Source organism: Macaca mulatta, chromosome 4 (genome assembly GCF_049350105.2).
Source record: "Macaca mulatta isolate MMU2019108-1 chromosome 4, T2T-MMU8v2.0, whole genome shotgun sequence".
In the NCBI taxonomy this organism is placed as follows: Eukaryota; Metazoa; Chordata; class Mammalia; order Primates; family Cercopithecidae; genus Macaca; species Macaca mulatta.
The window spans coordinates 154794412-154866500 of NC_133409.1; the positions used below are offsets into that span (position 1 = coordinate 154794412).

At 40.5% G+C, this 72089-nt stretch overlaps 2 protein-coding genes and 4 non-coding genes across 7 annotated transcripts; 4 read left to right on the forward strand and 2 right to left on the reverse strand.

Moving 5' to 3' along the window:
* Positions 1-4095: 4095 nt before the first annotated feature.
* Positions 4096-4189, reverse strand: TRNAI-UAU (transfer RNA isoleucine (anticodon UAU)). Its single transcript has 2 exons — positions 4152-4189; positions 4096-4131 (listed from the first exon to the last, which is right to left on the reverse strand). It is a non-coding gene; the product is annotated as a tRNA-Ile (tRNA).
* A 2635-nt stretch (positions 4190-6824) lies between these two features.
* On the reverse strand, positions 6825-16294 carry GPX5 (glutathione peroxidase 5). Of its 2 annotated transcripts, NM_001159302.1 has the most exon segments (5): positions 6825-7825; positions 9813-9912; positions 10334-10451; positions 12715-12868; positions 16119-16294. In NM_001159302.1, coding segments are annotated over 5 exon segments (666 nt in total). In that variant the 5' UTR covers positions 16206-16294; the 3' UTR covers positions 6825-7618.
* Positions 16295-26759: 10465 nt separating this feature from the next.
* On the forward strand, positions 26760-37867 carry GPX6 (glutathione peroxidase 6). The gene is given in 5 exon segments (NM_001159358.3): positions 26760-26896; positions 30325-30478; positions 34754-34871; positions 35367-35466; positions 36674-37867. Coding segments are annotated over 5 exon segments (666 nt in total). The 5' UTR covers positions 26760-26809; the 3' UTR covers positions 36881-37867.
* Positions 37868-49495: 11628 nt separating this feature from the next.
* TRNAT-CGU (transfer RNA threonine (anticodon CGU)) lies at positions 49496-49569 on the forward strand. The gene has a single exon. It is a non-coding gene; the product is annotated as a tRNA-Thr (tRNA).
* A 14790-nt stretch (positions 49570-64359) lies between these two features.
* On the forward strand, positions 64360-64441 carry TRNAL-AAG (transfer RNA leucine (anticodon AAG)). The gene has a single exon. It is a non-coding gene; the product is annotated as a tRNA-Leu (tRNA).
* A 4057-nt stretch (positions 64442-68498) lies between these two features.
* TRNAT-UGU (transfer RNA threonine (anticodon UGU)) lies at positions 68499-68572 on the forward strand. Its single transcript has one exon. It is a non-coding gene; the product is annotated as a tRNA-Thr (tRNA).
* Positions 68573-72089: the final 3517 nt, after the last annotated feature.

Here is a 72089-nt window from a genome sequence, read left to right on the forward strand (position 1 = left end):
ATCTCTTCCACAGTATAGAAAAAAGAGAGGGAAAAGACCCACAACTATACTCGCAAAATGGCATAGACATATTTTTCCAGACAATGTACTCTAAACAGTTTTATTGTGGCATAATTCCCATGCAATAAACTACACAAGTTTAAACTATGTGTAAGTTTTACACATATATATAATCATATATGTGTAATATGTGTAATCATGAAATGACCAGTACAATAAAGATAATGAACATAGACATCACCCCGAAAAGCTTCCTCCTGCACTCTTGTAAGCCCTGTTCCCCTCTTACAACCAGGTATGCTTTCCGTTGTTATCCGTTCATAGCTTTCAGAATTTCATGGAGTGGGATCATACCGTATGTACTCTTAGAACAATTCTTTCATTCGTTATCATTATTTTGAGGTTCAAGCAATTCTCCTGCCTCAGCTCCTGAGTAGCTGGGACTACAGTCGCCCGCCACCATGCCCAGGTAATTTTTGTATTTTTAGTAGAGACAGGGTTTCACCATGCTGGCCAGGCTGGCCTCGAACTCCTAACCTTGTGATCCACCCACCTCGGCCTCCCAAAGTGCTGGGATTACAGGCATGAGCCACTATGCCTGGCACTTTGCCAGAGACTTTTAAATGGTTGATTTGAAAAAAATAATTTTTACCAGTTTCACTTGGGAGCAGGTCTGCAGGGCTCTTTTCACTTCATGTTGAAAGTCAATCTCCGGAGGCATCTCTCATACATTACTCATCCCTCCATATATATTTCTCCTCCCTCATCCTTCCTACTTAATTTCATCATAATTCTAAATTCAGAGTTTATTGGTTATAAAAAATTATTCACAGCTGTGCCATGTAGTACTATGATTATATTTTGTATCTTATGTGCCTTTTAGTTTTCTGCCAAGTTATTAACTGCCTTTTACTTTTTCTTTTATGATCATGTAACCAATTCATTCTCAATTGATTTTCCTTGAATTTAAGCAACTCTCAATATGGTGAAATACCTCAAGGAACCTATGAATTTTAATATTTTTATTAGTGGTCTCCTCTCTGGAGCCTTCATCCCCCTGCTTCAATCTAGACTGGTTGTTCTCTAGGCATGTTACACAGGTGTCTTCCTGGGGTTTTTCTTTCAACGACCTGGGATATACTTTGCCTTCTTCCTGTTTTTGACCCCTATGTTTTCCTTTTTTTTAGTGTTGTATCATTTTGATGGAGAGTAACCCCTAGGAATTTTCTGAGAGGGTGACTCCGTCTGTAAATGGCTTTATAACATACTCGGTTTGTTTGATTGATAGTTTTACTAATAAATTAGGAAATTCTGTCATAATTTATGACATTGTTCAATTGTCATTTTCAACTCTTCTATCAAATGCAACATTTCTAAATAAAACACACAGATGCTGCTTTCTGTTCAGATTTAGTTTAAAATCTAAAGCAAAAAAAAAAAAAAAAAGTTTTGCCTAATTCTGGTATCTTGCCTGGTGGGAAGGTACTCAGGAGTATCTGGAAAAAAGAACTGTACACCCTGCTTCTAGCCACCATGATGACAAGTATGTGACACATAAGAATTGTGTATTATGAAATTTTCTTGAAAGGATATTAGGCAAACTGGAAACAAGCTACCAAGTATGACTATCTGGCATCTCTAAACTACTACAATTATTTAAAATTAAATATTCAAATATTTCTCAATATGGATATCAAACCCTTTTCTCCTTGTCATGGGTGACAAGGCAAATCAGCACACCTACCAAAAGAACAGCCAGCACTAGGAAAATGCAGCTAGAAATAACTGTGGACTATGCAGGTTAGTTTACAAAATCAGGCAAGGACTGTGGGACACCACTATCCAGTCATACCTCAACTCACTCTAGAGATATGGAAGCTCTGGGTCTTTCAGAGCAGGAACCCTGAGCTTGGTGCAAGAATCAGAAGCTTACTCCAAGGATCAATTTGAACAGCCCAGGATTCCAAATGATTCTGGAGTTTCCGTGTTGTGGCAAGAGGAGAGAAGACCAACTTCTTGGGGCAATGAGAAGATCCCCCAAAATCATAACTCCTAACTTACCCTAGGCGCTTACTTTGTGCTCAGAAATATGCTTACTGCTTATATCCATCATTTATATCTATGTAACAAATCTTACTCAAATTTAGTGGCTTAAAACAACAATTGTTTCTTCTGTTTACAATTCTTCAGGTCAATGATTTGAGCTATCTTTAGCTGGGCAATTCTTTTGTTGGTTTTGTCTTGTATCGCTCGTTTGATTGTGGTCACCTGGCAGCTTGACTGAGAATGGATGGTCCGTGATGGTCCCACTAACATGTGTGGGGTGTCAGCTGGACTGCCTGGGATGGCTGAGATGGCTGAGATGGCTGAGACTGTCTCTCCACGTGGTCTTCCACCTCAGATGTTCGATGAGGTTTCCATACACAGTGGTATCAAGGTTCTAAGAGGTAAGTGACAAGGTTTCTTGAGGCCTAATCTTAGAACTCCTACACCACCATTTCTACACCATTTCACAGAATTCTATTAGTCAAAGCAAATCACAAAGTCAACTCACATACAACAGGGAAGGAAACAGACTTGGCCTCTTAATGAAAGCTGCTGCAAAATCGCATTACAGACCTGGTGTGGTGGCTCATGTCTGTAACCACAGCACTTTGGGAGGCAGAGGCAGGCGGACCACTTGAGCTCAGGGGTTTGAGAACAGCCTGGGCAATATAGCGAAACCCTGACTCTACTACTATAAAAATACAAATATTAGCCAGGCATGGTGGCGCATGCTTGTAATCCCAGCTACTTGAGCAGCTGAGGCATGAGAATCACTTGAACCCAGGAGGTGGCATTGCAATGAGCCAAGATCGCACCACTGCACTCCAGCCTGGGGGACAGAGCCAAACCCTGTCTCAAAAAAACAAAACAAACCAAACACACATGCACACACACATTACAGAGGGATATGCCTACAGAGATGGGAGGAACTTGTGGCCATTAATCGTTAATTTATTATCAAACAACACGGTGAATAGCCCTCCTATTGATATGTTCATTGAACATCTTAGTTAAGTAAATTATCCACTATCACTTTTTTTTTTTTTAAACCAAGTGTTAATTCAAGTTGGTCTGTAGGTGTTGTTTTGAACCCACTTTTACCTTGTGGGCAGCTCAGGATGGGACTAGGGCAAATGTAAACACTTCAAAATGCAGCAGCAGCTAGAAAAGAACGGGTAGTGCTGAGCATTTGCAAATGGGCAGTCATAAATCTGTGAAGAGGGAGAGCTGTATTGTGTCTCCAGGATGTCTCAGATGTTTAAGATCCAGAAGGTGAGATTGGTGGCCCACATGTAGGCTTCCTGCTCAGCTCCGAGGCTGTACTGGGTCGGTTTATTTTTTGAGACTCAATACCCGTGTCTCTGTCATAACTACAGACATCATAGACTCATTAAGAATCCCAGAGGAATGAAGAAACTGAGGTAGGGAAAGCAGATTCAGAGACAAGAAAAGTCCCACTTATACAATGATTTTAAAACCTAAGATCGTCCTTGTTTCACAGAGTTGAAAAGTCACACAGAAATACTTGTCATGAAATTTTATATATGCCTAATCTATCTGGGCCTGAGACTGTGAAGGTCCGGTTTCTTTGAGACAGGGTCTCACTCTGTCACCCAGGAACCACAGGCGCGCGCCACCACGCCTGGCTAAATTGTATTTTTTGTAGAGACGGGGTTTCATCACGTTGCCCATGCCTGGTCTTGACCTCCTGGGCTCAAGAGACCAGCTCTCCTCTGCCTCTCAAAGTGCTGTGATTACAGGCGTAAGCCACCATGCCCAGTCAGTTTCTTATTGAAATGAATACTGTGAAGACCTGTTTTAGCGACTGTCATATACTTGTTCCCGAAGTATTGGACAAAGGCAAGCATCAAAAAGGACCGTGTGACGACATTTATCACGCATGACCTTAAGCAGGGAATTTTAAATCAAATCACACGAGGGTTCTGAGTACAGTCTAAATCACAACGGTACATACATCGCTGAAAGGAATCGCAGATGCAATAAGCGATCCCCATTTTCGGATTTCTACAGGTCAGAGAATAGTAAAACTGCTCCAGGTGAGGCTTGAACTCACAACCTCGGCATAGCTCACAGGTGCACTGTCTTATAAGTACCGCGCGCTAACCGATTGCGCCACTGGAGCCACGGAGATAATATGGATTTGGAAAGGTATAAGAGAAGACGCTGTTACAGATTGAAGATGAACTCTTTAAATATTGTTTTTTAAGGTATTAAATAATATGAGTTTTAGGCACCTTCTAATACGGGACTTCCACGAATGGGATTAAAAGCAACAATCAAGGGAACCCCGGAATTAGCTGATCCGGAGCCCTTTTCCTCCCAACTCAGAGATGCCCTGGGGACTCAGGGTTGCCTTCACCGGTACCTTGAATTTCTGCTCAGATTTTCCCACAGCTTCTCTAAAGTCAGACAATAATTTAAAAACATTTGAATGAAAGTCACATCGGTTCACCAAAAGCAGCAGGAAGCTAAGATGGCTGCATGTAAAATAGACGTGTCAATCACTACCTTCCGAGCGAAGTTTCCACCAAAAAGTACGTATTCCGCCTGCACAAAACCAGCGAGCGCATTTTCCATTGTTTCGGAATCCCGCGGGCTATCCATCTTCCACATTCTAGTTCCTGTCTCTAGTTCCTGTCTCTGCGTTCGGCTACACTATTTGCTACTTGAAATGAAATGCCAGCCTCCCACTCCCATCCAGACACTCGCTGATTTTAAATCTAATGTTAAAATGCTTTGCTACTGGGAAACACTCAGAGAGCGAGTATTTCCTTTACAAAATCACTGTTTTCGACGTATAGATGCAACGCAGGCTAAGTAAATACAGAAAAACAGTAATATAATTATTTAAAAATTTGCCAAAGTCTCATATCTTGAGAAATCCATTGTTTACATTTGTTATATTTCATGTCAGGCTTTTTCTATGAAGGTTCAACAGAGAAAGATTAAATATTTTTAAAATTTTTGTTAAAGTAATTGAACAACATAACAAAATGGCCCCTCTCACCAGCACATTCCTTTTCTGTTTTTTCAAACTGAATGTCCTTTGGCCTTCCGGTGATGTACATTTATCTAGTGGGGTTCCCAGCACTGCATGGTAAATCACTTGAACCCACCCACTTTTCTGAACTTTTGATCCCCTGTTTCTACCACCTGCTGAAACAGTTCTGGTGTTTCCACCACATTGAGAGAGAGACATTTTTCCTTTTTTCCGAGTAGGAGCCATCCGAACAGTGTGTTGGGTTCTTGACAGAGGGTAAAAATTCTGTATTCAGGGAGAGTGCTCCCATATCAGTGAAGTCTCCTTATCTAACTTGATGTTGCACTCCCCTTCTTCAGGTACTCTGAGAACCTAGTTCGATATAAGGCAGATTCTGAGTGGGAGCAGAGGCACATAATATTTGGCCAGAGTCATCTGCATTGTTTTCAAGCAAGAAGGATATGCTAACCCTCAATAAGAAGGGGTGGGCCACTTCTAAAAGTTTTGAGGGTCCTGGAAATTTTGGGGATTTGGATATTCTAATACCTCAAACCAGAGGTCTCCATGTTGAGCCTCAGCTCACTGCAGCAGCCTTGACTTCTAGGCCCAAGTGGTCTTCCTACCTCAGCCTCCCTAGCAGCTGGGATCATGGATGTGTGCCGCTATGCCTGGCTATGTTTTTCATTTTGCAGAGATGGGCTTTCCCTATGTTACCCAGGCTGATTTTGAACTCCTGGACCCAAGAGATCCTCCTGCCTCTGCCTCCGAAAGTGCTGGGATTACAGACATGAACCACCACGCCTAGCTGGAAGCTAACTTCTTTTAGAGTTTTACATACTATTCCTATGATTAAGTCTTGAGCCTGAACTTTAGATTTTGGTGCTCTTGTTGCAGATAGGAGAGGTCCTTTATACATCCCATGGAGACACACTTTCACAATTAGCCTTAATTTAATAATATATCATCCTCAGTCTTTAATTATCGCTCTCCAAAACATCTATTTCCTCTGGCAACGACCATCCAATTCTATTATGTTATAATTACCATTCCCCTCATGTTTCTCAAGCACCTGAAACTTCATGTCTGCTAGTGCGTATTCTTCCACCAGTTTACCATACCAGTTCAGGTTTGGCAAAAGTTTTGACAACCGCACTGCTACTTGTGCCAGTGGTTGTCTGTGCTCCACCCATCTCCTCATCGTCAACCAGACGGTGAATAATTCAACTTCAAAAACCTCCTCTCAGCATCTTCTTTCTCCGATCATATTTGGTACCAACAATTACTGGTTGGATTCCCTAGAAAGTAGACTCTGAGATGGATATTTGCATTCAGAAAGTTTACTAAGGCATTAACTGAGAATCAGCATGGAGGGTTGGGAGGGTGGCAAAGAAGAGAAGCAGAATTTGTCAGAGGGAAAAATCAGGGTGCAGTGCAAGCACAAAATGCCACCGGCCTACCCCTTGTGCATGTCTAGAGCTAGTACGGCCCTTCAAAGTTGTGCTAAGTTGAGCAGTCAGGGTTTGGCCTCTATGCCTCTCGGGGACCAGTAACTGGATACAGGCTGCCCTGGGAAGGGGACAGACTTAGGTTGAGGCAATTTCTGAAGAGGAATGACAACTGAGAGGTATCGGGTGACAACCTTCCAAATGTAAATCTTTCTGTCTGGGGGGGCTCAGGTCATGTGGGCAATACATCATTTGTGACAGAGTAAGAAGGAGGAGGGAGATAAAATGAGTTCAAGGACCAGACGGGATTTTAAAACCACCATAAAGATCGTCGATGCTGCAGAAAACATTTTATTGGAGACAGTGGCAGGGCTCATTCTGAAGCTGAGGAATCCAGGGTTGAGATGGGAAATCCCATCCTTCAAAAGATAAAGGGCATTCCTGTCCAGGTGCCGTAACCTGAATGCATTAAAGATCAGACAATAAGGAAAATTTTTTAGGGCCAAACAGAGACAGGTTCTGGGTCCCACCAGCATGGAGATGCCCTCTCTTCTTGTGAAGCAATGTTCTTGCTCCCACAGGAGAATGGCTGGTGGGGGGAGGTGTCATGGATGAAAACTGAGCCCAAACAGTTGGAAACTGATGATACATGTTTGTCCTAGGAGACAAAAAATGTTATGAAGTGGAACCTAAACTGTGTGACTATGACCCCGTTGCTATTTCTACACCTCTAGGGTGGAGAGAGATGGAAGCGTCAGAACGTCTAGGAATGTTCTTCTTCAGGATGTGATGGCCGACTGAACCATTGTCGTGGAAGGATGATTTCCCTCTGGTGGATACGAATGATTCAACCTGTAACAGAGGTCTAGGGATTTTAGGTTTCCATTTTTTTCAGTCTTCACCCACATACTCTTGAGAGGCAAAAGAGCAGTATCCTTCCAAATATAAATCTAGTTTGTGGAGAGTGGGAATTCTGGCAGTATGTGCAGGTGATTTGCTCAGGTGGAGCCCATGCAGGAAGAGAGTGTGGTGAGAAGATGGATATTCCTTTTTTGCGGGGAGAGGGGGAGCAAGTCATTAGGTGAGAAGTAGAAGTAGGATTGCTCCTGCCCTTAACTCCACCTTCCTATTTGGTTTTGAATTGCTTCAAGTACGCCAGGATGTCTGTCTTGACTGAGCTGACGGTAGCCCGGTGGGACCAGCGCATGACAGGGATTCCATCAGGCCCCACCAGGAACTTTTCAAAGTTCCAGCGGATGTCATGGACCTTTACAGGGTCCCAGGATATAGATTTGAATGTGCCCAAAATCTCAGAGGGATGAGGACAGGAGTGCTAAAGCAGAGAGATGGAAAAGAGAAACAATGTTATTTCTGCTCCTGGATGATCCAGTCTATTTTTACCCACGGGTAATCCACCCCCTCCTATACCTAGATATTTTAACTTCCTGTTATTCCTAAAAATCTCCATAGATTCTTGAATCACCACTATGCCAACTACCAAGAATATTATAGATATTATAGCAAAATCTGCTCTCTTTCAGTTTCTCCCCATAACCCTATCACAAAATTTTGCTGCCACGGATAAGACATGTTACCTTTTATGCTTTTGGTTTCCTTTTCTTCAAAGTAAATAGCTTGGATTGGAATGTGGTTTTCCAGGTCTTAGGGTTCCATGGGCCACTAATATTTCAATAATTATCTTTTGGGACCAACACTGAATTACTAATATTTTGTCAAAAAACAAAAATTTTTAAAACACCATCATTTATCACTTAATTTAAAAAGACCATTGGAAAAATAAACTGCATGTGGGTCATAATTTGTGAATAAAGGGAAGCCCTATAAGTTAGACGAGATGAGTTCATAAAAAAGCTTCTTACACTGTTCCTTTTTTTCCTTTTCTTTTTTTTTTTTTTGAGACAAAGTCTTGCTGTGTCCCCCAGGCTGGGGTGCAGAGGCATGATACACTGTTCTATTGTCTTCAACTTATTGAGGATATATAAAGTCTTAACATGGACTAGTCTTGGTTCACAGTCCAGCATTTAGGAACAATTCACTTTGGTAATCTTTAGGGTTCTTTCAGCTCTGGCATTCTCTATGTCTAAAAATCAGTGTTTCATAAAAGGTACCTACTACCCTGTATCATACCTGTTGGTTTGTTATTGTTTTTGTTTTTGTTTTTTTGAGACAGTGTCTTGCTTGGTTGCCTAGTGTGGAATGCAGTGGCACAATCATAGCTCACTTCTGCCTCCAGCTCCTGAGCTCAAGCAATCCTCTGACTTCAGCCTCCCGAGTAGCTGAGACTACAGGTACATGCCACCACACCCAGGAATTTTTGTATTTGTTTTGTAGAGACAGAGTCTCACTATGTTGCCCAGGCTGGTCTTGAACTTCTGGACTCAAGCAATTCTCCTGTCCTGCCTTAGTCTTCCAAAGTGCTGGGATTACAAACATGAACCACCACAACCAGCTAGATAGCTAATTGTTTCTAACTCTCTCTCCACTATAAACTCATCAAAGGTAGAGACTGTGCCTTATTCATCTTTATATCCTTATTATTTAGATTGCTTTATAAATAGCAGGCATTCATCAAGTGTACCTGGAATGAATGAATGAATGTCAACGAGCAAAAGAGGGTGGTCCTAGTAAAAGTTGCCATTCCACACAACTCTCTTCACCACACAAGTTAGAGCCCCACAGATACTCACAGATTAATCTCCAGATCAGCATGTGGAATGTGGAATGCTGATCTAGAGATTTTCTCCAAAAAGACCAATCCCACCTCCAGGCCAGAGCCTGTCCGAGCTGCACGCCCCGGCCATAGCGAATAATAATTGAGGATTAAACGCCTGAGCTATATTCATTTCCACCCCACACCTTCTCCCTATCTTTGCCTTTTTTCCCCTGTACTAATACCTCATTAAAGATGGCGCTCTTCCTGCTTCTTCTTCACTCACTTTTCCCGCGCCCGGGAAAATTGTTACTTAATAGCGCAAGCGCAACATGACGTCCGACCGGAGAAACCGAAACTAACCTGGCCACACCCTCGGCAATGAGATTATTTCCGCCTTAGCCCAACCCCTTCCCTTCCAAGTGTATATAAGGCAGTGCATTACCGCCATTAAACGAGACTTGATCAGAGCACTGTCTTGTCTCCATTTCTCGTGTCTCTTGTTCCCCAAATTCCCACCCCCTCCTCCAGGGCCTGCTCTGACTATCCCGCGGGCTGGGATAAGAGCCCTGGATCCATTTCTGCCACACCAACTCTATGCTAGGAATATTAGAAAAGAGGAGGCGGCTTATGCCAGGAATTTACTCACCTTCAAGAAGCTGAAGACTTTCTGTTCTTTTTCACCATTCACATCCCCTTTCTCAAAAAGCTGGAAATTAGGTACAAATCCTCCCCCTGGACGGACATACCTGCAACAAGTCATAATGTTCCCAGGAAGCTCCAGGATATGCAAGTAAAGGTTATAATGGGATACTAGGATTCGAAATCATGACAAAGGGGAGAAAGAGGAAAGTATCATTGTGCATAGGGAGGAATACGGCCATGTTTTGGCTTTGGGCTCTCTGACTCACTATTCTCTCTCTATCCCATGACCCGTCTCTTTTCCTCCATCCCTTCTGTCTTCCATAGTCCAAGTCTCAGCCAGGGATGGAGAAAGAGTCTCTGGAAACTGCCAGACGCTTATCAGGGTAGGCCGAAGTTAAATGCTGCTTGCAATGCCCCTGAGCCTATTCATCCAAACCTCCCCAGAAGTTCCTGAGCTGGAAGGGCCTCTGGAGACTGAGGAAAGGTACACAGGCACCTCCTATTGGATTTAAAGAAGACACTTACTTGAGCCCAGAAAGAATCTCTTTGTTATCTCCTGGTTCTTGCTTTCCAAATTGGTTGCAGGGAAAGCCCAGCACAACTAGACCATAGGGCTTCAGCTCCTCCTGGAGTGCATTTAGTTCTGTGGTTAGAGGAGGGACAACATATTGGTCTGGGTGGAGATTCTGCCTTGTGCAGGGATCTTTCCCTGGGGTTACCCATTTTACAGAGAAGGAAACAGAGGCCCAGGGAGGGAAACAGCTGTACATCAGAAGGGTTGTTAGTGGCATAGCTGAAGTTAGAGGCCGGATCTTCAGACGTGCACTCAAAAGCCTTCTGTTATGGTGCAGTGTTTCCCATACCTGCAGCGCATCAGAATCAGCTGAACGCCCTTCCCTAAAAATGGGGATGCCCAGGTCCCATTTCAGAGAGTTTTCTGTTCCTCTGAAATGGGGCTTAGTCATTTTTATTACTCAAAAGCTCAACAGGTGATTTTTGTTTGTTTGTTTGTTTTGAGACGGAGTCTCATTCTGTCGCCGGGGCTGGAGTGCAGTGGCGCGATCTCGGCTCACTGCAACCTCCGTCTCCTGGGTTCAAGCAATTCTCCTGCCTTAGACTCCCGAGTAGCTGGGACTACAGGTGCGTGCCACCATGACCAGCTAATTTTTTTTTGTATTTTTAGTAGAGACGGGGTTTCATCATGTTAGCCAGGATGGTCTTGATCTCCTGACCTCGTGATCTGCCCGCCTCGACTTCCCAAAATGCTGGGATTACAGGCGTGAGCCACAGCGCCTGACCTGAATCTTTCTTTTTTAAAGGAAAAGACACAGATAATGAGGACTGAGCTCCTCTCCTCTGTGCAGCCTGGCTCACCCTGAGTGGAGTGGAAGTAAAATTGACAAAGGCAAAGAGAACCAGAGAAATTTGAAGTCAACTATCCTAACATTTTTCAACAATCCTCACGATGCTGAAGATGCATTCTTCCTAAAAATCCTCAGTGATATGCTGAAACACAAGCTTCAGCTGCCTTCGTCCACTACCAAGAAATTTTCCAACTTGTCTGCTCAGACTTTTATAATCAGCTTCTTTGTTAACTCTTTCTGAGCCAGATGCCTTTAGTCCCTTGACAAACACTAACCAGTCCCACTCAGATTCAGTTCAGCCAACTGGCACCTCCTCTAGTCCTTTAAAAAAAAAAAACAGAGATTGCCTTCCTGTTTTCATAGGGTTTCTCAGTACCCCTCCCTATATCCTTCCATTGTCTGTTATTTGCAGGGTGGAAACTGAATAAATCGATTCTTAAAGTCCCTATAAACTGGGAAAATAAATTATGTTCCAATAAATATTATTCAGTCTTAAGAAAGAATGAGGAAATGATCTGAACTCAAATGTATTTTATTAATTAAAAAATCAAGGCAGCAAATAGTATTTATAGTGTGTTATCAGCTTGGGAGGGAGAAGCAGAAAAAAGAATATCTATGTATTCTGTAAACATGATAATATTGGTCTACTGAAGGGAGGGGAAGAAGGTGGAAACCTTTGGTTCAAATTTTTTTTCCTTTTGAACTTTGAGACTTGTGAATATAATACTTATTCAAAACATAATTAAAAACAAAAAATGAAGGTCTTATTACTTCAAATATAAGAAGTACATTTGTCTCTGGTATAATCCATCCTGTTTGTTTTCACTGATTTTTAAACAGCGTGCCCTAAAATATGAGAAAATTCTTCCCTGAATAATGTACAAAAAGGGAGGAAAAACTACATCCTAAAAAGGGGTTGAGGTTGGAGAGGGAGTATTTGCTTCTATTACAGCCTCATCTGCCAGCCCTCACTCTAATCAAATGCAGTTCCAGGTATAAAACTCCTTTTTCTTGTCGTTGTAAGTTACCTGTAAAACCTTGCAAAAGTCTCAAAAACATGGGTCTTCTGTCCTGTATTTATCAAGAAGACTTCTGGAATCTTCTGAGAGGCTCCTAGTTCTCAAGTACATATTGATTCCCCTGGAAATCTCAGGGAAAAGCAGAGGCAGGGCATGGGGAAGGGGTTAGCACATTTTTTCTGTAAAGGGCCAGATAGGAAATACTTCAGACTTTGTGGGCCATATGGTTTCCGTCACCGCTACTCCTACAACTACTGACCTCTATTTTACAGCATGAAAGCAGCCATAGGTGATGTATAAATGAACGGGGATGGCTGCATTCCAATAAAACTTTGTTAACAAAGCCAGGCTGACCAAATTTGGCCTGTATGCCAGAACTTGCTGACTTCTGATATGGGGGATGAAGTCACTTGATTTATGAGTATTTATTTTGGTATATAATTAGAATTAAACTATAATTCCAAGTATAATTTAGAATATAATCAGCTGGAAAATTTAGTCCCAAAGAGGTATGAATTCTTACCAGGATATTGCGCTGTCAGACCACAGTAGGTGGCCACGTTGACAAAGAGGATGTGCTTGCCCACATACTGCTTGAAGGGAACATATTCGTTCTTATTAAGTGCGATGGCCTCATAGTCATAGATGGTGCCTTTCTCATCTTTGTGACAATCCATCTGGAAGATTTTTTTTTAAAGTGATAATATTGGTAACAACAATTCCTAGCATCTGTGTAATCTTTCAAAGAAGTCAAAGAATAGGTACATTCTGACCAAGACCTAGAAAACAAATAAGAGTTGTCTAAAGTATCAATGACAAGACTGAAACTTGGTTCTTGTAACTTGGAAATAAAAAACCAAGTCTCATAAGCCAGGCAGAGAAAGACAAGCATTGCATTTTCTCACTTATTTGTGGGATCTAAAAATGAAAACAATTGAGCTCATGGAGATAGAGAGTAAAAGGGTGGTTCCCAGAGGCTGGGAAAGATACTAGGAGGGTGGGAGGGAGGTTGGGATGATTAATGGATACAAAATAAGATAGTTAGAAAGAATGAATAAGACCCAGTATTTGATAGCACAACAGGGTGACTATAGTCAATAATAACTTAATTGTGCATTTTTAAATAACTGAAAGCATATAATTGGATTGTTTATAGCACAAAGGATAAACGCTTGAGGGGATGGATACCCTGTTTTCCATAATGTGATTATAACATATTGCATGTCCGTATCAAAACATCTCCTGTACCCTATACATATACACACTTATTATGTACCCTCTCCGCACCACACACACATAAGAATCAAGTTTCCTATTATTTTGAAAGATGTGAGATACCAGGAAATGCATGGATAATGGAAAAGGGTGTTGATTCATAAGCTGGGATGGTAGGAGCTGGAAGTAAGTGGGGCTGAAGAGAAAAGCACGCTTGCCTTACATTCTTCTGTAAAAGAGGCTACTCCTTGGCTCTGGATTGAAGGCCTCCTGCCTGGACTCTCTGAGAAGGGCGTGTTTTAAATTGCTGAACTATTTTTAGGATAACTTAGTTACTTCTCTTTCCCCAGGTCTTCTGACCTCTTACTCCACTCATCAGCACATAGAGTAGAAAGAACACTGTCCTGGGAATCAGAAGCCAGTTCCATTGTTAAATTCCTCTGTGAATCTGGGCAATTCCCATCCCAGGCCTTCAGTTTCCCCATGAGTAAAATGAAGATATTTACCTAGATTCTTACTAGAACTCCAAGTGAGCTTCGATGTTTAACATTCTAGATTCTAATATTATCTTCACCTCGAATAACTTTCTTGTCACTCTCCTACTAATATGGTGGTCGTGTAAGCCAATACTGTGAAATCCCAGGTTTTGGTAGCTCTCAAGAAAAGAGATGGAGAACCCTAAAGTCCATCTGCAGGTAAGTCCCTGAAATCTGTCCGGCAGCATCCAACCCACGACTCACCCAGCTCTTCAGCCCATTGTGCTCCAGGTGTCTAATATCCACCTTCATCCTCCGTTCCGCCTATCCCCTTCCTTCTCAAATCTCATGAACATATTAATATTTGAGCAGACTTCCACGCAACATTTGTTAAGTTCCACATAACATAAATTAGTCCTGCCTGAAATTCTCATCACATGTTCTTTTATTAAATTCCTCTACAAGGCAGGTCTCATCTTATTCCTCCTTTGTCTCTACCCTTACAGGGTTCATGCAGTACCCAAAGTGTACTGATGCCACAGTACTCACCAGCACATGCTGATCCCTTTTCTTATACTGGGGAAGCTGCCACAAACTGCTCATGGAATACAAAACATATATGATAGGAATATGAAAAGGAAGCTATATGTCCAAACCATCCAGTGAGAAGAAGGTGGAAAGGAACTGGCTGAAGAAAAGAAAGAAGGGCATTATCTGATAAGGAATGTCCAGACTTAAACTACGATTAAACTAGACTTCCTGGAAATGCAATAGTCTAGTAAGGATTTTGGTTGAACACCATCTGCCCCCATTCAGAGAAGGAGTAATGCAAAACAAAACACAACTTTTCGAATCCTGTAATCCCACTGATTTTATCACTAGCATACTAGGTTGTAGCTATTCACTTCTTACTCTTGAGGAAAAAGATATTTTTCAATGCAGGTTTTTACGCCTTTCCCTAAATTTATACACATATATGTGCACTAGCAAAATTGAGGGATCTATAAAGAGAATATTGTGTGAAAGTATCCATTCTTATCTTCATGTTGCCTAGTATCAAGTTAAACATTTGCAAGAATTTGCCTTTTTGTTTCTTTTGCTACTGCAATGACAATTACTCACAGTCGTGTTGGGTACCAGGATGCAAGAGCTTAGAGAGACTCCCAGTTCGAAGACTCCTTTTAGTCCAGTTTACTTCTGATATTGACTGCTGTTTCAAATTTATTGAAGTCTATATGCCATGTCTCAATTATCTCTAAATGCAGCTTTTATTAAGCAAATTCTGTAGCCCAGAGTCTCCATACTCAATTAAGCACCACAGGTAACATAAAAACCACATCAATTCTCAAAACAGAAGTTCACCCAGGAAATTATCTAGTTAATTTTAGAGGCGAGGGATGGGGAGATCTTATTAGAACTGCATTTTGTAGAATGTATTATACACATAAAATTGTTGTTCACCTGCCCAAAAGGTAGTTATTGTTACCCATAAATTTACAATGAGAAAACAGAGGTTAATTTGTCCAAAGCCAAAAGTGGTAACCCATTATGTAAATGAAAGTTTGCCTTTACCTAACTTCATGATTATTTTTTGCCTCCAAGTTAATCGCATTCATTATTATCCTTTCCTGAACTGCCCCTTCTGCTGCCAGACACATGTGTCTTATCAAGAAGGTAACGAGCCATTAATTGCGCATAGAACAGAGGCCAGAATCCAAGATGCCTGACCCCAAATCCAGTTGTTTTAGGGCTCTGATTCTTTTTTTTTCATGTTTTATGCTTCTGTGATAACTCTGACTTTATCCATCCTTAAAACTTCCACATTTGTTTTTTCCTCCTCTTCAAGGGGTTCTTGCTGAGTTGTGTCTGAGACGAGTCCACTCAGCTTCTCCTTCAAACCCCAGTCCCCACCTACTGTAAGGCCCATCGCTGTCCCAGCCGCAGACCCAGCTCTGAAGCAGAGACTGATGTGGCCGGAGAGGTCTCCAGGGGGCCTCCACCTGAAGAAAGGGAGAAAGGACTACAGTATAGAGACCCTTTCTTCCCTAGTCATATTCAACGCAAGGAACACCCATCCATAGGAGTGAAGAAGATTCAAGGAGAAAAAAAGCGAGATTTAGGGGAACAGGCAAAGAAGAAGAAAGCAGGAGTTGGAGTCTTACAAGAAGGACTGGAGGGCAGGGTCTAGAAGTAGGACAGAAGAGTAACTACCATGCCCTCTCTGGAGCTCACTCACCTTCATCGTCTCCTGCTTGGGACTTGTTTGCACAAAGCAGGCTAGGAGAAGGGGAAGCAGATGGATGACCCTTAACTGTGTAGTCATGACTAGTGTTTGTAGATTGCTAGTCTGGGGGCCTGAGGTCCTTGCCCACCTCCGCAGTCTTTTGGTATCTTGGCAGGGACTTAGCCCAAGCCCCCACAGGCCAATCACAGGGCTGCAAGGATTCTGGGTGCATGAGGTCGGGTTGAGGATCACAGAACTCAAACCACATCCTGTCCCACACACACCCCCATGAGCACTCAGCGCTCACCAGTGCAATGAGGACCTGGGACTCACAAGTTCTGGGAAAATTATAAATGGGTGATGGCAAGCCCTCTGAGGTCCTTAAACACTGCAGTCTGTTTTTCCTCAATGTATGGAAGTGTCTAGATGCTGATGCAACCTCCCAGTAAAGTCACTGCAAAAGGGTTGGTCTAGACATTTCAAATGTTATTTCTTATATTATTTGAGCTTGAAAAAAATCAAAGGATGGGCCGGCCATCTAGTATCTCTCAAAAAGAGTTAGGAGGAAACTGGCCCGAGGAGGGGAAATAGTCACAATGTATGTGAAGGACAGCAAATTAATACAAATTCTTGGAAATGATTTCAAGTGCTTATATAGCAGTAAGAAAAAACTACTAGACCAACAGAAAAAAATGGGCATGAGACAGAAAATCAAATGGCATCTATGTTAGGATACAATGTTCTCTCTCACCAATAATCAAAGAAGTATAAATATGAAAAGACACATTCCACACTTATCAGATTGGCAAAAGTTAAAAGGAATAGTGGTTCCCAGCCTGGGCTCAGTCTGGTATAGGAGGCTCTTACACAATGGGTAGGGGAATGGGGAATACTAATGTTGCCAACTTTCTGGACAATAATCTGACATTCTGAATGCAGTGCTTTAAAAAAGTAAATAACTTTAAAAAATAATTATATAATTACAAAAAATTGCAAGCATTCCTCTTTTTTTCTATTTTTTTAAAACTTATTTTAAGTTCAGAGGTACATGTGCAGGTTTGCTATATAGGCAAACTTGTGTCATGGGGGTTTGTTATACAAATTATTTCATCGCCCAGGTATTAAGCCTAGTACCCACTAGTTATTTTTCCTGATCCTCTCCCTCCTCCCACCCTCCACCCTCTAATAAGCCCCAGTGTGTGTTGTTTCCCTCTATGTGTCCATGTGTTCTCATCATTTATCTCCCACTTATAAGTGAGAACATGTGATATTTGGTTTTCTGTTCATTAGTTTGCTAAGGATAATGCTCTCTAGCTCCATCTACGTCCCTGCAAAGGACATGATCTTGTTTTTTTTTATGGCTGCATAGTAGTCCATGGTGCATATGTACCACGTTTTCTTTTCTTTTTTTTTTTTTGAGATGGAGTCTCGCTCTGTTGCCCAGGCTGGAGTGCAGTGGCGTGATCTCGGCTCACTGCAACCTCCGCCTCACAGGTTCACGCCATTCTGCCTCAGTCTCCCTGGTAGCTGGGAATACAGGCACCCACTACCACGCCCAGCTAATTTTTGTATTTTTAGCAGAGATGGGGTTTTACCGCATTAGCCGGGATGGTCTTGATCTCCTGACCTCATGATTGGCCCGCCTCAGCCTCCCAAAGTGCTAGGACTACAGGCATGAGCCACTGTGCCTGGCCACCACATTTTCTTTATCTAGTCTATTATTGATGGGCATTTAAGTTGATTCCATGTCTTTACTATTGTGAATAGTGGCAAACACTCCTTTTAATAGCCTGGAAGCCCAGAGCCCAAGAAGAATCATGGAAATGAGACAGAAGTCCCTTCAAGAATAAAGTTGCTTTGCCTTTCAACTGGCATACAAGCCCCATTCATTCAGCAACAGTTCCCAATGACCTCTCAGTAGTCTTGGCTAAAATTTTAGAATGTGTGAATTAAGGAATGCAGGCCTGGAGCCCCTGGAATTGCTGGGTTTCTCACATAAATGACATAGTTAATCCCTGCTGACTTCACAGGAGATGGACCAAGACATTCTTCCCTTTTGGCTACCATACAGTTTTGATGTTTGGACCCCTGGCAAACATTAATTAATGTTTAATTAATCATGCTTCTAAGTTCATAATCATTTGTCCTTGCAAGGCCTCTGTCTTGTTTTATTTATTATTTATATCCTTTGATTCCCAAACTCCACTCTCCTTCCCCTCACTATCATAAGTATATTTAATATGTTTAATATGCATATTATTTGTATTCTTGAACAATTTGTATATTCCTTATTAGATTATTAGCTCTTTAAAGTTTAAAAAATTAGTTACTCATTTTTTTCCCCCCATTTGGACCTCAGTTTCAAAGGGTTGAGTTAAACTCTTAAATTTATGGCATTTCTCATCATTAGGCTATGCAGGGATTCTCTCATATTAATTTAAATTTTTTTTTTTGTCCCCAGTCCACTGCCATTTTCCTACCTTTTGGAGAGAAGGAGTGGCTAAGGAACAGATATTACAGACTGGAAAGTGTTGGTGCGTTGGCTGTTTCTAATGCTTTGAAACTACAAGAAAGGAGTGAATTCAGGAACAAATGGGCTCTAATGAGATAAAGAGATGCTGAAAAATCTGTGGATTAGTGAAGAGGCTCAGTGTTGTTTCCCTTACCGCTCTTCCCACACATCTCCCATCCTCCCATAGGATTGGCACTGCCAGCCCAGCTTTGCTGAACTTTCATGTTTAGGAAATGATAAGTTCTTCCTCTCCAGTTCTAAGTTTGTCTCCAACCAGCCCCCTCCACCAGCCCTGCCTCTTCCAGGTTCACACAAAATCCTGCCTCTGCCTCCTTATAACTGAAGTCTGAGTGAGGTTTAATTCTTGAAGTCTTACTGGGTTTAATTTTCCACCAGTCTGGGGGAGTCTGGGCATTTAAGAGCTCTCTTGGAAAACAGAAATTTTTTGTTATCTCAGATTTCTCATCTCTTCCTAGAGCCCTCTAATCTAAGGGAAGGAGCCCATGCAATGCCTGACCTAGCCACAAAACACCCAAAGCCCTTCAGGTTTCCTGCTTTGTGGCACCTCCTGACCCCAGATGCTGACTTGCCTGCCCTCCTCCCCTCTATCACAGTTCAAAGAACTGTGGAGATTAAAATATCAAACCTCATTCCTTCCCAAGTTATGTGACTTAATCTGCTCTCTGTGCCTCTGGCCCTCATCTGTAAAACTGGTAGAACAATATGAACTTCATAGGGCTAATTTTAGGGGGAAAAAAAGAGATTAGTTTAAACTTAGCACTGGACCCAGCCCAAGAAAAACACCCAGTGTTAATTCAACAGGTGAACAAACTGGTGCTCGAATAGAAAATCCGACTTACCCAAAGCCTGAGTTTAGTGATGGCTGCTCCCCCCTTGCTGTTATAAATGCCTTACCTTCCTCACCACTTTATCTTTGCTTGTCACATGATACCTTACTTCTAGAGCAGAAGAGAAACTTTCATCATAAACTATGCCTCAATGGTCAGATCGAATGGCCTTCTCAAGCCCCTTGTTCCATTGTTTCAATTTCCCTGGAGGCAAGAACTCTGTTCAGGGAGCTCATGCTCAGCAGGAGGCCACATGGAGGGACTTGTCATCTTCCCCTGACTGTCTCACATAGCAGCTGCCTCCCAGCCAGAGCCCATATCATATCCCTGTTGCCTCTTTTCTGGAATGCTGAAATCATCTCCTCCTTGTCTTCTGTCTTCCAGACTCTTCCTTTCTATACTTTTTCCTTTACCCTATTGCCACTGGAAACTCTAAACACCTATCTGATGACATCTCTCCGCTTAAAAAGAGCCAGCGTTGCTAACCAGTTTATTACAGCATCAAATCCAGAATCTCCAGCAAGGTATTCGAAGCTCTCCTGATGTGCTCTTAACCTCCTTCTAGTCTTCACTCCTACTAGCTCCCTATGTGAATCTCTCAGACAGCTATATTCTTTCCATTCTTCAAAACACACCTCTTTGGATTTAAATTTTTAACCTTGGGGGTCAATTGTGCTGAGAACATTGAGATCCCACCTCCCCTGGCCCAAATTATATACATTATGCAAATTATACATACATATATGTAATCTGACAGGAGAAGGAATTCCCAATGAAAGACAGGAAATACAATTTTATCAAATTTTACCTATCTTTTTTTTTTGAGACACAATTTCACTCTTCTTACCCAGGCTGAAGTGCAATGGTACGATCTCGGCTCACTGCAACCTCTGCCTCCCAGGTTCAAGAGATTCTCCTGCCTCAGCCTCCTGGTTAGCTGGAATTACAGGTGTCCACCACCATACCTGGCTAATTTTTTGTATTTTTAGTAGAGACGGGGTTTCACCATGTTGGCCAGGCTGGTCTCGAACTCCTGACCTCAGGTGATCCACTCGCCTCGGCCTCCCAGAGTGCTGGGGATTACAGGCATGAGCCACTGCACCTGGCCTACCTATCAAGATTTTAGGTGGAAATGTTTATAGCCTGAGCCATAGATTAAAGCTAAAAAGCCAATCCAGGCCTAAATTAAGCTATAAGATCTGTCACTTCCTGACTTTAACAATCCTGTAATTACAAGCAGTTCATGATCTTAAACGTGGTGGGACACCTGGGTGGGAAAAACCAGTGTCTCAATCGCTGCCTAATTTTCCCAACCGGACTCTAATTTTTCCTTGAGAATTTTTCCTTATTCTTATGAGAATAAGTTTCTTGCCCAAGGTCACGTAGTTAGTGAGTGGCAGTTTACAAATTGAAATGAGGCCTTTCAGACTCCCTGTCCTAGTTTCTGGTAATGACTTAATCCTACCTGAAAGTCAACATCAGATTTTTTGTTTTTAGTTCCTTTGATTATAAAGGAAATAGGTTTGATTCCTTCTCAGGGACAGTACACCTCTTTATTCAGATTCAAACCACAACCTCTGAAACCACCCAAATCTGACTTAGAGATCTCTGTCCACCCTTTGGTTTTACTTGACTATTTTCCGTGAATTAGAAAATCTCCTTTGGCATCTGGCATCTCCATTCAGGCCTCCAGGATTTTCCTTACTCTAGTTTTGTAAGCATGAAGCATAGGATCTACTCCAAGTCTGCCATTTTAAGTTACTCTCACTTATGTTTATACAGAATTTATAGTTTACGAGCCTCTTTCACATCAATAATTTCATTTAGCCCTTACAATCAGCCAGTTACAGAGGTAGGATGGGCATCTTCAGCTCGAATTTGCAATGGAAAAATAAGTTCAGAAAGAAAAGGCGACTTGGCCAAAGATTCACAATAGTGTAAATGTAGACCATAAACTTGAGTTTCAATTTCAAATCCACTTGCAGCTTCACCCTCAAGGCTCAATTACTCATAATGTATGTGTTTGGAAATGGAAGCAAATTCTAGAGAGATCACTGAATGTCCTTTGGAATTTAATCTTCATTCTCACGTGTTCTTAACTTTCTGATCTTCTTCCCCAAACATGATGAAGTTTGGGACTCATCTATGGTTGAAGCTGGCTGTGGCCCTAAACCTCATCTTTCACTGAGGCAGCTGGCCCTGACACGCAGACTTCCTGAAGGGTCTGTTACTAATGCCAAGCTTTCCTCCTCCAACCTGCTCCAGGAAGAACTCTGCTTCTTGGAGGTTGGGGTGGGGAGGTGGTGAGAGAAATAATGTGCACTCCCCTAGACAGTGTTCCTATTACTCCTGCTTTAACGGATTGGGAAGGACGTGGGGGAGAGAGCACTGTGTCCTTGCCCACACACAGGAACTTGAGTGACCCACACCATTCAAAACCAGATGCCCTCCCACCTGGAAATTCTGCAATCTATGACTCAGATCCTTACTGCTCCCCAGGAAAGAATAAATATGCCTTACATCACCAGCATACACTGCAGACCATCACAGTTCTCAGTAGAACTGTGGAACATGGAGAACGCCGCTCCTCTACAGGCCTGAATTTACCTATTTGCACAAAGCGGGAGTTGGATCAGAAAAACCACCAAAGTCCCTTTTAAGGCAGACAGTTTAGTTTCTCGGCTTTTCAGAGATTCTCATCGTTGGCACTTATCTGACCAATTCTTACTCCTAGAAGACTGGGAAACACGAGTAACAATCAATACATTTTGAGTTCAAACATATGTCTTATAGGTCATGTTTTTCAGGCCACAACAATATTCATAAGAAGCAGATGCTCAGTAAAGTTTAGAGATTGTCTCATCCAAGTCACAAGGCCTAGGTTAGATAAATCTACAACTGTACCCCCACAACAGTTGCAATCAGAATCTGATTTAGAACAAATTAAAGGCTGAGACAGTCTGGCTTCTCCTTTCCCACTCTGCAATCCCTCAGCCTGTGGCAACTTGTGAAAGGCATCAAAGCCAGTCAGAAAACACCAGGTTTTGATATAGAAACACCCTGTAGACATCCCAGAGATATCCCAGGGACAAATATTGGCTGTTTTCCTGGCTATGATCAGAAAGGGCAGACAATATTTGCAGGTGAAGTGATATGTCATTTGGAATTTACTTCCAAATAATTCAGTGAGGATGGGTATGTGTGCAAGGGTGGGGGCTGTGGTAACAAGCTTTTTCAGATGTAAGTAAAATGAAATTGGTGGTGAGTTGTGTTGATCATAGATCATAGATGCAGTGGGCAACAGGTATGTGAGCCTAATTATACTCCTTTCTACTTTTTATATATGTTTGAAATTTTCCTTAATAAAAAAGTTGAATTAAAATGTAACAAGCTGGAGATACTCAAGGTTGGGAGCTTCTTTAACTGATGAATAGAAAAGGAATAGAGCAGATAAGAAGATAAATAAGAGATAAATGGAGCAGGAAGGAAAATGAAAAAAGAAAGAAGAAAAAGAAATAATGGGAACTTATATCAGCATTTATTGAGTTGTTACTGTATGTGCCAGGCATTTCCAGATATAAATTCTTACTTAATCTTTATTTTAGAAGTCATTACTGTTATGTTCTTTTACAAAAGAAAAAGAACTTGATACACTGAAAAATTAAATAACTTGCCCAAAATTGTGTAGTGAGAAACAACTTAAAGCCAGGATTGTTTAAATCCTGAATCCAAACTCTTTTTCTTGTACACAATGAGGAGAGAGAAAAGGATAAAGTAATGAGAGATGGCAATGGGTAAAAAGTGTAGAAATGAAAAAAAAAAAAAGAAAAAGAAAAAAGTGAGATTCAGTGAATTCAGAATCAGGGAAGCAGTTAAGAAGCCTTCCAAAGCTATCACTGGAATAGGAGGTAACTAGGGCTGGCATTGCTCAAACCTTGACCCTTCTGAGGAATGATTAATCTTTCACTGAAGGCAAGTTAATAGAAAATTCATTACATGCCTTCTGCCGCGCTTGCTGCTGGGAAAGAAGAAATTTTATAGTGCCTATCTTCAAACAGAGGCAACAACCAGGAGGATCCATGATCTCCCAAACATTTGTGCCTCCCCTCTGATGGCTCTGCACTGGCTTCTTGTGTGTGTCTCTCTCTGTGTGTGTGTGTGTGTGTGTGTGTGTGTATGTGTGTGTGCTCAAGCTAAATTATAACAGAACAGGAATAAGGAAGAGGTAATACATAATTTGAGTAAAATGGTAGAGTGTTACACCTTGACAGTGATAAAAAGCTATGTTTTTAACACATCCTTTGCTTCTTTCTTCTCCAGTAAGAAAAATACATTTTTTAAATTTAAAAGAAGAAAAAAATGTAGAACAAAAAGGAAATTTAAAGTTAAACCTGAGATATTAATAAAAGTCATCTACTTGTTCTATGTGAATTTGTTGACACAGCACAGCACAGACAAGCAGATCTCAAGATAAAAAATTAAAACCTTATGTTGCCTGTATTGGTTCTGCAATCAAAGCTGACATTAAAATATTTAGCAGGGCTGGGTGGGATGGCTTACGCCTGTAATCCCAGCACTTTGGGATACCTAGGTGGGTGGATCATTTGAGATCACCACTTCAAGACCATCCTGGGAAACATGGCAAAATCCTATCTCTACTAAAAATACAAAAATTAGCTGGGTTTGGTGGCATGCGACTGTAGTCCCAGCTACTCAGGGGGCTGAGGTGGGAGGATGGCCTGAGCCTTGGAGTCAAAGGTTACAAGTGAGCCGAGATGATACCACTGCACTCCAGCCTGGCTGATAGAGCCAGACCTTGTCCCAAAATGTATGTGTGTGTGTATATATATATTTAGAAGTATGCCATGGGCACAACCAATCAGAACAAATCCTGGGCTCCAACAACTGCCGTGCATATTCCTGTGTATACACACTGAGGACCATCCCTGCCTGCAAGCACGAATGCTACGTCTTGGTAGACGTGCAAATGTTTTGACTGTCCAAAGTAAGGGAAATAAACTTCAGAACCTAAGAAAAAGCTCCACTTGGGGCTTCTACTACCTTTTAAGACATATTTTAAACAAGTGACTTATGAACATATGTGAGTACTGATCACTGAATGGGAACATAGCTTAACCAAAAATCAACCACAAGCATCTTGAATAAGAAGGAGTAAGTTAAACTCTAGTCCTGGGCGGAAACTTCTGCGTTTGGCTTCTTTCTATCCTATAAACTTTAATGTATTTGGTGGAAGATGCAAAACGTATGCTAATCAAATGTGTAGATCATTAATAGATGATAAATACAGCTAGTCTGATAGATGACAGAATTCAGATTTAAAAGATCAATTGCTTGGGTGGATAGACAATAATAGGCACCAACATTGCAGTGGCAATTCATATAAACTTGGATGTTTATTTGACCTTAAGTTAAAAGTGAACCAATAAAAATTAAAAACTAAAATAAGTGAACCAATAATGTTTCAAAGATACTAGAGAAAATAATGCCATTGTGGACTCTACTGATTAGTATCCAAAGAGTATGCTCTTGATTGATGAAATCAGACCTGAAATAATGTTTCTATCTGTGGACAGAATAGGTTTTAAAATGTAAATTAATAAATTAAGTCAAATTCTAAGGAGGAGGGTGAGGATGTGAACTGGCTCCTAATATATATTAAGGCCTGGTCAAGCTCACCAGAACCCTGATTTGTGACTCAAGTCTCAGAAAGTTACCTCGGAAGTCTTCTTCAATAAAGCCGTATCCATCATTTTGAATAAAAATATGTAATTTGTATATCATAAAATCTCTCAGGAATGATCCCCAAAGTAATAGCCAAGATTTGATCTAGAGTCAACCCCAGATAGGTGGACTCTGATGATGAAGACAGTTCTATCTGCCACAATCAGAACATTTCTGGAGGGAAGGTTACATCAGGGAAATCTGGCTGATGTCAAATCAGAAAGGACCTTGAGTGCTTCATGGGATAATTTCAAACTAAAAGTGTAAGAATTCAGGAGGAATTGGGGCACTTTAACATGAGCGAGATCAACAAACCTGACCTTTAGAAAAGTCATAGAGGCAGAGTGTGAAGGAAATAGGGACTGGAGAAGATCCTGGAAGTGAGGAGACAGCTAAGGGATGAAAGCAAAATTCCTGGAAGGAGATAACATGGAACCAAGGCTCTGAAGGAGGATGGGTGAAGGGCAATTGCAGCCCCATGATACCTTTGGGTGGACCAGGGATATGAAATGTTCTTTGTTTCCTCCTGTTCAGTGTGTGCTCCTGTACCTTCACTTCTCATTGCTGGAGGCAAGTACCCAAGGTACTCAAAAGTCTATCAAGAATGTGGGAACACCAAAACCTATGAAGTTGCGGTTTTAGGCCATTTGACCTACTGATGGGGTCTATAATGAAATGTCTCCTTACCTCTCAAGGGCTCATTACTACAAGGTGAGCAAATGTAAATTGTCTCAGATAGTAAAGATTTCATCACAATAATTATGATCCAAATGGAACCAGAGCAAGAGATGTGGAGTAGGAAGCAGAAGTTGCCCTCATTTCACTGTTACCCACTCTGTGACTTTTTATATGTTATCTCTGTCTCTCTCTGAGCTTCAGTTTTCTCATACATGAAACTGTGTGAATACAGTTCTAGTTGTTTACCATTGTCAGGCCATGTGGTAAGTGCTTTATAGTTATTATCACATTTAATTGTCACAGCAGCCCTATAAGGTAGATATTATTATGCTGATTTCACAGATGAGAAAACTGGGGACAGACACGTTAAGTTTTATTTCAGAGTCAAGGAGCTAGTCAGTTGCACCGATACGTATTGATTTCAATGGTCTTTATAGCCTCGTAGTCTAAGCTTCAGCCATTTTTTTTGAGCTAAAAGCAGAAGGGTAAAGAGCTTGGGAATGTGTGTAGGTCTGTTCCATAAGAGGATAGCATCTGACCTGCTGCCCTAAGGAGCTGCATAGCTGGATCAGGTATCAGTGATTAGGACATAGATTGTAGGCTTTTGAAAAGAGCTCAGAAATCTGAGATAACTAAAAGCTTGTATTTCAAGAGAGTTCACAAGAACTCAACCTCACCCAGACTTTAGTTTCAAGAGGCAGAGAATGCCTTTTGTGTGAAGCTGGCAGAGGCAAGGCAGGTGGAGCAAGCTCGATGGTGAGGGGTTTACAACTGAAGAAGAAGGGGGTGTGTGTAGGGAGTGGAGGTGGGTGTGTATGAATGCCACTCTGCGATTGGAGGGTGCTTCTTCAAACTGGTCCCTGCCAAGGGTTCAAAAGGGGCTGAAATCCTGGGGACCTTAGAGTCGACTAAAACTCCTAGCCATGATCCAGCAGTTTCAGGCCTGCTGTCTTGTCCTGCTGTTCCTGGTTGGCTTTGCTCAGCAGACCCTAAAGCCTCAAAATAGGAAGGTGAGCATGGGGCAGGAGATCCAAGCTGATTCTAGCACATAATGACCAACCGGGCTGCCAGAGTTGTGAGGAGTTCTCTCCTCTCTCCTTTCGAAGGACAAGATCTGCATTCCCAGCAGATCTTCACAAATCCTGACATTGCTATCCTTAGCGGGCTCTCCCTAAATCCACTGTCTCTTACTTGCATCTTTTCCTCTGCACCTAGTGGCTCTTTGAACTGAATGTATGTGGAGTGGGGTTGGGGGCTGCCTCAGCACATTCCCCTTTGCCACTTCCCCCTGGTGGCCCCTTGATAGCCTAGAGCCTGTCCCCTTCATGCTTGTCTGTAACTTGGGGTAGTGTTGTGGATCCCAACAAATGAGGCATGAAGTAGCAAATGGATTGGCAGGGAGGCTGCCCTTGCTACTCCTGGAGAGGCTGCTCAGCCAGAAACCCAGAGGGAGAGGTGAGAGAATCTGGTGTTGGGATCTGCACCAGGAGTTTCAAGGTCATGGAAAGAGGAGCTCCCCCTACTCCCACACCCCTAGAAAAATAAAACACACAAGGCCAATATGGTTGTCCACCAATATTAATTTTAGGGAGGATCATGAGGTGAGGTAGAGACAAAGCTCAGCTCAGAGTAGGCTTTGTTCTCAGATCTTGGTGTTGCTCCCAAATCTCCTGATGCCATTTAGAAAAGTTCTCCCACTGGATGTCAATAGCCACCCCTGTAAAAGATGTGTATATATGTCTTAGGATGCAGACTGAGCAGATCACTTGAGGCACCCGCAAAGTTTAACTTTATAATCAGATGAATTTATTCAAAAGCAGCCTCAGTGGTGGCCATATGCCAATTATATATCTTTTGTTAGTTCCTTTTTCTCCTCTATAAAAGGTGGGGAACAATGCCCATCATATAATGCAGTGATTCCCAGACTTGAGCTTACCTCAGAGAGAGCTGCTTAAAGCACAATTGCTGGGCCCCACCCAAGAGTTTCTGATTCAGTAAGTTTTAGGGGGAGCCCAGGAACTTGCTTTTCTAAAATGCTTCCAGTTGATACTCATGCAGGTCTACAAACCTGAAGCTTTGAGCTTTAATCTCTGTTATTGGGTTCATATGAAGTGTAAGATAGTGTCTATTAAATGCCGTAAGACAGCTTACTTACTTACTTTCAAGAAAGGTAACATTACTTGAAGGGACAATCTCCGAGGGTCATCCAGATCTATGTCAGCCACTGCTGCCTGGTTGGATGTGGAATTTTCTATGTAAAATATCATCTTGTGAATTAAGAGCTGTGTTCTAGGGTATTCTGTCTTCTTCAAACAGATGTAAGCAAACTAGAGCAGAACTGGAAGCTGGGTAGGAAAGATTGAGCTCTTTGAGTCTGCAATTTTCTTGGGATTCTGCATCTTATTTCACAGAGTGACATCCCCATGAGAAGCAAACCTTTGGAAGGTGTCACACTCAGAGCTAAGGTAGCACAAAGGCAAGAAAATGGAGGCATACAAATGACAGCTCACATGGTGATTTCCGTGTGACTTTTTATTATAGTAGCAAGAAAGACAAATGCTGGAAATTATTTAGCTCAGAGGTAAGGTGTCATGAAGGCAAAGAGAATGCAGGCACATAGATGACAACCCCATCATAGTGGATTTCTTAGGCTAATGTTCCCAAATATTGTGACTGATGTATATGCGCAGATGTGTACAGAAGTATGGACTCAGAAGGAAAGGGCTTGTCCCTAGGTCAAGCCCCCTTCTCTCCAAGGATAATGAAGGAGAAGCTATGGTCTTGTGTCCTGGTGACAGACTGCGAAGATGGTAAAGAATTTCTTGCCCCACTTTCCCCACGGTAGCTCACCCATAGGCAATTCCTTCACTGCATGGGGTATGACTTTAAGGACTGAGATCCTGTGAAGCCCAGTTTAAATTACTCTAAAATTCTATTAATTTTCGTCATATGGCCAGGAATATAGCCTCTCTTACCTGATAACATCTTAGCCTTTTGTTCCAGGTTCTGCATGCCTTTTATTCTTGGCATGCTTGTGGGTAGAAAGTTTTTCCGCTCTGTACTTTCTATTTTATGAACTTTAATTCATGAGCAGTCCAGGATGTTTCACAATATAAAGATGAGAAGTGGGTGTCAAGAATGAGTTTTGAAGGTACCAGTGAAACCAGAAAAGTTCCCTTGTCCCTCTCAGAGGGCATGCGATGGCAGGTGTGGCTCGCTTCCTTAGTGCCCCACTGCTCAGACCTCTAGGGGAGCAGAGAGGGAACATACAGAGAGGCAGGTTGTGGGGCTCCTACCCCAAGGCAGTGTCTAGGGGTGAATGTTTACAGCTGAAGCCCTAGTGGGCGTGTGTTACTGGGGGCTCTTAGTTCAGGCATCCATAGGCGACTTGTGTTAGCTCAATTAGATCCCTGCCTTATCACAAAGACAGAGGGCTTTCTATATCCCAGGGATCTTGCCGTGGGGTACAGGAAGAATCGGATCACACGTGGGCTTGGAGAAAGAGTGCAAGGTTTTATTGAGTTGAAGTGGCCTTCGGCAGATGGGGGAGCCAAAAGATGGATGGTTTTTCCCTGGAGTCCAGGCTCTTTTCTTACCTCTCGGCCAACCTCCTTGTCCTTCCGCCGTCAATGGCCTTCCGGTGTGCTCCTACCCTGGTGCGTCCCTCTCCGCGTCCGGCCAGTCGAGTGTGTTCCTCCGCAGATGTGGTCCTCCGCAGATGTGGTCCTCTGCACGTCCAGCGTCTGTGTGTCTGCCTGGTAGGGTCTCAGGGTTTTTATAGTCACGGGATGGGGGCGGGGCAGGCAACATTTGGGTGAGAGGCAGGAGTGCCTGTCCTCACCTAGGTCCGTGGGCACAAGCCTCAGGGTGGAGCCCTGGACAGGGACCCACTTTTCTCTACCCAGCACTTTCCCACTGCTCCTTCCCGCCATCACCAGTGAATACCCCACTGGGAAGCCTGGAAAGGCCCTTCAATGGCATCTGGAGAAGTTATGGGCCTGATTTTGGGGGATAGGAATTACAATATAAGAACATACAGATGAGAAGTTTGTGCAAAACTTACTTATGAGAAATCCTGCAAAAAATCTGTTAAGAGTATCTGAGAGAGGATGGCATGACTTGAATGGGGTGTTGGGATGTCGGGGAAGAATGCAATGTCAGGGAACAGAAGTAAATGGTATGAATCTTCTAGAAACAGGAAGAATATTATGAAATGCTTGTCTTGCCACCCCCACACAAAAAATGGATTATAAGTTAGAAGACATAAATTCTAGCTACGGCATCAGCTCTAACTAAAAATTTTACTTGGAAATGTCCCTTCAGTTCTTAGAATTTCAAGATGTTACATGAAGGGTCTTTGAGTGTTTTGAAAAAGTCCACAAATGTTGGAAATTATTGTTTATCTTATATCGTTATGGTTATTTTTGTAACATTCCAGGTGGATTGCAACAAAGGAGTGACAGGCACCATCTATGAGTATGGAGCCCTCACCCTCAACGGTGAGGAGTACATCCAGTTCAAGCAGTTTGCAGGCAAGCACATCCTGTTTGTCAATGTAGCCACCTATTGAGGCTTGGCAGCTCAGTATCCTGGTAAGAACTCACGTTTCAACTCTTTTGGAAGCAGCATTGCCAGATAACCATATTCTAATTCCAGAAGGTTTTACCAATGTGTTATTAGAGGATGCATTGGGAGAAGTGATCAGGTGACTCTGCCTCCCTAAATGCTGTTCCTGCTCTGCTCCTTAGAATATCAAGATAATTATTTCCAGATTTGAGAACTAAGACTTTCCCAAAGACTTGAAGACCACCAGGAGCACACTTGTAGTTGAACAAGTTGAGTGTGTTACTCGGTGCCCTGAAGGAGAACATGTTCTGTAGAGAACCATGGGGCTTCTTAACATGAAAGTATTAGAAAGTACTTACTATAGAATCTGAGCTTTTGTTAGGTGATTTGGAGATGAGTTCAAGGAATTGAAGTTCTGTTCTGAATTGGATGCCATCAAGAACTGGGAGCAATTATATGATTTGGTATCTTAATCAATTATATCTACATGGGGAGAGAAACTAAGGCTAAAGTTGTACCTGGTAAAGAAGCACTAGTCATTCATATTGGCAAGAATAGGGTGGTACCTGGTCATTGTTGTGATTTGGACAATGTTCACGCTTTGTCTATGTTCAGTTACAATTATGCAGTGACCTTGTTTTTGTCTTGATTCGTCATGATCACATGTTATGTGATATTGAAGTTCTATGAAATTGTTTATGTTTTCTAGGCAAGTGCTAAAGCCTAGCTGTGACTCCCAGGCCAGATACCTGGCTTTCAAGCACTGATTTTATGCTTCTCAGCGGTTACTTCTGATAAAAACAGGAGAGATGAGTGATCTTTGACATTCTGGAAAATGCCCTTGGGTTCTGTAGGCAACTCCAAATGACAAAGAGGGAAATGAAGTTTTCTGTCTGGGCGGCCTTCGATTAGTGCAAGGGCTGTGTAATGTGACTGGCAATGTAGAAGAATGCTCCATCTTGCCAACCTTGGCCTACCTTCTGTGGTAGCTGAGGTGTGTTTCCATTTTCTTTGTGCCCTTAAGAGAGAAGAGTTTGGTATTACTATTGATCCAAAAAAGATTATTTAAAATTCTAGATCAATTATACTAGAGATAGATACAACTTTGGACAGGCCAAGAACTTTATTTTATGCTTTAAAAAAAACGGTTCAAGATAAATTTAAAATATTTATTGCACCAAATGCCACAGAGAAATGGATCAAAATAATACATGAACAAATTTTGTTTTGTTTTGAGACAGTCTCGCTCTGTTGCCCAGGCTGGAGTGCAGTGGTGTGATCTCAGCTCACTGCAACCTCCGCCTCCCAGGTTCAAGTGATTCTTGTGCTTCAGCCTCCCAAGTAGCTGGGATTACAGGCATGCACCACTATATCTAGCTAATTTTTTTTTTCTTTTTGCATTTTTAGCAGAGACAGGGTTTTGCCATGTTGGCCAGGCTGGACTCAAACTCCTGACCTCAAGTGATCTGCAAGCCTTGGCCTCCCAAAGTGCTGGGATTACAGGCGTGAGCCACCGCACCTGGCCTATACATAAACAAGTTTTAAGAAAAATTTTCCACATGTTGACACTGTTATCTATTCAACTGATCAAAAATATATAAACCCTATCAATTTTTCTTAATGGATTTTCAATAATAAAAATCCCAGAATTGTATCCCTTTTAAATAACACTTAAAGTCAAGCATATTATAATCTCATGTCTAAAAGATCTGGCTCACCAAATTTTGACATTTTAAAATCAACATTCAGAGGATGCTTTATGATTTAAGCAAAAATTCTAATAAAATGCCTGCTCCTCTGAAGTACAAATGGCTTACATTTACCAAGAGAAGCTAAATATTTTTCCAATTTAATGGTAAAATTATGCATAAAAAGATACTCTCAAAAGTACATATTAGGATAAGAATCACACTTTTAAAATAATTTGGGGCCACTTTATTATTATTATTATTTTTGAGACAGGGTCTTGCTCTATTGCCCAGGCTGGAGTGCAGGGGTGCGATCTTGGGTCACTGTAACCTCTGCCTCCGGGATTCAAGCTATTCTCTTGTCTCAGCCTCAAATAGCTGGGACTACAGGTGTGTATCTTCTCGCCCAGCTAATTTTTTTTTTTTTTTTTTTTTTTTAGTAGAGACTGGGTTTTGCCATGTTGGTCAGGCTGGTGTTAAACTTCTGGCCTCAAGTGATCCACCTGCTTCAGTCTCCCAAAGTGCTGGGATTACAGGCATGCGCCACCACATCTGGCCTCAGTTTTTTTATTTTTATGTACAATCAAGTCTAGGGAAAACCTGAAAAGCTACAGACTAAATTTTTATTATAAGAGCCCAAACAATGATTTAGTATCATTTAGTAAGTGAGAAAGTTAAAAGAACTTGCCAAAGGAATAGAATCAAGGTCTGCTAAGTGTATCTACTATAGGACCTCAGGACCTAGGTATTAGAGCCAAACAACAGTTTTGTATCATTTAGCAAGCAAGAATTCTCCTCCCTTCAAAAAGTTAAATTTGAAAAATATGGTAAATTTTAAAAGTTGTGATGTGTAAACAGCAGTTCCATGGAATATGAAGCTGCTCTTAAATTTGTTTTAATTTAATTTAATTTTAACTTAAATTTGCTACATATTGAATAGGCAATATACTTGCAACATTCAAAATTCAAGAGATATAAAGGTTTAACAGTGACACTTGCCATGTTCCCTTCTCTTTAGGCAACCAGTATTATCAGTTTATGGTGTATATTTCCAGAAATCTGTTATGCATATACAAGCAAACATTTCCCTCTCACTTTCTTTCTCTCAAGCACATACACATACACAAACATACACATGGAAATGATTATGCACATTGCTTTTTCACATATATCATATACCTTGGGGACGGGAGTGGTGGCTCACACCTGTAATCCCAGCACTATGGGAGGCCAGGGTGGCCAGATCACTCTTGAACATCAGAAGTTTGAGACCAGCCTTGCCAACATGGTGAAACCCTGTCTCTACTAAAAATACAAAAAATTAGCTGGGCATGGTGGCACATGCCTGTAATCCCAACTACTCAGGAGGCTAAAGCATGAGAATCTCTTGAACCCGGGAGGCGGGGGTTGCAGTGAGCTGAAATCCTGCCACTGCACTCCAGCCTGGGTGACAGAGAGAGACTCTGTCTAAAAACAAAAGAAAAAAACATGGTGAGTTTCCTTATTCATTTTAAGGCATAGTATTCCATTGTGTTGCTGTGATATAATTTATTAAATTAGTTCATGAGAATTTAAAAGAGCATCTCATTCAAATTTTACTCCAGATGAGGAAATTGAGAGAATTAAAGAAACTTACCAAAGGAATAGAATCAGGGTCTGTTAAGTGTGTCTGCTATAGAAAGGAAATACTCTTGATGGCCAAAGATAAGAGAGAGATGAGTATTGATAGTAACCAAAGAACTGTAGAAAAATAGGAAGACACTCTCTATTTAAGAAGAGGTTCTTAGGGGACATTCCAGCAGGCAGAGCTGAATCTGAATGAGAACAGCCAATAGAGGTTCTGAGGTCTGAATAAATCTGACCTGAAAATAGCTGAATATGGAAATTATTGTTCAAGTCTAAACACACAAGTTGGAAGGTTCCTGACAGTGGTAAAGAGCAGTTTGGAGTTTGTGGCCTGGAGTCCCAGGGAGTGTTCTAGGGCATATTCCAGCATCAGTTAGGTCACTGGAATTGAGGAGAGGGTACAGAATACTGTAGAGATAGCCTTGGAATTTCCCTTTCTCTACCACTCTCAGGGTGGAGCACCAAGGAGTACTCCTGGGAATGTAACTGGCACTGGAGTGTCTGGTTGTGTCACCATGGGACATTGTATGAGTGGGGCCGGGGGGATGCGGGGATAGGTGGGTAGTATTTCCATTTTGTTTACTTTTTCCTTACAAATTTTTTTGATCAGTTCACCAACTAAGGAAGACAGTGGCACTCAAATCTGACTTCTCTTTAGAATCAAACAGGACTCCCACACAAGGCTACCAATGTGTGTGTGTGTTTGTGTGTGTGTTTTTTTTTAAATAAGAGTTCTCATTGGATGGTAAAGTATAGCCAGGGATGGCTTACTGTACAAGAAAAACAGCAGCCATTTAGATGCATTTCTGGAAACATGTGCTCTAGTCTTTTATTTTTTCTCTACTCCTTTGATCTCTGTAATCTTGAATCTTTCCCTTCATAGTCCTTGGTTTATTCATGGCATACATGGATACATTCAGTGATCTTTCACTGCTTGAGGTAGGCCTCCTGACCAAGCCACCAATGCTATTCATTCTCCACTTACAGAACTGAATGCACTACAGGAGGAGCTGAAGAATTTTGGTGTCGTTGTGTTGGCCTTTCCCTGCAACCAGTTTGGAAAACAAGAACCAGGAACAAACTCAGAAATACTTCTTGGACTCAAGTGAGTGCTTGCATGGGACTCTGCAGGTGCCCTGTCAGGATTTCCATTCCTCATTCCACCTAGATGCCTGCCTATTCTGGAAACTTCTGGGATAGGACATAGATACATGGGTTGAAGCATATCCTTATGATGTTTTGAATTCAATCTATTCTATTCGCAGGGCTCAAATATTCTCTATACTTTTGAATTATTCAATGATGAGGCTAAGGGAAGATTGAATGGAAAAGAAGCATAGAGGAAAGAAGGGAGTATAAGAAATGGAAGTGAAGCAGGAAACCTAAGCTCAAGATATTGCCTTCCAATTTTCTTAGAATTCTCTATTGGCTCCATAAAGCCTATTGCATGAAGTCCTGCTTCCCACAGACTATCTTTTCTTATCTTCCCTATGCACAGCCTCTTCCCTTTATCTTTAGTTTCCTGTGAATTGGTGGTGGTCATTATTTTCCATCCATGTCTTAATTTGGATCTTGCTGGGAACACTTTGATTCACTGCAGGTATGTGCGTCCAGGTAGTGGCTTTGTCCCTAATTTCCAGCTCTTTGAGAAAGGGGATGTGAATGGAGAAAAAGAACAGAAGGTCTTTACTTTCCTGAAGGTGAGTGACTATAAACCTGGCATGGATTGGTTAGCTAGAAATGCTCTGAAAGCAGTGGGGCTCATGTCTAGGGTTGTGGTTGGACCCCTTGGAAAAGAGATGCTCAGGTAAGTTCAAGGCTCATGGCAATATCTGCTGTGAGGCTTTAGCTTTAAGTAGAGGAAGCCCATGATGGACAACAGCTCTGACGTGGACTAGCCTCCTGTATTGAATGGTAATGATTCATTAATTCAGCAATCATTTATCAGATCTCAGTATGTGTCATATAATGAGTTAAGAAACATTAATAGGGCATAGTCTCTTCCCTGAAGGAACTCACATTTAATCAGGAGACAGACATGGATGATACAGAATACCATGTGCTAAATGCCTTTAGAGTCACAGAGTGTTAGAACTACAGAATACCAGGATAGAAGGACCCCCGAGGATCTCTTTGTCTACTCAGCCTCAAATACTGGTCTGCAGAACAAGGCTGGTCCTGCTGAAATTTTCACTCATCCACAGCAAACAAGGGAAAGAAGACAATGCAGAATTTTTCATACAGCTCAACTTATTGAATATAAGACTGACATTTATTCTGACATTAAATTACTATTATGTTTACCCATATAAATTGCCCTTTACTTACTCAAAAATGGCACTATAACCAATTTTATGTGGTTCAACATGGTATTAAAAATACTTTAATTTTTAGATTTATGCTTATAGTAGACTTTTAATTTTTCTTATTGGCAAAATGAATATTAGTGATTGTACGTTAATCTCCAAGGAAATAGTTATTGAAATTTTACTGGCTTATGAATCCTAGGAAACCCCAAATTCTGGGAGCCACTACTCTAAATCAACCTATCTTTTTTTTCTGCTAAGGAAACAAACTGTAGAAATGATATGACTCGCCCAAGGAAACAGAAAATAGTCTTTTACTGAATTGCCGTGATAAAATAATGGGAATAGAGGAAAGACAGGGGAAGGAGGAATGCTTTCTATTTACTATTATACTCTCTAGCTCTCGGTTGTTTAGTAGTTGGTGTATTGGTATTGATACATTGCAGTGTCTGTGATTGATTGGAAGCATGCAAAGTAGTTAATACATTAAAATACATAATGGTGAGTAGACTCTGTAGTCTGGAGATAAGACTGTACCACACAGAAGTAGAAATAAAGTAGAAATAAATGTATGTTTCCACTTTCCATGTCTCTGCTCCAGAACTCCTGCCCTCCAACCTCTGATCTTTTGGGCTCATCAAGCCAGCTCTTCTGGGAGCCCATGAAAGTCCATGACATCCGCTGGAACTTTGAGAAATTTCTAGTGGGGCCCGATGGAGTCCCTGTCATGCGCTGGTTCCACCGGGCTCCAGTCAGCACAGTCAAATCAGACATCCTGGAGTACCTAAAGCAGTTCAATGCCCACTAGGAAGGGTTAGCGACTGGCAGAAGTAACTACCCTGTTTCCCACCTGCAGGAATGTCTAACAAAGTGTCCATCTTCCTCCATCTTTGCTCCACACTCCTGCCTACCCAGCCTCCTGATGACCAAACCATCTTGTACTACCCAAGCAGCTGCTTAGCATGTGTGTGTAGCTGTGTGTGTGTGTGTGTGTATGGATATGTAGAATTGTATTTGTTGGTATATGCGTAGGTGTTTGTATGTACGGTGTGTGTGTGTGCGCATGTGTGTGTGTTTGAAGATTAAGGAAAAGAACACCTATCTCCCCAACTCTCTGATCCTGAAATGTCTATTCCAAAGGAAAATCATGTTTTAGGGTAGATGAATCATACTATCTTGTGTCTCTAAAAAAGCAATCCCCAGAAGTTGTGATCTATCCTTTCCCCTTCCTGAAAGTTTAAAGAAAGCAGGAGCTGGCCGCAAGACTCTAGGCCTCCTTCATAGCCTCTCTCCTCTAAGATAGGCATGCATTGGTAAACTCTTCTCTCCTTAATTCTCCTTTATTCCCCTGCCACCCAGTAGTTCTCATGTAGGACCTCTAAAGGCAGAGTGAGAGCAGAAACCCCACCTCACATGAAGGGAGGGGCATCTCCATGACGGTGGGTCCCAAAACCTCTCGGGGTCGGACCCTGCCAGAGCCTTCCTTGGTGCCTGTCCCTTAGTGCATTCAGGTCATGGCACCTGGGCTGGATGTTCCTGTATTCTGAATGATGGGCTTTCTCCTCACCCTGAGGCTCTTCAGCCTTAAACTTATTCTGATCACTGTCTCAAATTAAAAAATTCTGCAGCAACCTGGCTCTGTGTGGTGTTTTCCCAGTCCCATATTATGTCCAGAGTCATACTTCTTCTTTCTCTGTCACTTTGTCCCTGCTTTCTTGATTCCCTTGCCTTGTTCTTCAGTATTTTGTTTTTCTCAAAAATGCTCTAGAACTTTCCTCGGCACATATAAAAGAACCGGTTGGAACTGGTTGCTCAGAGCTGCTGTGACCGTGAGCACAGATCAGGTCCCTCTGTACCCTCCCGTTCAGGTCTCTTGACCAGGCCCCTACGTGACAGGAATCCTTGCCTCTCAAAGAATCTTCTCTCTCTCTACAACAAATATGCATACATTTCTGTTTATAAAATTAATTCATGCTCAGTGTTAAAATCTGAAAGCACATAAAAGTAAAAAAGCATAACAAAACAAAATGGAACAAAACCCACTTCTAATCAGAGGTGCAAAGGACCTGCTAGGAAGCCCTATGTGCCCTGTGCCGTTTTATAATTAAAATACAGTGTTTTATAATGGAAGTAGATTTCAGAAAACCAGATATTAAGGAAAGAAATTAGATAAGGAAGTAAAATAAAATCACTTTTTTTCTTTTCCTTTTCATAAATTACTTGGAACATAGGTAGTAGCACTTAAAAATATTTTTTGCATAAAAAATGCAGGAAATTTAAATTATCAGTGAGTAATTTCAAACATTGTAGGGATCATAATCCTGCTGTGTACCTAACAGAAATGTAGGCCGGGCACAGTGGTGCACACCTGTAATCCCAGCACTTTGGGAGGCCAAGGAAGGTGGATCACCTGAGGTCAGGAGTTCACGACCAGCCTGATTAACATGGTGAAACCCCGTCTCTACTAAATACAAAAAAATTAGCCAGGTGTGGTGGCGCATGCCTGTAATCCGAGCTACTTGGGAGGCCGAGATAGGAGAATCGTTTGTTCCCTAGAGGTGGAGGTTGCAGTTAGCCAAGATCGCACCATTGCTCTGCAGCTTGGGTATCAAGAGCGAAACTCCATCTCAAAAAAAAAAAGGAAGAAAGAAAAAGAAATGTGATCCATCACTTAATCTTTATTCAGTAACATGAAAATTGACTAAACTAAATACTATTAGGAAAATGATTCTTAAGACCTTAAAATTCATAAGTGGTGGATATTTAATACATGAAAAATGGGAAATATTATCAAAATATTTGGATGTTTTCTTTTCTTAAACTTAACATCTAGTAAGAAAAAATGAATTTAAAAAAATCTGGCTTTCCTTGGCTGTAAACCATAGGATTTGAGATTTCCATAAATCTTTTACTAACCACTATGGCGGTTGTGAGGGCAGTGAGGAGATTACAGAACCAGCTACCAGTGGTGTTAAGAAACACGTTTCATTTTTTAGCTTCTTTTAAATCTCTGAAGAGGTTGAGTACCTCTGGGACTGTAATAGTCTTCAGAAGGGTTCCAGACCTAGTAAGATCTGGATAACCAAGGTCCAGAAAGTAGGTGGAGGAGGATGAGCTGACACAATATAAAATTCTCTCCAGTTACCAGTTCAGCCTAACCCAGGAACCTGCGGTTGCTTCAGGTGACCAACATTCCTATAGTAATGAAGAAAGAGGACTGCAGCCTTCAGCCTGAATGCATTGTGCCTGAGTATCCAGGAAAGTCTTCATCCTGCCACTGCTCTGAAAATCCAGGTTCCATACTCCTAATGCCTTCCAGTGGCTGTCCCTGAAGGGAAAATAAACATTGTTTATTTTGGAGAGAGCCAAGACCACAGAAATGAGAAACAGAAATGTCCTTGCAGTGGGAGGTGGGCATAGGTGAGGGGTAGGTTTGGGGGTAGCAGTCCAGATCAAAGTGTCACAAATGATGATGATGATGATGGCAATAATAATAATGTAAAATATAATAATCATGTAAAATGTCTTTATAAAGAGAGGATCAAGACATAAAGTTTTCCACTTCTCTCCTCCTCAACCAATCCCTATAGCAGAACTTAGTCCCCAAGGAAAGTTACACTTAGAACCTTCTGGAAGTAGGTGGACTTCCCAGCAGTGCCTCAGGAGCTCCAGTCTGTCATAGTAGTTAAAAGTTTACTATCAGGTGATTATCATCATTACCATCACAGGCACCATTATTGCTGTGGAATTTTTTTCTTCTAACCAGAAGTTCCCACAACTTATTATGCAAATCAGGTACACTAGAGCTAATTGGGTCCATAAATCCACTACCCCACAAACAACCTACCAGGCATCTAGAATCATTAAGGCTCTGCTGATCTCAAAACTTTTGGAAAGAGTTATCAGGCAGGACAGGAAGATTCTAAGGTCCTAGAAAACCAGGACTCAGACCCTCTCTAATCACCCTATTCCCAGATTTGCAAAGCAGCCCATAGCAGGAGGTAATACACCACTGTGGTCTCCCCTGTGGCAGTTAATCTGTGGATGTAATATCTTTTCTGTGGACTGTGTGGACACAGGTGGCTCTTAGCCTTGGAGAGTGCCCGTGTCAATTCTGGGAGGTGAAGTCTCAAAATATGAGAAGTAGGACATAGTCTATCCCAGAGCACATAAAATCTTGCTTCTGTGGTCTTATAAACACCTCTTGACTTGGCTTCTGTTCTCTGTAAACAGAATCTGAGACAACAATTGAGGCACATATAACTTATTGAAAGAATAGTCTCAGAAGAAAGGGAATCTGTGAAGCAGGATAGGGCCAGGAAAAGAGAGAATTAAAATGCAATTTCTGCTGGAGTTTAACTTCAGAAAAAATCACGCTATAATCAGTCCCATCTTGAAGGATGAGATATAGCCTACAAGGTAGCCCATGTGAGTCAGTCATTGGCTTATGGGCCCACCCTTGAACTCTAGAGGCATACACTCCCAGGTGAGGTGGCTCCCTTTGGCTGAAGAAAATTCTCTGGAGAAGGTGGCCACTGAGAGTAATACTCTGAAGGGGCAGCTCTGAGCCATTAGCAGCCAAAACTCAGAGCAAGTGGAGATGCAGGCACTAGCCCAGTAAAGCCCATCTGGGTAAGGCTGTGGAGACCACCTATCACCCTCCACAAATGAGTCACTATTGAGGGAAATCTCGAGTAGAGGCCCTGAGAAAAGGACATTGGCAATCCTTCAATCAATCATCATTTTCCCTTTCTTGACTTCTATCTCTAGGAAATTGGTTCTCAAAGCATAATCCTCTGGCCAGTAGCAGTAGCATCACTTGAGAACTTAGAAATGCAGTTTTCAGATCTCTCCTGGGCTCACTGACCCAGAAGCCCTAGGGTGGGCCCAGAAGTCTGTTTTCAAAAGGCTTCCAGTTGATCCTAATACATGCTAAAGTTTGAGGACCGTTGCTCTAAGGAATGGAGAATTTGCAGAAAATATTGTCATTTTGACATAGGATGAGTAAGGAGAACTCTTGTACTTCATGTGGCTACTGACTCCTCTGCACAGTCAAGCCACACTGCCTCCCACTCAGCCCTTAGGTGTCCCCAGGGTTAACATGGACAATTCAGCCATGCCGTTGGTTTATTAGTTTCCTCAGTCTCTGATCCACATCATCTTCATCTAGGTCCAAATTCAAGATGTGTTATCTGACAAAGACTCCCTCCTTGACCTAACTTTAATCAGGGTTCTCTGAGCCTTCGTGACATCATGAGAAATATATATTTGGTCTTTCCTCCCAACTCCCGGCACAGAGCTTCTAAAATCCTTATAACTTCCTGAGTGATAGGGATGATAAGAGGTTCTTTTGTTACATTTGGTCTTAATCCCTGGTTCCCAACACAAGAGCTTTTAAGACCCTTGGAATCTCCTAAATAATAACTGTCTTTGTGTATGTTAATGAGATGACTGGTGGCTGAAAGTCCCCAGATAGCTTCAGAGTGAGGTCTGGTTGCCAGAGAAACCATCCATGGCGATTAAAGATTTGGAACTTTCAACACCCCAGCCCACTTCTGAGGAAGGCAGAGGAACTGATTATTGACCCAGTCATCAAAAGCCAATGATTTAATCAATCATGTTTGTGTAATGAAATCTCCATAAAACTCCTAAACAACAGAACTCATAGAGCTTCTGGGTTGGTGAACACATGGAGTTATTGGGAGTGTGGTGCCCCCGAAGAAGACACAAAAGCTCTATATTCCTCCCCATACCTTGCCAAGTGTATCTCTTCATCTATATCCTTTGTCATATCCTTTATAAACCAATGAACGTACGTAAATGTTTCCCTGAGTCTTGTGAGTTGTTATAACAAATTATCAAACTTCAGGAGGAAGTTGTAGGAACCCTCAATTTACAACAGTTGGTTAGAAATATGAATGACAACCTGGGACTTATGATTGACATGTGAAGTAGGGGGCAGTCTTGTGGAACTGAGCCCTTCACCTGTAGGGTCTGCACTAATTATAGGTAGTTAGTATCAGAATTGAGTTGCAGTGTCAACACCCAGTTTGTGACTGCAGAGTTGGAGAATTGCTTGGAGTGGAAAACCCACACATATGGTGTCGTAAGTATTGTGAGAGTATAGAAAAACAGTCTTTTCTTTTAGCCTTCTCAAGTAGGCCTTGGCTTTTGACTGCCTTCAGCAAGACTCCTATCAGTTTATTGAGAATCTCCCCAAGTCTGGTATCTGCACAGATTATTAATCCTCTACCCTTAATTTCTAAGTCCTTAGCCTACCATTAGCAAGAATCCTGTTAGGCCAGTTTAGCAAGAATCTTCCTCCCTTTGATATCTGTGTTTAGTAATTTTCCATCATCTACCATGCCTTCACTCTACCTGTTGGCTGTAAATCTCCACTTGTTCTGACTGTATTCAGAGTTGAGTTCAGTCTCTCTCCCTAATTGCAATAGTCTTAAATAAAGTCTTTACTAGCACTTTACCAAGTGCCAAAATAATCTTTCTTTAATATGTATTTTCAAATACTTTGTGATTTGGAATAAAATAAAAAGTTCTCATTTTCTCTTCTTTCTTTACCCCTTCCCCTCCTGACCACCAGCTGGCATTGCTCTGATTGCAAGTTTTCTCTTGCTCTTTCAAGTGTTAGGTTACAAACTTTCTCTTCTTTGGATCTCTGTGAAGTTCCTGGATAGGGATTCCATGTCCCTCTAAAATTTTCTTTATAAAACCATATTGACTGTCTACCTTTTCTTGATTCCTTGTAAAGGGAAGAGCAAACTAGTTTTAATTCTTTCAGACTCCTTTTGGCCTTTAAAATACAGTGGGGTCAGGAGTGGTGGCTCATGCCTGTTATCCCAACACTTTGGGAGGCTGAGGCAGGAGTTTGAGACTGGACAACATAGTAAGACCCCATCCCTACAAAAAATAAAATTAGCCAGGTGTGGTGACACACACCTATGGTCCCAGCTACTAAGGAGGCTGACGTGGGAGGATTACTTGAGCTCAGGAGGTCGAGACGCCAGTGAGCAGAGATTGCACCATGTACTGGGTGACAGAGTGAAACTCTGTCTAAATAAAATAAAATAAAATAAAATAAAATAAAATAAAATAAAATAAAACAAAACACAGTGGCCTCAACTCACCATATGAACCATTTTATAACCTCAGAGTGCCACCTAGAGTGTATGTAGAGCTTATACCAATTTTTAGATTATAACTTCAGAGGAACTAAGGCAAAGATAACTCAAGGTTCTTCCCTTTTTCCAGGTCTTTATTCCTTTCTCTTTTTCCAATTTCCTCTGTATTTCTTTGCCTCCAGCCAGACAAGTTAATAGAAATGGAATTATCACCTAATAAGTTATGTTTGAAGACACTCTACACCTGAGAAAGATAGTTTTATCTTTATCTGTAGAACCTCAGAGTCATTTCTATTCAGAATACTGACTTTCTAGGGCTCCCGTTCCAAAAACAAAGACTTCTAAGTTCAGTAGCTCCTGAAATATGAGTTTGCTGTATGATTTTATTATATTCAGATATAGGAAATAAGAAAACAAATTGGATGGATAAAACCAATACAGATAGTACATAAACTAATAACTTACAAGATAAGGCAAAATTCACAAGATGTGTTAACTATAGATAAATTAGTAAGTAGCTTGTGATACAGAGGCAGAATTCAGAAGTTGTGTTAAATGCACATACAAGTACATTAGTAACAAGGAAGATATGTTATAGACAGCATAAATAGAATATATAGTGGAACAAACAATAGTGTTATTTGGAAAGGAGCAGAAAGATGAATGGTACTCAAAACTAAATGACATTCAATTTTTCTATTCTCTCATTAGAGAAAAATTGAGTCCTCGAATTGTAACTTCCTACCAAAGGAGGAGAGGAATTATTAATGGCTTTAATAATCTATTTTAGAAGCTTAATATAAAGTTTAAAAAATTGGCCAGGTGTGGCGGCTCACACCTGTAATCTCAGCGCTGTAGGAGGCCGAGGCGGGCGTATCACTTGAGGTTAGGGGTTCGAGACAAGCCTGGCCAACATGGCGAAACCCTGTCTCCACTAAAGAATACAAAAATTAGCCAGGTGTGTTGACGGGTGTCTGTAATCCCTGCTACTTGGGAGGCTGAGGCAGGAGACTCTCTTGAACCTGGGAGGTAGAGGTTGCAGTAAGCCAAGATGGCGCCACTGTACTCTAGCCTGGCTGACAGAGCGAGACTCTGTAAAAAAAAAAAAAAGTCAAAAAGTTAATTTGAATCAGTCACTGTGAGTTCTAAGGGTACATGGGTACCTTCTGGCTTCAATCTATATTCATAATTTGCAACATTATGTAAAAACCAAGCTCTCAATGTCTGCTATCAAGGACTTCTGAAACCAGCCACTTTATGCCTTCCTAAACCAGCACTGCATTTTCACAGAGCCTATCTAAGTCCCAAATACAAACAAACTTTAAACTCCTTATTCCAACTTGTCTTCTCTCAATTTAAGAGTGAACGGACAATTGATGTGGACTCTGCATTATATGCATGGGGTATAAGGCCCGGGGGGAAAAAAAGACTTCCAGATCCTCCATAACTGGGTCCCTTGTCAAGAACCAAAGCTCAAACTTATCCTACATTTTAAGGGGCCCCATCAGTTGGGGGACAGAAGGGACAGAAAACAGCATTAATGTGGGGATGAAAAGCTTGTTTCAGGATTTGGAGGTGCTGTGGAGATTACGGTTCAACTCTGCTCTTGATGGTCCAAACTAATCAGGTCAATGTTCACAATTCCCTTCATGCAAAAAAGAATAAATTTGGCATAATATATTCCATCATTTGTGATTATTTCTCATAAGTTTTTTTTTTGGCAAATTTAACTGTCTCTTTATGTCAAACTTGATTCAGATTTTTTAATGTGTGCATCAAAACATCAGGTTTGATTCTCTCTGTTGAGAATAAAAGCTTCTCTAGAGACAAAACAAATATCAAATTAAAAATAGAATTTTACATTTGGCATATTTGACTGAATAGCAAATAGTTAAAAAGAGTTTAACTGAATAGCAAAAACTCAATTCCATGAAATCATGTTTTCACAATAGCAGGTTCTGCTTAGAATATCATACTAATTGCCATGGCTAGTTAGGGAAGGATCACTATTTGAATCTAAAGAGCAGTGACATCATATTCACTTGAGGAAAAAAATGCATGAGGGGACAAAGAGAGTCATTTACAGTAATCACATAGTTTTCAGTCTAACAGAATAGGTTGTGCTGCTATTCAAAAGGAAAAGCAATAATAGGAGGAACTTGATGAGTCCAGAGTGTCTATGAGATACTAAGTTGGAAATGTCTTATAGGCAGTGGCTATAATCATATGGTATTCTAAAAAGGTCTATGTAAGATATTTGGAAGTTATCAGTATTCCAAATATGCAAGATATTTGAAAGTATTTTGGAAGGTTCAAATATATGAGTGTATGGAACATTCCTTTGAATACCATCTCAGAAAAAAGGGCAACCAAACATGGAACCTAGAAAACATCAACATTAAAAGGTTGAATCTTCCACTTGCACTAGATTTGCAGGTTGGAAACATATTTCACTCAAGCCCCTGGGAAGTTCTTGGCTAGAATCAGAGATTCCATTCCCACAATTTCTCTATAGAGCTACACATTTGACATATTCAATATCCAATTACAATGCTCACTATGACCACATAAACCAGTGGAAGATTAAGTATTTCTTAATTAGGGTTTTAAAATGCTATGAAAATAAAAAACTAGTCTTTCTGAGCTCTTTGTTCCCTGCATATACCTTGTCACATAGCCTCCCCACAGCTTACCACTTACACACAGGCTTGGAAACAATCCGGAAGTTTGAAAACAAAGAAGAGACAAAAATATCAGGCAAACTCACAAAAAGAAAGAACTCAAGGACTTAAAATCATGTGAGGTGGGATTTTGGACAACACTTATTAAAAAAAAACAAAGAAGGGTACTGCAAAATGCTAAAAATTACAGTTTAAGTGGAGATAAAGATTTTTGTGTTTTTGATATTCATCCTCAAAATAAAGCAGCAACTTTCATTCAGCAGAAATTCAGCGGAGACCCAAGTGGAAAGGCAGACACAATTTAGTAATTGACTTCAATTTATTGCGCTCAGTTCAAGAAATATCAGTGGACAAAGAAATAAGTAATATTATAAGAGACAAATAAGAATAAAACATTGACCTGATAGATATCATAACATTCTTTATAGCGAATTTTTAACTGCCCTATTTTAAACTGCCCAAGAAATTAATGAATTGACTATACAATGGTCCAGTAAGAAAATATCAAAATACTTTTTAATTTAGAAAATTCATACTGTACTAGAAAATAAAGATGGAAATCAGCATCAAAATATAATCAGAAAAGTATAAAATGTTATACTTTAAAAATGTCAAATGCTTCTAAAATATCTTGGCTCAAAGAGAAAATCAAAACTAAAATTACAGGCTAGGTAGAATAGAATGTCAATAAGACAACATATATCATTACCTGCGGAATGCTACAAAAGCAGGTCAGAGGAGAACATTTGTAACTTAAGTGTATCTTTTAAGTAAATTAGAAAGATTTTAAATGACTGAAATACTGGTTAGTATTTCACTTCAGAAACAAGTAGAAGACCAACAAAACACACCAAATGAAAGCAGAAGAAAGGAATTAACAGGGAAAATCTGTTTACATGCTAGGAGAGCTAAGAAAGTATTTTTGTAAATAAAACTGAATTACAAATCTGTAGAATGTCTAATCAAGGGAAAATATAAAATTAGAATTCAAAATTAGTGATGAGAGAGGAGACATCTATAAATAGAGAGGAGATAGGTGTCTTAAGGGAAAAGCTAATATTATTTGCAACTTTATATCTCTGTGTCTGATAATCCCTAATAATCTAAGCATAGTGAATGAGATAGGATTTAGGACAATATAAATTACCAATATTGATGTGACAATAATGAATAACATTGATTGAAAGCTTGAATGGCCCCGGCATCATGCTAGAATGTTATAAGCAATAAGTCATTTAATCTTCAGTATCATTATCCCTCAACAAATAAGAAACTGAGAATCAGAGACACTCTATGACATACTCAAGTGACACATCCTCATAGAATAAGAACCACAGAAATAGATGAAGAGGCTGTCAAAAGTCTTTCCATTTCTAAGCCCCATGAAAGGTCCTCATTCTCTTAGGCAAGTGCTGTCAAATTGTCAAGGATCAGGTAATTCTTGTGGGTTGAGTAGTTTCAGGACATAAAAAGGGGATGACTGCCGAATCCATTCATTAAGGTTACCAAAACCAGACATAAACAGAACCCAAAATAAAAACAAAACGTATCAAATGAGAACAATCCAATTCATACATCTAAAGGTCAACATATCAAATAAAATATTAATAAGTAGAATCTGGCTGGTGTGTGTAAGAATAATGAATTCAACAGAAACAAAATTCACTCCAATAATTCTATTTTAAGTATCAAAACTCATTATTTAAAAAATACCACATAGTGTTTTCATGACTTCTGTGGCTAAACAGGCTAGAATCTCCATACCCCAAGAGATTAGAGCCTTCATCCAGCGCTTTGGACTGCTTAGCCACTTTGCCTCCATGAAAAGCAATTCTTTTAGAACGTTGTGTATATTGCCTTCTGTATTCCCTTTTAACATACACTCATCGGGAATTTCATGTCCTCCAAACTGGCAAAAGTAGAGTTAAAACTGTGTGCACAGATCTCAAAGATTCCCACTTGCCAAACATCCACCCTGATTATCTACCCTGTAATGAGTCCTCCCAGATACTGAGAAAAGACAGAATTATTTTCGGGGAGTTCACTGCCCCTCTCTCCAGCCAACCAGGACCCAGGAGACACGAGTTTCGGTCCCATCGCTGTCTTTTATGTTATCCGGGTGTGAAGCAGGCAGTAGCCTTAGCCTTTACATCTGGGAGAATAAAATCCATTAGCTTCTAGAAAAATCAGTCATTAAGAAAACGCTTGAAAAACCCCACGGCCGACCTGGCTCTGGGGCTGAGACAGCGCTTAGTTGACGTCTCATTTTTGCTGGCTGTGTTTAGGAGTAGGTGGCAGAGAGTTATTTTTAATGTGCACAACCAGAAAACAGAGGACATCCCCTCCCCAGTCCCAGCCTCCCATCTACCCACCTAGGATTCGAGTCCCTGCTTTTTAATAAAGCCCTTACTATGAGAGACGTGGAAAGAAACGTCTGTACAGACAGATCTACTTTTTTGCTGACTGCGTTCAGGGCCTTAATTCCCAAAGTCCAGGACGGGAATCCGTTTGCATTTGATGCGTGTCTTCGGATCCTACCGGGCCGGAAGAGGCTGTGTCCTGCCCTCTCCAACCCCACGAAAGCATTCTGGGCGGATCCCGGGTCTCCCCTCCCCATTCCCAGCCTCCTTGTCCCTCACTCCTCAGTCGTCTCAGTCCCCGCCTGCCCTGGGGGCTTTGGGCCCCGCAGAAGCACCTGAATTCCGAAGGCCCCTCCCCGGCCCTACGCGGGGCCTGCTCCTGGACGCTGAGCAGCAAGCGGTTCAAACCCCGCGGGCGGGGCTCCTTGCAGGTCCCCGGAGGGATGAGAACCGGGACCCCCGCGGGGAGTGCAAGGACGGGTTACAGAGGAGAACGCGTTATCTGCTCTGGGAGGTGATTTTCAGAACTGAGGGGGGAAAAAAAAGAAAAAGAAAAGAGAAAAAAACGAAAAAAACAAAACAAAACAAAACAACAACAACAACAACAAAAAACAAGCCCAGGAGGAGCAGAAGTAAACAAAGGGTGGGAGAAAACTGGGCCAAATGACTTTTTCTTGGTCAGTCTTAAAGTGTCGACCAAATTCCTTCAGGGCAAAGCTGCAGAGAGTCCCGACGCCCCGCCCCTCCCCCACCTCCGTACCCTTCCTGAGAGGCCCCACACGACACAGAACTTTACTCTCCTCTTGAGAATGACATCACAAGACCTGAAGAGGAGCTAAACGGGCTGACACCTGTAGCTGAAGAGTGCCTTAACGCCGAGTCCCACGGCTCCATGCGAGAGATGCCTGTTCCTCCTCTGACAAATTTGGCAGCTTCACGTACCCTAAGTGAGTGACTTTCAAGATTCGAAGGTTTTTTAAAATTATGTATAGATATATTCCTTTTAATGGTCTTCACGTATTGTATAGCTTTCTGTAATGCTCTTTCTTGGATTAATAGAAAAATCCCTTGACACTATAAACAGGCGAATACGTTTCCCCGTGTATTCGTATGTCTTCAAAAGAGACTGAGGAAATGAAGCATCTCTCGAGTTGGCGTATTTTTTGAAGACAGCAGTTAACACTCAATAAACTCATTTTGTCAAAGTAAAATGAGATAGATTCACTTTTAAATGGCGCTTCCGCGTGGCTCTATGGCTTAGCTGGTTAAAGCGCCTGTCTCGTAAACAGGAGATCCTGGGTTCGACTCCCAGTGGGGCCTGATGTTTTTCCCGAGAAAATCAGCTGTTTCTGAAAACTGTTTTCTTGATGAGGAAAGAAATTGTCAAACAGCAGTAGAACACAATTGGATAAATTCCAAGTTCTTTAACTACATCCTGCTCAGATTCCTTACTTTTAAAAAGTAAATGCTTAGGAGGAAGACAACGAAAATGCAAAGCACTGCCAAAGAATAACGCATGTGACCCACCTCTATCAATTTCATATGTCTTGCTTTAAACTGTGGTAAAATGTTTTTGAGCACTTACAACGTGTTACAGTTTAAAGCATGTAGATAACTGTTGTAGGCTTGCAGGTAAATAAAATCTTTCTAGATTCTAAAAATCTCCAGCTCTATAAGATAAGAAATTAATGAGCAATGAACCCATTAATAGATACAAACAAAAATTAGGACATTTGCAGGGGCATGCTTGCCTTTTTTTTTTTTGAGATGGAGTCTCACTCTGTCGCCCAGGCTCCAGTGCGGTAGATATTCTCATGCCTCAGCCTCCAGAGTTGCTGGGATTACAGGCGTGTGCCACCATGCCCAGCTAATTTTTGTATTTTTATTAGAGACGGGGTTTCACCATGTTGGCCAGGCTGGTCTCCGGTTCCTGCCTCAAGTGATCCGCCTGCCTCGGCTTCCCAAAGTGCTGGGATTACAGGCGTGAGCCATTGCGCTTGGCCTGTTTTTTACTTTTTAATGAGAAATATTTTTACAATGTGGCTACTATGTTACTCTAAGTATCGTAAGTAGCAAGGTAAAATAATTGGAAAATGGTCCCTTATGTCTGGACCTCACTGCTGTACATTTTGATTGGGACCTTGTTGAATTAGGTCACATTGCCCGTATTCAAACCTCAGCTGCTCCACTTGATGCCTAAGGGAGCTTTAGCAAATTGCTCTAGCTCCATGAGCATCACTTTCCTCACATGTGGAACTGAAATAGTAATAAGCCTACCTAATATGGTTGATGGGAGGGCTTGTTGAGTAAGTACACACAACATAGTTTAGAAGGCTATTTGGCACCTAAACAAGCAATAAATTTCACTATATTGCTGCTTTTTTTTTTTTTTTATCATTTTTCTTATTTATTGAACAATTAGGGCCAAGTGTTTAATCCTTTTACTCTGAAACTGCCTTTGCAAAACTATGGCAGTGAGAGAAATCTGAGATGGCTGTGGCTGACTCCATCTTGCTTCTAGCCTCACAGGCTGGCTGCCTTTGCTCATTTCTGGGCATGGACCAAGTTAACTGTGGAGTCCTAATTAGGGAAAAGGAGTCAAGCTGGCAGGACCAAGGGAAAGCAAGAACAGAAAGCAGATAAGCTATAAGTCTGCCTTTCTTCATGGTCCAGGACACATAGCCCTCTTGTACAAACAATTCACAATCTTCCTGTGCTCAACCATCACCACACACCTGCAAGGTAGCTCATTTCAACTTTGGCATTATCAGTACTGCACAAAGCCCTTTTCAGTTTACAGCATAAACACTATTCTATAAAATCTCCAGCAAGCCTTTGTTTCTTTGCAGTCAGCTTCTCTCATGCTGATTTGGCCACTGCGTTCTTGCAATCTATTTTTATACTTTCTCTAATAAATCGCCTTTCTAGGGTCTTTGCAGAAGTAATCAAGTTATGATGAGGTCATTCTGGATTAGGGTGGGGCATAATCCAGTGACTTGGATCTTTATTCGAAGAAAGAGAGGGAGATTTGGACACAGAGACACAGACACACTGGGAAGACGGCCCTGTGAAGATGGAGGCAGAGATTGCAGTTACTAGCCACAAGCCAAGGAATGACACTGCCATTGCAAAATTATAACTGAGAAAATTATTACAGTAAAAAAGATCTGACCTAACTGACTCCATCTTGCTTCTAACCTCCAGGCTGTCCTTGTTCATTCCTGGGCGTACGCTGAAGTAACTTTGGGAAGAACTTAGTTTATAGTTTAACTTTGAAACAAGGATGATAACAGCCCTTTCCCAAAACAAACCCCCTTCCTGCCTAGGGACTAGACTGCTTTTGTAGGACTAACAAATTAGCCACAAGATTAGAAATTATGGTTTAGAAGTCATGCGGCTGGAGGTTACAAGATTCTGACACTCCCCAAATTGCTACTAGTGATAATATCACTATTCTATTGTAAAACCTAACAGATGCTACACTCAGTGGATCAGCCATACCACCCAGGTCAATAAACTGGCTCATCTGATCTCGTGGTCCCCACCTAGGAACTGACTCAGCACAAGAAGACAGCTTCAACTCACTATGCGTTCATCTCTGACTCAACCAATCAGCACTCCCAACTCACTGAACGCTACCCACCAAATTATCCTTAAAAACCCCAATCCCCATGTTTTGGGGAGACTGATTTAAGGGATAATAAAACTCCAGTCTTCTGTACAGCCACCTCTGCATGAATTAAACTCTTTCTCTATTGCAATTCCCCTGTCTTGATAAGTTGGCTCTGTCTAGGCAGCAGGCAAGGAGAACATGTTAGGTGGTTACAGGAACACCAAGGATCTCTGGCAATCATCACAGTTGAAAGAGGCAAGGAAGGGTTCTTCCCAAGAGCTTTTAAAGGAGCATGACCCTGTCCACACCTTAATTTTAGACTTCTGGCTTCCAGAACTGTGAGAAAGTAACTTTCTATCACTTTAAGCCACCCAGTTTGTGGTAATTTGTTATGACATCCCTAGGAAACTAATGCAAAACATTAAAACAAAATTAGTGATTTATACTAGCAAGTAAATGAAATCCATTATTTTTCCTAAATAACAGACGACATCTGGGACAGTCACACCTCAGCTTAAAATTACAAATGTAGAGTATTCCACTTACCTGGTTGTTTTACACTAGCACAGAATCTTGGAAACCCTCTCAATTCTTTTTCTTCTTCCTAGTTTGTTTTTTACAGGCCACTACACCTGAAACAGCCATTGCAAAATTATGACAGTAAGAGAAATCTGGCATGCTGACTTCATCTTGTTTCCAGCCTCACTGGTTGGTTGTCTTTGCTCATTCCTGGGCATGGGCCAAACTAATTTTTGGAGAAATTTAGTTTATAATTTAAATGGTAATGCCCCTTCCCAAAGACTAAACTGTTCTTATAAAACTAATAAAAGGCCACCAAGTTAGAGGATAAGAAGGTCTGAATTCTAAATACTTACCAGCCATTATTCTGGAAGTAATATGATTTGCAACTTCCCCAATTACTCTGGCAGATAACATCACTATTGTACAACCTACAACATGGTGATGTCTTTTCAGGTTTTTGCATTTCTGACAACCACATGTCCTCACCTGGACCCGCCAACCCCTCCTGTGGCCTCCACCCAGGAATTGACTCAGCATGAGAGGACAGCCTCAATTCCCTATGATTTCATCTCCAACCCAACCAATCAGCTTGCCCCCTACCCTGGTCCCCTGCCCACCAAACTGTCTTTGAAAAGCCCATAACCTCCATGCCTTCAGGGAGATGATTTGAGTACTAATGCCATCTCCCATGTGGTGTGGCTGAGCTTGTGTCTATTAAACTCTTTCTTTACTGCAATGTTGTGATCTTTCTGGGTGCAGTGGACAGGAAGGACCCCTTGGGAAGTTACACACCCATCCCCACAATGGTGTAACTCTGTGAAGTTCTCCCATGAATTGCCCTTGGCTGTTTGGAGACATCTAGTAGATTACACCACCATTCCATTCCCAGCAGCTGATAACTGACGGATGGGGGGAAGGAGTATAAAAGTCAAGTCCCTTGACTCAGTGACCACTCTGCTATGCAATTTATATTCCAGAGCCCCTGTCTCATGGGTCAGGCCAAGGCTAGACTTTATGTGAGACCACATCTTTGCTTTGTTACTTTTCCTTCCCCATCCAGAGGATCATTTTCTCAGTAAGTCACATACTCAGTAAGGCACATCCCTTGTCTTGGGGTATGCTTTAGAGAGTCTGGCTTTGTTTCCCAGGCAGGAGTGCAGTGGCGTGATCTCAGCTCACAGCAACTTCTACCCCCTAGCCTCAAGCAATCCTCCCACCTCAGCCTCCCAAGTAACTAGGACTATGGACGCGGGACACCACGCCCAGCTAACAAGTCTGGCCTAAAAAGACTTTCAAAGTAAATTTTTGGCCAGCCATAGTGGCTCATGCCTGAGATTTCAGCACTTCAGGAGACTGAGGCAGGCAGATCACTCGAACCCTGGATTTCAAGACCAGCTTAGGCAACATGGCAAAAACCCCTCTCTATCAAAAATACAAAAGTTAGCCAGGCATGGTGATGCATGCCTCTGGTCTCAGGTACTGGGGAGCCTGAGGTGGGAGGATCGTTTGAACCTGGGTGGGTGAAGGTTGCAGTGAGCCAACATCGCACTGCACTACAGCCTAGGTGACAGAGTGAGACTGTCTCAAATGATAATAATTTAATAAATTCCTTTTACTAATTCTCCATATTCAATCAATTGAACAAAGTTGTCACATGGAAAAGTTCAGCCCAAGAGCTTTACACATGAGGAAGGCATTCACACTGTGCATCAGATCCTGAAAATGAAAACTTTGAACATCCAGTGTGGAGAATGTGAGAGGTACCAAACAAATTGGTGGCTGATTGACCTTTCTGTTTTCTTTCAGTGTCTTTTTTGCTTTGAATCAGAAAAGCAAATTCCATTTGAAAGTCATTACTCAGGATTTATCTTCATTATTGAAATTTACAAGGTGCAAGACCCTGTAAGGTATTCAGTAAAGTACCTATACGTTATAATTGAGTATGAGCCCTCAAGTTATGACCAACTAGTGCATGAGATAACAGCTTTAAAAAAATAAGACCTACAATGTAAGTCTTGTAAGTCTTTAAATTATTAGTTCCGTGGGTATGATGTAGCAAATAGAAATATTCTTCAAATAAAAAGACATATAATACAGTATTTCTATGAAATTATCCTTCAAAAATGAAGGAGAAATAAAGACTTTCTCAGAGAAACAAAAATTGAGGGAATTTGTACTCAGAAGATCTGCCTTGTGAGAAATGATAAAAATTCTTGAGAAAGAAGGAAATGATACAGGTCAGAAACTTGGATCTACATAAAGAAAGGAAGAGTGTTAAAGGAGAATTAGAGAAAGTAAAATAAAACATTTTAGTTTTCTTATTCTTAATTGACCTAACAGGTAACAGTTTGTTCAAAATAATATCAACAATGTTTCAATGATATAGCTTACAGATGCTGTGAAATGAATGACAATAAGGTCATAAGGGGCCAGAGGGAGGAACTGGGAAGACTTATTAATACCTGTAGTGGTGTAGGGTAATTCGAAAACGGAGTTGAATTAGTTGTAAGTGTATATAGCAAATACGAAAACAACCACTAAAAATGACAAAACTAGAAATATAGGCTGGGCACAGTGACTCATACCTGTAATCCCAGCACTTTGGAAGTCTACCTTGGGAGAATCACTTGAGGCCAGGCACCACTGAACTCCAGTCTGGATGACACAGCGAGACTGCCAAAACAAAACAAAACAAAACAAGCCAGGCGCAGTGGCTCACGCTTGTAATTCCAGCACTTGGGAGGCCGAGGCGGGTAGATCACGAGACCAGGAGACGGAGACCACCCTAGCTAACACGGTGAAACCCCGTCTCTACTAAAAATACAAAAAGTTAGCCAGGCGTGGTGGCGGGAGCCTATATAGTCCCAGCTACTCCGGAGGCCTCGACAGGAGAATCGCTTGAACCCGGGAGGCGGAAGTTGCAGTGAGCAGAGATCGCGCCACTGCACTGCAGTCTGGGACAGAGCTAGACTCCGTCTCAAAAAAATAAAAAAATAAAAAAAAGAGAGAGAGAGAGACGAATCGACTATTAGAGCTGGAAAGACTTCAACAACCCTCAATCAGTAATTGACAGACCCAGCAGGCAGAAAATCAGTAAGGACACAGTTCAACAGAACAGCACCACCAATCAACTGTAAATAATTGACATCTATAAAATACTTCATCCAACAACATCAGAATACACATTCTTCTCAAGCTCACATTCACCAAGGTGGACTACATTCTGGACCATAAAACACATTTTAGCAAATTTAAAAGAAAAGAAATCATACAAAATATGCTACCAAACAACAATTGAATTAAACTAGAAATCAGTAATGAAAAGATAACTAGAAAAGTACAAAATACTTACAGATTAAACAATATACTTCTAAATAACAGATAGGTTAAAGAAGTTTCAAGATAAATTTTAAAAACATTTCTTAATTAAAATGAAAACACAACTTATCAATCATTTGTGAGATGAAGTAAAAGCAGTGTTTGGAGGGAAATTTATAGCATTGGATGCACATATTAGAAAAGAAGAAAGATCTAGAATCAGTAATTTAAGGTTGCACGTTAAGCTACCAGAAAAAGAAGAATAAATTAAACTCAAAGTAAACAGAAGAAAAGAAATAAATATTAGAGCAGAAATCAATGAAATAAAAAACAGAATTAATAGAGAAAATTCACAATACTGCAAGCTGGTTACTTACAAAAATTCAGAAAAATTGATCAACCTCTAGCCAGGTAACTAATAAAAACAAACAAGAAGGCACAAATTACTAATATCAGAAGTGAAGGAGAGGCCACTATGAGTCTGTGAACATTAAGACAATAATAAAATAATTTTATGAACAACTCTGTGCCCACAAATTTGATAACCTAGTTGAAATAGACCAATTCCTTGAAAGATATGGTCTACCAAAACTAACATGAGAAGAAATAAATAATCCAGTTAGGTTTATATCTACTAAAGAAACTGAAGCAATAGAAGAAACAGCTCAGCTTTCACTGATGAAATCTACCAAATATTAAAGAAAGAAATTATACCAATATTCTAATATATCTTCCAGAAAATAAAAGCAGAGAAAATACTTCCTAACTCTTTCTATGAGGCCAGAATTACCCTAACACCAAAACCAGATGAAGACATTACAAGAAAGGAAAACTACTGACCAATATCTCTCATCAATATAGATGCAAAATTTCTCAACAAAACATTAGCAAATCTAATCCAACAAGGCATAAAAAGAATGATACACCAGAACCAATTGGGATTCATTCCAGGTATGCAAGGCTGGTTCAACCTTTAAAAATCAAGGCAATTTATTACATCAAAAGGCTAAAGAAGAAAAATCATATGATTATATCAATAGGTGCAGAAAAAGCATTTGACAAAATTCAATGCCAATTCATAACAAAAACTCTACTAAACTAGGAATAGAGGGGAACTTCCTCAACTTAATAAAGCACATCTACAAAAAATGCCACAACCAACAACATACTTAATAGTGAGAAACTAGTTTCTTTCCTGCTAAGATTAGGAACAATGTGAGAGTCTTCACTCTCACTATTCCTATTTAACATTGTACTAGAAGTTTTAGCTAATGCAATAAGACAAGGAAACAACATCAAAGATATACAGATTGGGAAGGAAGAAATAAACTATCTTTATTCACAGATAACATGATTATCTATGTAGAAAATCCGAGTTAACAAAAACTCCTGAAAGTAATATAAGTCTATAGCAAGGCTGCAGGATACAAGGTTAATATACAAAAGTCCATTATTTTCATATATGCCAGCAATGAACAACTGGAATATGAAATTTAATACACAATACCATTTATGTTAGCACCAGAAAAGAAATACTTAGATATAAATCTAACAAAATATATGCCATACCTGCATGTGGTAATCTACAAAACTCCAGATGAATGAAATCAACATGGCAAAACCGCATCTCTCCTAAAAATAAAAAAATTAGTTGGGCCTGGTGGCACACCCCATCTCTACTAAACATGAAAATATTAGTCAGGCCTGGTGACACACACTTGTAATCCCAGCTACTCGGAAGGCTGAGACAGGAGAATTGCTTGAACCTGGTAGGCGGAGGTTGCAGTGAGTCGAGATTGTGCCACTGCACTCCAGCCTGGACAACAGAGCGAGACTCCGTCTCAAAAAATAAATAAATAAATAAAGACAGTGTGATATTAGTCAAAGAAAAGATACATAAATCAATGGACTAGAATATAGAGAGTCCAGAAATAGGCCCACACAAATATAGTCAACTGATCTTTGACAAAGGAGCACAGGCAATTCAATGGAGAAAGGATAGTACTTTCAACAAATGGGGCTGGAACAACTGGACATCTACACACAAAAAATGAACCTAGACACAGACTTTACATCTTTCACAAAACTCAAAGAAGATCACAGACCTAAATATAAAATGTAAAACTATAAAACTCATAGAAGATAACATAGAAGAAAATCAAGGTAACTTTGAGTTTGGCAACAGCTTCTTACATACAATGTCAAAAACATCTTCAATAAAGAAAAAAATTGATAAGTTGAGCTTCATTAAAATTCAAAACATCTGCTCTGCAGACGACAAGTAAGAAAATGAAAAGGCAAGCCACAGGCTGTGAGAAAATATTAGCAAGACACATATCAGATAAAGGACTGGTATGCAAATTACACAAAGAATTTTTAAAGCTCAACTATAAGAAAACAACTCAATGTAAGAAATAGGCAGATCTAAACAGATATAAGATATACAGATAGCCACTAAGCATATGAAAATATGCCCCAAATCACATGTAATTATGGAATTGCAAATTAAAGCAACAATGTGATACCATTACACACCTACTAAAATAACTAAAATTCAAGACATTGACAACACCAAATGCTGCCAAGGATGTGGAACAACAAGATGGTAGCTGATGGCTGAAGACTGCTGGTGCAAGTGCCCCAAGAGAAAATGGTAGATGCTGCAAAACCTTTTCTAACCTAGACTTTAAAAGTTGTATAGCACTGTGTTTGCTCATTCTATTAATGGAGGCAGCCACCAAAGTCCATGTAGGTGTAAGGAAAACTGACATAAAATATAATTTGATGGGAGGAGTTGCAAAAAAGAAAAAGTTCAGACATGTTTTAAAGCTATGAAGTCCATATCTTTATCTGCATGATTGCACAAATCCATATATATATATATATATTCTTTCACTGTCTGTGTGTGTATATATGTATATATATATAGATGTATAATCATTGAAAGGATTAAAATCACAGAGAGTTTTTTTCTTGTACACAGCTGAACATCAATAACATTTGGAGATATTTGAGAAAGCCACACATATCTGGAGATTAAACCACAGAGTTCTAATAACCCACAAGTCGAAGAAGAAATCACAGAGAGATTAGAAAATACTTTAAACTGAATAAAACTGAAAATACAACATATCAAAATTTGTGGGATGCAGCAAAAACCATGCTTAGTGGGATAATTTTAGCATTAAACATATTAGAAAGGAAGAAATATTTCTAATCAATGTTCTCATCTTCTATCTTAGAAACTTAGTAAAAAAGATGAGCAACTTAAATCCAAAGCAGGCAGAAGAGGAAAATAATAAAGAGTAAATGCCAATGAAATAGAAAACTGAAAAACAATAAGGAAAAACAATAACATCAAAAGCTGGTTTGTTGGAAAGATTAACAAAATTGATAAATTTCTAGCCATACTCTTCAGGAAAAAAGAGAGAGGAGACACACATATGACAAGTGAGAGTAGGCTGGGCATGGTGGTTCACGCCTAACATTTTGGGAAGCTGAGGCAGGAGGATTGTTTGAGCTTAGGAATTCAAGACCAGCCTGGGCAACATAGCGAGACCCCATCTCTACATTTAAAAAGTAAAAAAATTATGTATTAAAAGAGAAAGAAAAAGAAACAAATGAAGGAGTAGATATCACTAGAGCTTCTGCAAATAATAAAAGGACACAAGAAAATGTTCTGAATGTATTTCACCAATAACTTTGACAATGGATGAAATGGAAAAACTCCTTGAAAGACACAAAGTGTATTCAAGAAGAAATAGATAACCTAAATAGCCCTACATCGATTAAATAAATGAAATCCATGCTTTATAACAGTCTTACAAAGAAATAAAATCTGGCCCAGATGGTTTCAAGTAAATTCTACCAACTATTTAAGCAATAAATAATATCAATTTTACACAACTTATTTCAGAAAGCAAAAGAGGAGGCCACACATCTGAACTCACTTATCAGGCCAGCGTTACCCTAATACCAAAACCAGACAAAGCCATACAAGGAATGAAACTGCAAACCAGTGTTCCTCATAAGAAGAAAAAAATCCTTAAAAATTTAGCAAATCAAATTCAATCATTTATAAAATAACACATCATGACCAAGCAGGACATTCCTGGGATTAAACTCCAAGAATCCTAAGTTAGTGAAACATTCAAAGGAAAGAAAAATTGGATTTTTAAAACAAAAAGATACCTTTTACATGAGCTTCAGAATTATGAAATACTTAAAGGTAAGTTAAAAAATGTGTGCAAGACCTGCACACTGAAAAACTATAAAAGATAACTGAGAGGAATTAAAGAATACTTAAATGAATGAGAGAAATACCATTGTCACTGGATGGAGGATAACAAACAATGTAACACAGTCTACCACCAGAAGCAATAGTCCAGGATGTCAATCTACTGCATAGATTGTTCTGGTTTTTTTGTTTGTTTTTGTTGTTATTGCTTGCTTGTTTTTTTGAGACAGGGTCTCACTCTGTCACCCAGGCTGGAGTGCAGTGGCTCAACTGTGGCTCCCTGCAGGCTTGACCTCCAAACACTATGGTTGGATATACTGAGATTGGGATTCCTCGGGCGTAGCCACGTCAGGCAACCACACTTCCAAAGTCAACATTGCCCAGCATGCGTTGCAATGCCATGTTTCCCTTTCATTGGAGGGCACTATTTAAGGCCCAAATACTTTCAGTAAGCAGGAGTACCACCCTTCGTTGAGTTGTCCTTCCTGATGGTCCTTTTGTAGTTGTTGCTTGAGTTATTCATTCTAGTGCTTTAACACCGCCCCTCCTACTCTGGGTGCCTGGAAGTGATAGAGAAGATCAAGTTCATTGTACACCATAGGAACATGCCCATTGCTGCATTATCTGGGCTGTGAAGAAAGTGCCTTGGTCAGATTAGAGTCTGAATGGATATCTGAACACATGGCAGATGTGTTTCTCCAATATTTCAATTTTGTTCTTCTTTAATGTTGTGTAGTTATTCTGCATCTTTTGCCTTTCCGTATACACTTTATGATCTATTTGTCAATATCCACAAATAACTGGCTGAGATGTTGATTGGGATTATGTTGTCTCTATAGATCAAATTGGGAAAAACTGACACCTTGATAATATTGAGTCCTCCTAACCATTCAAAGGGAATATCTCTCCATATTTCCTTTGATTTCACCATGTTGGCCTGGCTGTTCAATTATCCGTCCAACCGTCACTGGACCATATGGCTGGCCCATTTATAACAGCCCATGAGTCTATAAATAAGTAGCAGGGAGTTGCTGTTGTAGTGGCCTACACAGCCATCAGTACCTCACAGAGTTCAGCACATTGGACAGAGGGTCCTCATCCACTCTTAGTCAAAATGTGGCCACCATTGGGGTGGAGAACCTCTCTTCTTGCATGTGTCCTGACTTTACTCCCTCCAGGAAGAATAATTAGGGGTGGGGCCACAGTCTCCTGGTTTTTGCTGTGGTGGAGTGACTCTACATACCAACAAGGGTTGAAGGGGAGAAAGGAGTGGGGGTTCAGATGTTTATGGGGTTTCTGGACACTGAGGTTTTAAAGACAAGAATTCCGACTTCTCACAAGGGTAGAGGTAAGCTGATAGCATTGGAGGGCTTCAGGAGTGACACCATGATCCATGGCAGGCAGTTGCTCATATGCTATGGGTGGGGCCCTTTGGTACATTTATGACAGGGCAGGAGGACCTGCCTTTGAGGAGGATCTTGTCTCATAAAAGCCTCCAAGGTCACTGGGACAGGACCATGTTGTCCACATCTTGTCGGGGAGCAGGATCCTATTTCCACCTGTCTATTGCCTTCACACGCAAGACAGTTATGACTTCATGGACAGTTTTCTAGAGGGGTCTTCCTCTTGGGGAAGCCTCCCACAGTAGGGAATACAGCCCTCTTGTTCCTATCAAAGCAAACTAAGAATGGGATAGGTTTATCTCGATCTCTGTCCTGCTGGTTCTGTCATTGGGTGAAGGCAAAACTAAAGCCGCAACACCGGGTTGTGGTTAGTTTTCTCAAACTGCGCCAGTCGGGTGATATTGAGTTTGCACTCCCCATCACCAAACAGACACATCGACCAGGCTGCATGAGACTCCCCAGAGTTAGAGAAGATGTAACAGCAGAAGCAGAGATCAGTGATGCAGCCGTGAGTCAAGCAATGTGGCAAGGAATGGATTCTTCCCTAGAACCTCCAGAAGGAAAGCAACTGTGTCACACATTGATTATCTCCCTAAGACCCATTTTAAACTTCTGACCTCCAGAAATTTAAGATAATGCATTTGTGTTATTTTAAGCCACTAAATTCATGGTAATTTCCAACGGCTGCCAAAGGCAACTAATAAAGATTTATGGTATTTGGTACAGACTGTGGTATTGTATAATACTGCAGTCAGTGCATTAAAATAGCATCTAACTCACAAAGGAAGTTGGTAGGGTTCTTGAGGGACTGCAGCCTCATTTTTCAGTCATGTTGTCTGTCAGTGATGCAGGAATCCAAGCTTAATGGGTGGGATTTTTCTTTCTCAAGCAGAAGGATATGGAAATTACAAAATCACCATGCTTTCCCTGAGGTTCAAGCTCAGGACCTTCATATTATGAGACTGATGTGCTGCCTCCTGTGCTAAGAAGGCACTCCTAACTGTCTTAGCAAATCCATTAATTATACTCTCTAAAGTTTATGTGAACTTTCTGAAAAGTTAGATTTTCAAAATAGAGTGTAAAATGAGAATGTATGCTATGTCATGTGTTTACTGTCCTTCCAAGTATGTCATATGACTTACAAAAATCATCTCGGGACTTTCCCCTTGATTAAATAAATGTACAACACAGTGGATTTTCCCACTGTGCCTTAAACACCACTTTCTGCTGGGAGATGTTAGACTTCATTAGATTGCACACTACCCCCCACCACAACATGTGTAAAGATGTTACTAGAAGGTGACATACAGACGCAAGGGGACTGAGCTGGGTCCACAGCCTGAAGACTCCCAGCCAGAAAGCAATGACTGACACAGAAAGCAGATAAACTCTAATGAAATCATAGCTGCAGGCTTGCCTGGGTCTGAAGCTCCTTGCCTGCCAAAGTTCTCCTTAAAATCAATGTCCCTAACCTTGTCACCTGAAGGATCTTCACAGGTCCTGAGCTCCAGAATAGCATAAATAGAGGTGAGACAAGGGGGAAGAGATGAGGTGAAATGATTGAGAAGGGAGAAACAATATACAAGATAAAGCAATCTGAGAAAGTGAAAATTGTCCAGTGTTTGAAGTTGTAGGGTTGAGGTGTAAATTTTCCATGTGCCATCTTAATTTAGGAAAAATAATTCACTCGACTCTCTTGTAAATATGTTACTTTAAAAAACTTCATTACCTGTGAAATGAGATATCTCACTGTGTCATTCATGAGACTGAGTACTTGATATAAAAAATTGTTCAGTGAATGCTAATAAGTAATACAAATACTGATAGTGAACTATACTGAGTGCTTATTATGAGCCAGGTGCTGTTTTAAGCAATTTACATGCATTTGCTAAAAATAAAAATTCTGCTATTTTTTTTTTAACTCTTTCTTTTATTTCAATAGGTTTTGGGGAAAATGGGTGGTGTTTGGCTATATGAATAGGTTATTTAGTGGTGATTTCTGAGACTCTGGTGCATTTGTCACCAGAGTAGTGTACATTGTACCCAATATGTGATCTTTTATCCCTCACCCCTCTCCCACCCTTTCCCCTGAGTCCCCCAAATCCATTGTATCAAAACATTCTGCTATAATTTTTAAAGGCAAATTTTATTGTCTTGGTTTTACATATGAGGAAAGTGAGATCCAGTGAGCTTAAGTGCCTTGCCAATGACCCTGCAGCTATTAAGTGGAGCTGCTGGCATTTGAAATAGTCCAACTGGGGGTCGTTTAAAAAAGGGCAACATCTAACGGGACAGGTGAGACTAAATAAGAAGATGAGCGGCGTTGGGGCTGCAGCAGGGGAGAAGAGGTCGGAGTGCCAGCCCAGATGGCGTTTGTGGGCTTGAAGTGAGCAGGCCACACATCCTCTTAGGGTCCGGAGAGGATGTGATGCTCCGCACCAAATACAAACTGGTCCTCGCCCTGAACTTTAAAAACTAAGGTCATGAACACATTTAGCAAAAAAAGCAGGTCTGTTTGCATAGTTCTTTCCACCCCTTTCACAAGAGGAAATCACGCACAGACACACAAACCAAGACGCGAGTTCCGGGTGGATCGGGATGAGAGCTCCTCTGTTTTCTGGTTGCGAACATTAAAAATAACATCTTGTTCCAGATCCCCAAACGCAGCTGACAAACTGGAGATTCGATCTGAGTCCTCAGAGTCCCCGTGCTGCGTCGGCTTAGGCGGTGATTTCTAATCATGTTCTTAAGAACCGATTCTCTTGAGATTTGTTGGATATTAGGTACTGGTTTCCTGTCCCTTTACTCTCAGGTATTAGAAACAGGACGGAAAGCACATGCAAATCTCAGATGCAAGACAAGGGACTGGGACAAGGAACCTATTTACAGATTTTGTCGGTGGTTGAGACCACTACGGAATCATTTGTATAGAAATGCTCTGAGAAGAAAGTAGTAACACGCAGAATAGTCTTGTGTCTCTTAAATCATTAAGATGAGCTCCAAGAGCATACAGGTGTGGTAGCGTGGCCGAGCGGTCTAAGGCGCTGGATTAAGGCTCCAGTCTCTTCGGGGGCGTGGGTTCGAATCCCACCGCTGCCAAACTTATTGCAAAATGACTACGGGTATCTAAAGCTCATTGAGGTTTGCAAAAGAAACATTTTCCACTGCCAGCGCAAGGTAGGTGTTTAATCCTGATAATGGTAGGTTGAAAACCAAATAGTAGCTGTAAAATCAGACTGCCATCAGTCATATATAAGACTTCATGTCCAAGGGAGTATGTTCCTTTTTATGTTTTAAAAATGTTCATACAAAAAGTACAACTCACATGATTCAAAATTACAAAAATTTAAGAGTACATACATAATGATAGTCTATTTGTGTACCCACCCCATCCTGCCAGACACCCAATTCTGGCCCCTTGGGCAACCAGCCATATTAAAATCTGGAGTTCTATTCAAGGCATATTCTTTGCATATACAAGCCAATAGAAACACTATTGGGTTTTTTTTTTTTTCCACTATAAATATGCTTTCCAAACCCATTCTATTACACCTTGCCTTTTTCACTCTATGTATGTTGCAGTAATTTCCATGTCAACAAAGAAAGAGCCTCTTCCCTCTTTGTTTTGTCTGCATAGCATTCAGTTTTATGAATGTATCTGAATTTATTTCAGCAGTCATTTTTAACAATATAAATAACATTGCAATAAATTAACATGTATAGCCACATTTAATAGATGCATGGGATTAGAAAACTTTCTAAGAGTGCAATCGCTAAATCAAAACATATGTGTGTGATGATGATTTTGGTGGCTCTTGCCTCATTCTCCTTCCCTAAATATTACAAATTTATTCTCCTGTAGGACCCAGAAAGAACCTGTTTCCTCAACACCATGACCAGCACAGAACATTGTAATAATGACAATTATCAGTCATTTAGCTCCAACTAAGCCCCAGATATTGTCATAAATTCTTAACATATATTGAGTCATATAATAATCTCAATAATATATAAGGAAGTTCATATAGTCCACATTTTACAGAAAAGAAAATTGGAGTTGTAACCAATTAATCACATAACCACGGTCATCTAAATCGAATAGTTTGTAGATGGAGGAATAAGGATGTCAATGCCTGTGACTGAATGAAAAATGCCCCAAAAGATATGATATCCACATTCTAATTCCTAGAATCTCTGAATATTACCTTATTTTGCACAGAACCCCAAAAATGGGGTCTTTGGAGAATACGTTAAAGATAAGGAAATTATCCTGGATTATCCAAGTGGAGCTCAAATACCATCACAAATGCCTTTAATAGAGAGAGGCACAGGGAGATTATACAGTGACAGAATAGGAGAAGGCAATGTGACCACAGGGACACAGATAGGAGTGATGCCACCACAAGCCAAGGAATGTGGGCAGTCACCAGAGGCTGGGAAAAGGCAAGGACATATTCTTCCCTAGAGCCTCTGGAGGGAGCACAGCCCTGCCAACACCTTGATTTCAGACCGGTGATACTGATTTTGGACTTTTGGCCTCCAGAAATGTGAGAAAAGAAGTCACTTATTTTAGGCCACCAAGTTTGTGGTACTGTGATTTGTTACAGAAGCTACAGAAAACTAATTCAACATCTTTAAGTGCTGTTCAGCAGCACTACCACAAACAACTGTTTTTGTTTTGCTGTTGTTTGCCAATCTGATAGGTTAAAGACATTACCTCACTGTATTTCTATAGTTTCATTTTTAAACTTCCTTTACTTCTTACCTCTATACTGCTTTTAGTATTAAATAGGTTACACCAACTGGCGACAACAGATTATGTTGTGTCTGCTGTCAACCTTATCTCAGGCAACAGGTAGAAATGAAGAAAATTAACTCTTTAAAACATAAGTTACAAATATTTTCCCGCCAGTTTTACTTGATGTTTTGTCACTTTGTTTATGCCTTTTTTGAGGGGATGAGGTACATCCCAGTGGAATTTTTAAAATGTTGTTTAATGCAGTGAATTTTGTTAAACTCTTATTGTCTCTGAGTTTTGTGTAAAAAATTAGTTTTCTGTACCAAAGTTATATAAAATTTCTGTCTTGGCATTTCTAGTAATTATAATGGTGGGTTTTTTTTTCATTATTTACTTTTACAATTTGCCTGTATTTGGAATTTATTTTAGTTTCATAGCTTGAAGCTTTTCTTTTCCTAAGTGGCTGTCCAATTAGCACAACATATGTTTTGAATAATCTGTCTATTTCTTTTGGTTTGAGTTGCCAATAATTACCAAAAAAAAACCCCATTTTTTCCCTCAACTTTTGGGTGCTCCCATTGGAAAAAAAAAATATATATATATATATATGGGAGGCCTAACAGTGGTTTATTCACTCTCTCATAATTCCTGAGCATGTCATTTACCAAGGCATATATTGACAGAAGATTCAAGTGTGGGAAGTCAGTGTGTCTGTTGTTTACTATTCTATTTATGAAGCAGCAGAATTAGCCTCAAACATATTACCAATCCCTGTTAATGTTTTTATAAATATAAATATATGTTATTTTTAATTTTCTAAAAGTAATACAAAGTTGTAGCTATTTTAAGCTTTTATTATTAAATTAGTTGCACTGACTGGTGACAACAGATTCTATTGTGTCTCCTGTCAACCTCATTTCAGGCAACAGAAAGAAATGAAAATGAATTCCTTTATTTTTAAAATCTGTCCCATAAATTTAATCCTTTATTAAAATTGTGTCTGTGGAAGATTCAAAATAATCTACAAACTATTAGAATTAATAATTAAATTTAATAAGGTGTCTTTATACAGAGTAAGTATAAAAATGAATTATACTTTTAAACACCAGTTGTAAACTGGGCGCGGTGGCTCACGCCTGTAATCCTAACACTGTGGGAGACCAACGCGGGCAGATCACTTGAGGTCAGGAGTTCGAGACCGGCCTGGCCAACATGGTGAAACTCCGTCTCTACCAAAAACTACAACAAATTTAGCTGGGCGTGGTGGCATGACCCTGTAATCCCAGCTACTCGGGAGGCTGAGGCACGAGAATCGTTTGAACCTGGGAGGCGGAGGTTGTAGTGAGCCAAGATCGCACCATTGCACTCCAGCCTGGGTGACAGAGTGAGACCTTGTCTCAAAAAAAAAAAAAAAAAAAGTAGAAATAAAAATTTTAAAGTATAAATTATGATAACGTAAACATCAAATTTATAGGAATAAATTTAATAAAAGAATAAATGGAGTGTTATGCCATATGTATGGATTAAAAGTTTACCAGTTCTCCCTAAAATTTATCTAGCGATCCAAAGGAATTCCAACGAAAATCCCAGGATAATATTCCTTATTGCTTTTGTAGCAAAGAAATGAAGGTGATTTCTGATTTTCACCCTGAGCTCTATAATTATAAATCATGGTAGAAACTTCAGAATTAATTGCTCAAATAATTCATTTTGGAAAAAAGATTGAGATTCCAGAGAACGTTCAGATGTTTCCTTTAATCAGCCTTAAATGTATTAACCTTTGCTAACCCAGAGACACATTCAGACTGACTCCCCTGTCTTGCCAAGTGCAGCCCAGAGAACTAAGATATTATAAAATAGAACCTGACTGGTTGTAAGAGCGAGCTGAGATCAAGTCTAAAGAAAAATAAGCCCTGAAGACAATCTCTAGAGTGATGCTCACATTGGGAAGGGGTTGACGCTCCGGTCCTCTGCCCTCCAAATAGCTGCCTCCTGAGTGCAAATGACTGTCAGAACACCATATGCCCAACTAGGTAGTCTACGAGTCTCTTGTGGAGTTCCTTTGTTAGAGATTCCCCTTAGGACATTCGAACGACGAATCATTAAAATGATAAAAAGTAGTACCTGCAAAATTTAATTTTAGGAAACTTTATCACATTTGGAAAAAGTGAGTAGCCTTGACTTTGACGTGTAGTTATCCTTGGACTAATTGAAGCATGAACGGTTCCAATATTTAAGCTGCCCGAAAACTTTTTCGTTTGTGTTAGTTCCGCAGTGCAACTAAGTAAGCAAAACGTATTTTTGGAGTTTGCCCCTTTTCTCACCGCAAGCTGTGGTAGAGCGTAGAGACGAGTTACGCCAAGAATATTTTACTTAAAGGCAGGAATAGATTCTATAGGCAAGTTGCCTGCACCTGTGGGCTCTATGGCTTAGTTGGTTAAAGCGCCTGTCTTGTAAACAGGAGATCCTGGGTTCGAATCCCAGTAGGGCCTTAAAGTTTTGATTTTCACTAGAAAGCCAGTTCTTCGTTAACCTGTACTGTACCTGAATTCTCCACTGTACTCAGTGTACTGCCAGCTCTAATGCAATCAATTATGGATTATGTGAAGGCAATATTCCCAAGCTCAAAGAAGAAAATGAGAACCTTGTGAAGTTTTGAATTAAATTCCGGCAGATCTTTTTTTCCAACAAATATTTATTGAGTTTCTCTGTGTATGCACAGATTCAAAACCTATATAGATGTAGATTGTCTCATCTCTAGAATCCAGGAACGTCCAACTCTATAGCTGATTTCAGAAGAGTTCATATAAATTAATATACTACCATAAAGTAGTAAGTCTATCATAAAACAGATGGGAAATTAGCATAGTTGCAGGGTCCTACTTGCCTTTTGAAGAGAACAGGAGGAAAATAATTCTTAAAGCCCTGTTAACCCTCTTATAAAATGAACTAGGAACACTTTATAGTGACGGCCAGTTAGAAGCTGTATTTGCCAGAGGCTGGTGCATCTCTGGGGCTGGAACAAAAGTGCTGAAGGAATAGAGCAAATTAAGGAAAATTTTCAAACATCCAAAGCTAATAAGGGCCAACCTTACTGGATTAGTTTCATTTGCATGTGTTTGCATATCTTATTATTTTGGCCATTAATTCAACACAGATGTATTGACTGCCTTGTATGTGCAAGGTACTGCTCCAAAGCCAGGGGTAGGACAGTTTAATAAATGCCAACCCCTCGGCCGGGCGCGGTGGCTCAAGCCTGTAATCCCAGCACTTTGGGAGGCCGAGACGGGCGGATCACGAGGTCAGGAGATCGAGACCATCCTGGCTAACACCGTGAAACCCCGTCTCTACTAAAAATACAAAAAACTAGCCGGGCGAGGTGGTGGGCGCCTGTAGTCCCAGCTACTCCGGAGGCTGAGGCAGGAGAATGGCCTAAACCCGGGAGGCGGAGCTTGCAGTGAGCTGAGATCCGGCCACTGCACTCCAGCCCGGGCTACAGAGCAAGACTCCGTCTCAAAAAAATAATAATAAAATAAATAAATAAATAAATAAATAAATAAATAAATGCCAACCCCTCACCATCCCTCCACCCCAACAAATTCTTACCCTCATGGACCTTATCTTCTAGAAGAGTATGGAAGATAATGAATAGATAAAAACATAACATAAATATTATGTCAGATTGTGGTGAATTCTATGGAGAAAAATTAAGCAAACAAAGAAGATGAGGAGTGTATGAGTAGAAACCAAAAAGATTTATCTGCCCTTCTTATAAGCCACTAGCGGATCTATTTTTTGTTTTCCTTTATCTTTTATGAGAAGTGATCACAGGATGACTCTCATCGCCATGTTATTCTAACAACCCTAGGTAACATCCTTAAATAGTTAATTGACTTTCAGCTTTACCTTTGCTGCACCCTATTACATGCTGCCCCTCGTTAGATTCCGACCCTGGACAGGGATCCATTCGAAGTCACATCAGAATGCCTGGGTACAACCCTCAGCTGTCCTCTTTAATAACTATGTAGTTTAGGCAAACTACACAACTTCACTGGGCTTCACTTCCCTTGTTTCTTTAATGATAATGGAATTGCTATAAGAACGTTTTCAAGAATAAATACAAATAAATTACTGTTTAACAAAAATGCATTCAGTAAGGGTCAGCATTATTATTATTTGAACAAACATTTTTGGGGCCAAGTGTTTAGTTCTTCAAACCACACTTTAAGATCTTATTTCATTTTATGATAGAAATCCCAAAGCTTAACAATTTACTAACTTCTACTAGCAAGTAAACAAAATCTATCCTTTTTTTCTATTCATACATGTACAGAAGCAATACAGAATTTTAAAATAATTAGGGAAATAGATCAACAGTTAAATAAAATATTTAAGAAAGAGTGCATGAAAATGTTGGCCTCATATATTCTAGTTGAGGTAGCAAACATATAGAAATTTACACAATAATAAAAATCAGGATCATCATGATTAAATTCCATACCTAAAAGCTCTTCTCTGAATTAAATTATCCTAAGCACAAAAAATTTGTTCAATAAATATTCATTTTGGTGCAGTCAGTGTGCTTTTGATTATGGCCACCAAGTATTTGGATATTTAGAAACACCTTAAAGCATTTCTAAGTTTAGCAATATATCTGTTTAATAGATAGAATTATGCTTCTGTTTTATTTGCTTTTTGTGAAATTTCTGAATCTCAAACTGCTGTCAAAAGACTGCATCTGGTTAGTAAATTATTCATAGAATACAAAAACAATGAAGAAAACATCAAACAACTGCCATTGACAGTGGAACACTGTGTATTCAGAAAATAATTGTAGCACATCAAAATGTAATAGATTCTGGCTGAGTATGATCATAGTGACCACTTTCATAGTTTTTATTTATCCAAAAACACAGTAGGCAATCCACACATGATTTTGCAACTGTTTGCTTTCTTTTTTTTTGTACTTTTTTTTTTTTTTTTTGGTGGAGACGGGGTTTCACCGTGTTAGCCAGGATGGTCTCCATCTCCTGACCTTGTGATCCACCCGCCTTGGCCTCCCAAAGTGCTGGGATTACAGGCATGAACCACTGCACCCGGCCACAACTGTTTTCTTATACAGTTATAACGATGTTTACATAAAATGGAATAGTTGACCTAACATATTTAAAAAGCTGCATACAATAGTCTCAATACTTCAAAACTTACTAATAATCACAAATTATTTGCCCCAAAACTAGATATATGCTGGAACTTGCTGAAAAAGTAACCAAAATAATAGACCTTGGTAGCAAACGGTTTGCTTATACATCACCTATTAAAAAGATTCTCCTATCAGCATCCCAGAATGGAACTTGTACTGTGACAAAAGAATATAACTGTGTTTCAAATCTATAAAACAACTTCACTGAAGGAAGTAGAGTGGAAAGCTGCTGAACTAAGTAACTTTGGAAATTAGTAGAGTCTGCAAGACTAAAGTAAAAAAGAACTGTACATAACATTGTACTCTAGTTGATTAAGTCATTTACCAGGAAAGTATGGATTAACAATTCTGAAACCCCTCTACATGGATACTGGAATTGAACAATTAAATAAATGAATGCTAGATGGTGAGAGCCAGGCTTCTCACTTTGGGAGTGAATTACAGAGAAGCAAGGGAAGAAGGCTGGAATGATCCAGGTGGTAATGGATTGGAATTGGAAATATCAGTATGAAGTCAAATTTAGCTTAATATAGATACAAACAGATATATAGATTTATAGATATTTGTATGTATATAATATGTATATATATTATGTACACATAAAACACACAAGCATGTATTTTGTTGGTCTGTCAGCTGAGAGGGCCTAAAGGCAACAATATCCCATTAGCAATAAGGACACCTAGTGCCCAGATCTTGGTTTCTAAAACAATTTTCTAATAAAAGGAACCAGGGCTCCTTGGAGAAGTTGTGAATGGTAGGACTGGGGAGGAAATATACAAGATAAGCCTGGATAATCTTATAGT

Bases quoted from the DNA above. Each gene is read 5' to 3' on its own strand.
- GPX5 (XM_077998640.1), bottom strand. From the start codon at position 16,205: ATGACTACACAGTTAAGGGTCATCCATCTGCTTCCCCTTCTCCTAGCC. The intron at 12,869-16,118 runs GTGAGTGAGCTC...AAAATCTTCCAG, and splicing joins CCAAGCAGGAGACGATGAAG to ATGGATTGTCACAAAGATGA. The intron at 9,913-12,714 runs GTAAGAATTCAT...GACTTGTTGCAG, and splicing joins TCTGACAGCGCAATATCCTG to GTATGTCCGTCCAGGGGGAG.